Here is a 72,089-nt window from a genome sequence, read left to right as displayed (position 1 = left end):
TGTCAATTTCAGCGATGAGGCGGGCTAGGAGAGAGAGACCGAGAGAAAAGGCATACGAGCAAGGTACCCTCCCTAAATGTTATCTGTCTTTGTTCATTTTTTCATTGCAGTCATATTCTTCCATCAGTCGTAACTTCAACTTCCATCCATTACTATTCTTTGTCCCAGAATAAATTTAGCATGCTTTATGCGTGAACGAATAATTTCGACACGCCATAAATAATTTCTCAATCGTTAGTTGATTTTAGCACAAACGAACTGCCATATCCACACCGAAATACATACGTATTTATAAACAAACACCAACAAACGCTCAAACAAATCCTCATAAAGCATAAACCACCTCAACACTTTTTGTTCTTGGGTTTTCCTTGATATTTATTGATTTCATTCATATCATTCACAAATCAAGCCATTCGTGTGTAACATGAACAAAAACGGTACAAATGCAATGAAAAACACAAACAAATCCCTTTGTCATTTTATGACGAAATTATTAATCTCAACATAGATAACTCGATTATGAATCAACCCTACTAACAATTTCTTCACGAGAAAGTCAAACCTATATCTCTTGAATATATTGGATCATGTAACTCCGTCTCACTTACAAGGGCATGTACATAAAAAAACCCAAATACATTATCCAAATCTTGAATGAAATAATTCAAAAAAAAAAATGACCTACCCTTCCCCTCCAAACGACAAAATCTACATCTATCTTAAATATTAAATCCTACCAATATCTGTCATACCATCTATAACTCATTACAAAAAAGTCTACTTTTACGCGAACGGCGACAAACAGATGAGCTATGACGTAGATCCGTCATTTGCATACCACCTATCACAGTGCGTTGAGCGTTAAAGAATAATACATATTCATGATGCAATCACGCGCCGCAAATGCCACGTTGAGCTAATGTATTAATGGAATCTTAATACAAAGTTGTAGTAATAAAGACGCGCGCACCTATTGTCACGTCACGAAATTGCATACGCGCTAAGTCACGATCACGCGTTGACTCGATGCGACCTCGAAAGGCCAATGACATTTAGCCAATCAGCGTAGCGTATTCAAGTGAGAAGCACGCAATTGTTTTAATGTATGAACATAGTTTGTGGGTTATTCACTCGGGGATAAACTGACATGATTTATGAATATTGAAAAGGTACCGATGGCGAAGTTTCACGAAATTCCTCCAAACTCAGTATGAATGCACGCGAGTATTGCTGCAACTTACTAGGCAGGTGCATTGTACAAATACAACAAGTATGGCAGTAAAATAACCCTCCCAAAATGGCCTTCAGGCTCACAGTTGGCACATCGCGCCGTCAATGTAAAATTGCGTGTTGTCGTAGAGCTGATTGCGTTGGAATGAGAAATGACACCTAATTTTCAACTCGAAAGGTACCGATGTAAGATTTTCACAAAACTCTACAAATGAGGTATGTAGAGCAAGCTTGAAATCATATCTAGATCTTCATAAAAATCAGGTGCATTTAAGCAAAAAGACATATTCTAGGAGGTATGAGTTCGTAAAGTCGAGAGTCCGTGTAAATATGTCCTATACCTGATTGTGCGCTGTGCGCGGTGCATTTACAAACGCTCGTTTCTTATGGAGGATGTCACCGCACTTTTTGTAATGTATCCTTCTTCAAATCAAATCCCCATCCCACCAACCCCCGATTAACCAAAACCTAAATCATCCCACACCCACATTCACCAACCCACATACCACTGGCGTAGCCAGGGGGGGGGGGGCGATGGGGGCGGTCGCCCCCCCCCCCCCCTAAGATTTGGACCGGGGATTTGGGAGGCGGAAAAAAAAAAATGCGTGTATACTGTATGCATGCACATGAAGCGGGTCTCCTTTGCAACCTTTCATCAAATAAGATATTTTTTTGAATATTTCACTCAAATTGTGCACCAGATCGTTGAATTTCAATTCAAAATATGCAAAATCTCTCGTGCTTGGGAGGGGGAAACCCCCTCCCAAACCCTCCCCCTCTGTGCCTCTTTCCCTAGCTTAGTACACTTTTTAGATTTGCACAAAAATTATGAATAATTCTGAGTGCACAAGACTTATCACTTATATTCCGAAAACTCAAGGTTCCCTCATGTATAAGGGGAGTTTTCCCTTTTAATCGACCCTTTCCTCCCTCAGTCCCCCCCCCCTCCCCATCAGTTGGTTTTTTTTTTTGTGATTTCCCAAATGTTGATTCCATCAAATATGCGTATACGAGATATCTCAATTTCAACCTCAAAAAGGCAAAAGCTCCATCGGAAGGGAAGGGTGGAGATAACACTCGCCCACGCCTTCTCCCTGCTCGCCCGCCCCTCCCCCCCCCCTTCCGCCATGCATAAAAGTAGACTGTGGCTATACCCAGATCGCTTTATTTCAATTCTAAAAACGCAAAAGCTCCGCGAGCGGGAGGGGAAATCCCCCTTCCCCTAAGCTCTACCTCACTAGACTTTATACATACACACAGATGGTGCACATTCGGAATAAGAGCTAAATTCCGTGATTTTAACACTTCGATGAAAAAGTATTGCACCAAAAATTTGCACCAGATCGCTGAATTTCAGGTCTGAAAACGCAAAATCACGTTCGTGTGGGAGGGGATATGCCCCTATCATCTACACCCTCGTGTGCATGCTTTTTCTGTTTGATTGCTGAACAGACAGCGTTCATGATATTCAGTGTAAGAATTAATACAAGAAGATTATTTAAATGATACCATTTTATAGGCATATTGTTCAATAATAATCTACACTAAAATATACTGCAACCTTAAACAAGTGGGACTGTTTCAACTCGTTAGAACACGCAAAAACATGCATCAAATTGCACCATTTGCAACATCAAAATGTAAAAAGTTCTCCCACACCTTCCCCTCCCCCCTCGCTCGCTCCGCTCGTTCGGGTTCAGTCGCGTTCATGATATTCAGAGAAAAAAATTAATACAAGAAGTGTATTTAAATCATTCCATATTACAGGCTAATTGTTCAATGATAATCTACATCAAGATATACTGCAACCTTAAACAAGTGGGACTGTTTCAACTCGTTAAAACACGCAAAAACATGCATCAAATTGCACCATTTGCAACATCAAAATGCAAAAAGTTCTTACCGTGGGAGGGGGGACACCCCCTCCCACACCCTCCCCTCCCCCTTCGCTCGCTCCGCTCGCTCGGGTTCAGTCGCGTTCATGATATTCAGTGAAAAGAATTATATACTAGAAGTGTATTTAAATAATACCATTTTATAGGCAAATTGTTCAATAATAATCTTTCAGACATTATGAAAAAGTCAAGTTCGGCTAGATTGACCCATTCCACTTATTTTCAGTCCTCACGAAAAAATCAGTGTGTGCGACTTTATGTTCGTTTTGAGGTGCACAGTCACACACACACACACACATATATATATATATACACTCAGCAAAAAAAAAGTAAGTTCCCCCCTAACATTTTTGGATATATCTCAAAAAGTATTTTACGGATGTTCATAATTCGAACGGGAATGGATAGGGAATTTCATTACTCATAACATGAATGGCATATCATTGCCACCAGATATCATTATTGGTGTAAAAAATCGCATTTTATGTCAAAATGCATAGGAAAAAAAGTTGCACTTTAGGCCATAGGACGCATATTGTATACATTTCCTACGTAAGTTATCAAATGTGACCCTGCACCTCAAAACAAACAAAAAGTCGCCAGACATGAATTTTTAGTTGAGACCATATTCTGAAAGAGCAGACTTTAAGCTTTAAAATGGTGTATAACTCAAATCAAATGGACTCTCTTAACCTATCGAAATATTTGAAAGAAAGCACAAACTCAGGAAAAGTTTGAACTGAGAAAAGAGGCTCTGAAATACAGTGTCTATTCAAGCGCTTAATCTTTACCAAACCGTGCTGGCTGTGCGATGAATGGGACAAAAAACAGGAAGTAAACCACCTGAGTAACAACAATGAAAAGATTATCAGATTAAACTGAAATTAGGCATGCCTCATTAACACATTCTGTCCACAATTAATGCCAACTTTCAAAGCAGTAGCACTATCATTTCAAAAGTTATTAGAGTTGAAAGTGAAGAGTGTGGACAAGGTTTTTAAGAAATGAAAGAGGGATTCTAAAGACACACCTAATCACACTATTCTACCAAAAATATTCGAGATAAACTGCTAAAAAAAAACACACTTTCCTGCCCGTTTTATGATACCAAATTTTAGCATAATGTAAAAGAAGACCCGCTCTTTCAGAAAATATGAAAAAGTCAAGTTCGGCTAGGTTGACCCATTTCACTTATTTTCAGTCCTCACGCAAAATCGGTGTGTGCGACTTTATGTTCGTTTTGAGGTGCACGGTCACCAATGATCTTTTTAAATTGTGTAATTCTCAGGAATTTCTTCAGGTACATTGTGCTTCCCTATTAAACAGATGTTATGCATACTTTTTGTACAATAGGCCTTCTCAATATGAAAATATTGGTAGAAGCCATGTGATTTGTAATTCCAATTTAGGTTGATCACATTAATGTGCCTGTGGGCATTTTGCATCATGCCCTCAAGTTGAAGATCAGTTTCCTGAGGGAAATGGCATCGAACGTATGGAGTGGCCTGCAAGATCCCCTGACTGTAATCCAGTAGAGAATCTTTGGGATATCATTAAGTGGAAAGCGAGCAAGAAGTTGAAAGATGACACTTCACTGCAAGAATTTCAGCGCATCTTGCAGAGAGCATGGGCCAACATTGAGCAGCGCCAAGTACAAACTTTAGTTAACAGTATGAGGAGGAGATGGCGGCTGGTCATTGCGGGTGGTGGACATATCAATTATCAAATACTTCACTATATGCTCATGAAAAGAAGGAGATAGAGAAATATGCAATAACCCATGCTTAAAGGACAAGTTCACCTTCATAAACATAAGGATTGAGAAAATGCAACAATATTAGTAGAACACATCAGTGAAAGTTTGAGGAAAATTGCACAATCGATGCAAAAGTTATGAATTTTTTTAAATTTTTGTGTTGGAACCGCTGGATGAGGAGACTACTACAGCTTGTGAGTCATATGCGTACAACAGTATAAAGAAAATGTAAAAGAAAATTCAACATATTTTCACTTATTTGGCATAATAAAAGTGCACTTGACTTGCCTCTTTCTAAAGGCAGGGGGAATAATATTACCCATAACATTTGTCGGTAACGAGTCAGGGGAATGTGCACTTTTTTCAAAAGATGGAATTTTGTGAAATTCTCTTTATATTTTCCTTATATTGTTGTACGCATGTGACATCTAAGTTATTCATACACTGCAGTAGTCTTCTCATCCAGCGGGTACTGCACAAAAACTTCAAAAATTCATAACTTTTGAACGGATTGTCTGATTTTCCTCAAACTTTCAACGATGTGTTCTACTAATATTGCTACATTCTCTCAATCCTCATGTTTATGAAGGTGAACTTGTCCTTTAAATGTTCAGAATCATGAGTGATTGTTTGATTATTTGTGTAAAAGTCATTGCAAATCACTAAAGTGCAACTTTTGTTTCCATGCATTTTGACATAAAATGCATTTTTTCACACCAATAATGATATCTGGTGGCAATGATGTGCCACTCATGTTATGAGTAATAAAATTCTTTATCCATTTCCGTTTGAATTATGAAAATCGGTTGAATACTTTTTTAGATATATCCACAAATGCTAGGGGGGAACTTACTTTTTTTTTGCTGAGTGTATATATATATATATATATATATATAAACATATATATATATATATATATATATATATATATATAAGCTACAGAAATTGGTAATGGGCCTCAGCCTTTCCGCTCTTCCATCCTCATATTACTATTTTTTGGTCAGTCTCAGTCAAGCTTTAAAAGCTTATAACGAGCCATATAGTAATGACATATTGCCTGTGCAACTTATTTTCTGTATCTGTGTATATTCACAGTGGATATATATATATATATATATATATATATATATGCATTTACTTTGTAAATCAATCAAGCAGTCATTCATCAAATCACTTCTCAATATAAAATTATAAAAGGTTGACAGAGGACACTAGGATAACGGAAAATGTAATCACCAACCAAACGCAAGAAAACCGACAACAGGATATTCTGGTACATTTTCAACTATATTTTGTTCGATTTTTGATAAAACAGAAATAAAGTAATCGTTTATTATTACCTGTTATAATCTAACCCAGTTAATCAAGGAAACTGCACTACTATGATAAGATTTCTCTGAGTCACGTGAGTGAAAGAGTGCCCTCTCTTCTGCGTTCCTCGCGTACATGTAGAAGTGTCTTTGGAGATCAGCATTATTTTCTTACATGTAATTCCAACATATCCCTCTCCATGCGGTGGCTGGTGCACGTAACGAGTTCGACATCCACGAGTCAAACAACCCACTAGTCATATAAAGCCATGAGCTCGGCACCAGGCAGAGGCTACGATGCAACATAAGGCAAACAAGTCCCATGGGCCCAACAATTGGTATTTTAAAGAGGGGCGACGAGTTCGACACTGGGCAAAAACAAAACAAAATAAAAAACAAAACGAAAAGAAACAAACAAACAAACAAACAAACAAAACAACGAAAAAAAAAAGAGTGACAAGTGAAGCCCTTTGATTATAACGTCGAACTCGTAGGGCTTGTGTGCTTTGTGTGGAGCTCGTGGGCGTTGTTTGCCAGTATCGGACTCATGGGCCATTTTGTCTTCTGTCGGATTCATGGCCCATTCTGTCTCCTGTCGGACTCATGGGACCAATTTGCCTAGTGCCGAGGTCATGGGTTGTATGGCTCGTGGGCCGTTTGACTCGTGGGTGTAGGTCTTATGGGATGACCCTTTGGTGACATGTTCTGCAAAATTAGATCCATGATTATCAATGTAAATATGATGTTATAATATCTGTTTCATCCTACTTTGTTTCCAGTAGTTCTAACTTTGAGGGAAATACGTTTATGGATACCAACCCGGTCTGCGAGATTTACAAACTTAATGTATAAAAATGATATACTCCATGAAATTAAATGACAACAGCGGTTTTTAATGGCTTTAAAAAACCAAGTGTGTCTTATTTTTTGAAAAGTTATACTTTTGTAGATAAACGAACGAAGAAACCACAATTTATCATTAATTCCTATACAATAAGTATGCAGACGATAAGATTATCTTTTGTTGCAACTTTATCTGTAAATGTGAATCCAAGCTAATTTCGACTAACTATGTGTGATATCGCGGGAAAGCGAATGGTGCATCTAGGTATAAAGGCAATTAAAAAAAGAAATTACGCTTGTATTCTTATTGTTATATTTGTTTATACCTTAAATGTAAATAATATTCTCTCCTTCTATAAGTATAGTTTTGTCTGTGCGAGTATGCCTATGGCCACTGAAAATTTAGTTACCTACGGCTATTAGATAGTTTTTGAGCTTTTGTGTGTTTTTTTTTTTCAAGATAGGCTTACTTGATAGCTAGCTGGTGGATGTAGCAAGTTTGTTTTCACAAATAAACCCAAAACTACTTGATCGGATATGAATTACTCACGTTTACGTTTGCTCGATCCAGTATGGTGGATTAGTGAAGAGTATAAATGTTTACTACAATAATATTGTAACAAATTATATTCTAATTCATACTCTTATATCTATTATGATCATCCTGCTTTTCTTTTCGATATACCAATGTGCAAAATTTCATCAAGAAACATTTCTTGTATTCATCTTTCTTTCTCTCATGAGTCATGTAGGCGATCACTGCAAACATATTCTCACACAAAGGCTTGCTGACTTTATAAGCTTTTATGATAATGCTTATTATAATAGTAGTACAGATTGCAAAGTGTTTCATAATGTAGAATTATAAGATCAAAGTGCGTTTAAGCAGCGGATGTACCTCTCATTTCCTACTTTTAAAATCTTTGATTGCTTTCTTACAGTTTTGTTTATTTCCGCTTCCGTCACCTGGCGGGCCATCCCTTAAATAATTAGATAAGAAGCAAATAAATAAGCTCCATATGTATTCATGCAAATTACGATACGTCACCACTGTGTTTTACTTTTGTACACAGGTTGTTTTGCTGAGTGTAACACATTATTGTTGCCGTAGTAGGCCTACTAGCGTGAGATTTTGACAGATGGTATACTCTTTGCATATGTGTTGTAGGAAAATGTAAGAGCAAGAACATGAAAAGTGACGCTCCTTTGTTCCTTTCACTTTGTACAGTTGACATGGTGGTGGGTAAACGTATACTTGATGCTTCCTTTGTCCTTCTCTTGTTTGGTTTATTTTAATGTGTGTTCGCCTATCTTTGTTTGGTCAAGTAAAAAACAATGGATAAATATACTCACACGCTTAGCTTGAAAATAATATGATTGTTAATAGGTGTGTAATTTCTATATTGATAGATTAAGGAGGACGTATGCTTGTTATCTTTCTCAGATACTAGTAGCTCACAATGCCTTAAGCGTGAATAACCCTGAAAGAAGTGATTCTCTCACCATTACATCAATGCTTAGGAAAAGGAACTGTAAGAGGTTTTTAAACAAGCCTTTGCGTTTGTTACAATGTTTTGATGTTGATTGATTATTAAAGCGAAATGCAAGAACGTGATGGTAACAAAATGTGTTTATAGTGTTTATCACAGACCATTTCATTTTGTACAAAATGCAGCTGATACATGTGTGTGTGTGTGTGTGTGTGTATGAGCGTGTGCGTGCATGATTGTGTGTGTGCGCATAAGTTTGTCGTCTATTTCGATGTGTGCGTGCGTGCTTCGCGGTTGCGCTTGCCTATCCCTGATTGCAATGGAGAAGTATATAAGGTGAGCCAATGTTCGGAAATTTACGGGTAAACTTGTTATAGACGCGCTTATCTCAATGTATATTTTCCACTCAGTTTGTTACCTCAGAAATACAGTACTTTCATATGAGCCGCTTATTATCACAAGATTGTAAAAATGAATTTTAAAATGGCTGTACTTGTGTAATGTGTCTACTACCTTGCGCAGTGATGTAGTACATCAATGCGCATACATGGCATAGTGAGTCTGCTTTTGTTCTGCGTATAATTCCGTAATGTCTCTGTTCTCTGCAAGTTCTGATCTGTCAATATTTCTTTTCCCTTGTTATTTTGCCTGCTTGCAATGGTCTCTCCGCATCGACCATATTGTCAAGCATTGCTACCATCTTATCTCCTGACAGGTCTGTAATCTACATGAAGAGAAACGGTCTAGCTTTGTGAACAGAAAACTATTTTTATAGAAAAATGCAAAATAGAGGGATGGGTGAACTCTTACTTCGGGCTGCGAAATAACACTTAGTGGTAGAGCGTGTGTGTACTACATGTGTGATTTTATGGTGACACCGACGTGCAAATCAATCAATCAATCAATCAATCAATCAATCAATCAATCAATCATCAATCAATCAATCAATCACTTTTCATTTGAGATATCGAAGAGAGACCCGTTGAATGCACCAAATAAGAATGTACTGCCAACAAAGTGGGACGCGCTTTTATAATTAATAATAATAATAATTGACAGTGCTTATATAGCGCATAACACATAGTGATAATGTCCCTATGCACTCAAAAAATGAAAAGATTGTAACAAGAACATATAATTCCAATTACAGTGATGGTACCGAGCTTCATTTTGCTTACACTGTAAACAAATGCGTTTTCAAGGCAGACTTGAATCTATTTATGTCAGTGATTTGTCTCAATTTCTGAGGTTAATTATTCCATAAGACAGGGGCATTAAATGCAAATGTTCGTTCTCCGTAAAATTTGGTTCTTCTGTTTGGAATAACAAACAAATCTTTACTTTTTGATCGTAGGTTTCTTTCTGGTGTGTAGATTTGAAGTAGCTCCCTTAGATAATGTGGAGCAAACATATAGAAACATTCAAATGCTAATAACAGTATCTTAAACTGAATCCGATTTTTCACTGGAAGCCAGTGTAAGCTTCTTAAAACTGGTGAGATTTGTTCATGTTTCTTGATTTTGGATACCACTCGTGCAGCAGAGTTTTGTATTGATTGTAATCTGCGTATATGTTTGACCGGTAATCCATAAAGCAAACCATTACAAAAGTCAAGGTGGCACATGACAAAAGCATGAACTAGTTGTTCTGCGGTGTGTTTGTCAATGAACTCGCGAATTTTCCCAATTTTATAAAGTGCGAATGAAGCAGAGCGACATTTTTGCGACACAAAATTTTCCATGAGTAATTCATCATCCAATATCGCACCCAAATTTCTGCAAGTGTGTGCTGCATGGATTGTAGTACCGTCAAAATCAAGAGACTGTATAGATTCTACTGCTCGAAAACGCGAAGAGATATGGAGAAATTCTGTTTTGGCGCTGTTCAACTTCAGCCCATTGAGTACCGACCATTCCTTTATCGCTCTGATACAGGATTCAATTTGTGGGATTACATTCTCAACATCAGATTTGTTTAAAGCTAAATACAGCTGGGTATCATCGGCGTAAAACATCTTTTGAACACCGAATGAATTGATTAAGGTTTCCAAAGGAGATGTGTACAATGAAAACAAAACTGGACCTAGTACAGATCCTTGGGGAACACCGTGCGTAACTACATGGTCAGTAGACTCATTTTCTCCTATCACAACTTTTTGAGTACGTCCAGACAGGTAAGACTTAAACCATGTGAGTGCCTTTCCTCGAATGCCAAATCTCTGGGACAACCTATGTAGCAATACATCGTGATTTATGGTGTCAAAAGCTGATGAATAATCTAACAGTACCAGTATAACCTCTTCGCCTTTGTCAAGAGAAACAAGAATATCATTAACAACTCTTATCAGGGCGGTTTCCACGCTGTGGAATTGCCGGTACCCCGATTGTGATTTAGCATGCAAACCATATATTTGTTCAAATACTCATATAACTGTGATGCTGCTACTTTCTCCAATAATTTCGCAAAAAACTTGAGGTTGGCAATAGGTCGATAATTTGTCAAGTCATCTGGATCATTGGATGCCCCTTTGAGTTTAGGCAAAATATTGGCACATTTGAACTGCGAAGGAAAACAACCAATATCAAATGATTCATTAATAATACTTGTCATAACAGGAGCCAATTCAGGAAGGCATTTCTTCAATAACGATGTTGGGATTGGATCAAGACTGCATGTTGTTGATGACGATGCAGTGATAACTTTCACAACTTCGCTCTCAGAAAGAGCTTTAAAGCATTCAAATGAAGAGGAACAGTGTGTGGACTCTTCATACAGCCAAGTGTTTGAATTATTGTGTAATTTACCATCCCACCCCTCCCCCCTTTATTTCGTAGAAAGGTTAGTCAATATTTGTCTTTTTCTTGTAGCTATCATTCATTTAAGCTAACATCACGTCACATTAGAAAAAAGGATCCAGAGAGCAAAACGATCATTATCGTCGAGAGTTTGTCGTGTGTATAACACAGCTTGTTCTCAAATTCACCTTACCGAAATGGATCAAAATCGAAGGAAAATCTTCATAGCTTAAAACATTTTACTACTCATGAAATTTACACCAAATTGGTTTGGGGAAGCGTTGATATCCACGTCGACTTGCATGTCATTGCGAGCTTTGCGGTGTGTGCACATGATTGTGCTGTGCGGCTTGTGTTTTTATACGTACGCGGATGTGGTGCTGCTGCCTCCACAATTTGAGACTGGAGTCAGCTATCTTATTTTGCACGAGTACATGATGCCGCATGTCCTCAAAAGAGATTTTTTTGTGGGTACTAGAGTACTATGGTCGCCGTTAAGGGACATTGTAAATCGTGAATATTAGCGCCGACATTTGCGACTAAATCTGCGATTTCGGATATTTTGCAGCATATAACAATATCGGCGCCGATTTTCACGACGAGTTGTGAGTTTCGTCGTGAATATTGGCGCCGATGTTGTTCCTGGACAACTAGACCACGGAATAGCCCGACCCTGGACAGCTCGAAAGGGTCGAGTTGTCGAGGTTCGAGTTTTCGATTGAACAACTCGACCCGACATTACTCGTTACACATTTGTATTTAATGAAACACATTTTGGCATACAAATGACATAGGTTAGTCGAATGATGTATGAAGAAAGATTTTATTGAATTTTACAAGCAATTCCTCTCTATTTTCTGATGCTGCGAAGCAATATTTCACGGTATTTTCCCTGGTCTGAAAATCTCTTGTGACGACAGCCCGTATGGTAAGGTGATATTTGTTGAGAAATTTCCATGAAATGATAACGAACAACGAAAGAAAATATTCTATATAGGTACATGTGTTCTATCCTCGGTGGCATTTTCATGAACAGAGGAATTATTTCAGAGAGAGAGAGAGAAAAAAAAAACTGAAATCTACGTCGAATCGCTCTCGCTCGTACTCGTTCAGTTAACCGCGGCACGCTCAGGGTGGCGCTCGCACCCACCAATGCCAGCACAACGGAATACCGGACCGCGGGGTCCCCCTGCTGTACGGCTGGCTGTAGGTCGATGATTTTTTTTTTTTTTTTTTTTGATCTCCGATATTTATACTAAATTCCAGCACTATAGTAGAGCAGATAAGCTGAAGAATTGTGCAAAATTTGACTAAAGCATGAAACTTTCACCATTGTTAGTACATGCTGTAAGATTAATTTTAAGATCTGGAGGTAAGTCTGAATTGACCTCTGATGACCTCCAGAGGTCAATGACCTCAAAATGTAAGAAAATTGATATTTTGCGTCATTGGTTAATGATAAACACAGTAATGATGACTAAAACTTAATTTTTGTCACAGTGAAGTTGTCTTCATGTTCAACAGAGCCATGACAGGTTTCTACCTTTGACCTCTGACGACCTCCAGAGGTCAGTGACCTCAAAATGTCAGAAAATTGATATTTTGCCTGAGTGGTTAATGATTATTACGGTAATGGTGTACTAAAATAAATTGTTGTTACAGTGGAATTGTTCTCATGTTCCACAGAGCCCTTACAGGTTTCTACCTTTGACCTCTGATGACCTCCAGAGGTCAATGACCTCAAAATGTCAGAAAATTGATGTTTTAATGCGCCACTTGTAACAAAAAAATAATTTTTGTATAAAGTGGAATTGCCTCAATGTTCCACACAGCCTTTCAAGTCAGGTTACTACCTTTGACCTCTGATGACCTCAGATGACCTATGATGACGTCAATGACCTCAAAATATCAGAACATTGATATTTGGTGCAGCTGGTTGATGATAAACATGATTAAGAAGTCATATTCATTTGTATTACAATCGAATTGTTTTCCTATTCCACAGAGCAAGAGAAATTACTCACGTGTCTCTACCTTTGACCTCTGAGGAAGGTGACAGGTCAATGACCTCAAAATATCAGAATATTGATATTTGATGTATAGTCAATGGTCAACTTATACCCGATATACAATCATGCATTATGCTATTAGCATTTATGCTATGATAGAAGAATCTTGTCATTCCATGGAGCATTGGTCATTACCCTGAGCATTATATCCAACTTTGACCTCAGGACAATGAGAGGTCACTGACCTTTTAGAATATCTGAATTTGTGTAGGCTTACCTGTATTGATGTTTGGCTTCATTGGTTTCATCGTAAATGCTCAATCATGCACAAATCACGCCTTGATGTTTTGATCAAATTATGTATGCATATTCCACAAAGCATTGGTTTATAGTAACAGGTCTCTGGAATGTGAGAGGTCAATTACTTTCAGAAACAACACTTAAATGTCTTGAGTGATGGCAGTGACCTTATATATAAATTCTATGTTTGGGTTAGTTATGCAGACTAGCAAATATAGGCAAATTTGGCCATTATCTCGACACTCGAGGAAAACTAGGCCCATGAGACTGATATACATCAGAGCGTTTAATCTATTCAGTGTAGGTCTCATAGACCTTTTCCCCCATGTGTCAGACTCATTATGCATGACGCAAATCTCTCGTTTGAAGAGGCTACACCCCAGTAAATAATGCCAGTGCATATCTTGGCAATCAATGACTTAAAGTCAAAGATATAAAACATCTGTTTCTTGACCCTGGCCTAATCTAAGCATCAGTCATCGCCACAGCGCCACAGGAGGGGGGGGGGGGGCACCGCGAGAGAAGGAGATTGTTTTGGTTTTGGCATGGGCCATGTAGCTCCATGGTGCGTGTGTGTGTGTACGTGTGTGTGTGTGTGAGTGTAGACATTCAGCGTATGCAGACAGAGCATGCCTGTACTGTAGTGACCGGAACTATTGTCATTCCATTTTGCTCTCCCCTTCTCCCTCCCCCATCTCTCCCCCCCTCTCCCTCCCTCTCTCCCCCTCGCTCTCCCCCCCCCCCCCCCTCTCTCTCTCTCTCTCTCTCTCTCTCTCCCTCTCTCTCTCTTTCTCAATGATCCAGTCAGCAGGCTGATTGTAACCAGGGAGGTAGTCTCACCTCCCCGTTGTAACTCACTGCCAAATAGCACATTGTCAGCACCGGCAAACTGGCAATGCTCTCCTTCTTATTCCTGTATTTTCGTTATTTACGGGTCGATTTTTTTCGTTCGAAATGTAAAATGGATGACCATAGAATTTCTCAATAGAATATAAAATTGAAAACTGTAGAAAGGATAGAGAAAATTGAGTTCACTTTGAATGGTCTGCCACAGGCAGATATCCTTATCATGCTCTTGCGTAATACGACAGCTGCTTTCTCAATGATCCAGTCAGCAGGCTGATTGTAACCAGGGAGGTAGTCTCACCTCCCCGTTGTAACTCACTGCCAAATAGCACATTGTCAGCACCGGCAAACTAGCAATGCTCTCCTTCTTATTCCTGTATTTTCGTTATTTACGGGTCAATTTTTTTCATTCGAAATGTAAAATGGATGACCATAGAATTTCTCAATAGAATATAAAATTGAAAACTTTAGAAAGGATAGAGAAAATTGAGTTCACTTTGAATGGTCTGCCACAGGCAGATATCCTTATCATGCTCTTACGTAATACGACAGCTGCTGGAGTCATCAAACCCTGGCTTGGCCTCCAGGTTTGTCACGCCTGAGCAGAAAGTTTATTTGCAATGGACAAGTCCTTCGACTCCCAACTCCCAAACGACAAATATACGCACCCCACTTTGGGTATGCCCCAGTTGGGGACTCGCCTCAAACGAGGGATTGACGGCATGGGGACTGGTTTGGATGCCTCTGTTGGCAAAGGATATTACAAAGCTCCAAGTAAGTCCTTGGGGTGGTTTACATTGTCTGGGCATAGAGGGTTGGGTTGGGTCTATGAGGATTTGATGCTTTGTTATAACAGTTAGGTCTGAGATATCTGTTTTTATGTTTGTTTTGACCATCCGGCATGGATCTCCAACACAAAAGAATGATAATGCGTTAGACCCAGCCACCACCGTGTTTTGTCAATAGATTTTGATATTACACTGTAGTTGAGAAAAAATAACCTCTCATTGTCGTAGATGGAAGTCAAAATTGAACAGTGCGTGGAATACTCTGCATACAATTTTGGACATACACACACACACACACACACAAAATGCATTTTTCGGTATATTATTTCATAAACAGCTGGCCATTACAAACCAATGAGACCAGACATCAATATTCTTACATTTCGATGCATTTCTTTCAATATCTTCCAAAGGTCAGAGGATAATCGCTAATGTTCATGTGAAATGAGTACACGCCTTTTGAGTTGCTCACTTTTAATGCTATAGAAATACACAATATGTGCATCACGTCAATCATTAAGTAATGTATCAGTTTCATTTTCAGTCTTGGATTTTTTTTTTCTACGTGTACAAATAAAATCATGGCAAAGTGAACAGCTTTCACATCAAAGTATAAACGAGAATACTAAAAAAGAAATAGATGAAATAACGTGCAAAGCAAATACCAGGCCTACATCACCTTAAAGGGGAAGGCTAGTAACTGATCAGTGGGAATCAGTGGAAATGCTGAGAGATGATTGTTCCAATCCTTATGGGATTCATTCAAGAGTTCATTGTATATCTATTGTTGTGTGAAAATGATTTGCTTCAGAATGGTCTCATATTCAAGTAATGTGCAGTTTAATGCTTCCAGGTTAGCGTCCCTGGTCAGTGACGGAGCAGTAATCTGCACATTACTTGAATATGAGACTGTTCTGAAGCAAATCATTTTCACACAACAATAGATATACAATGAACTCTTGAATGAATCCCATAAGGATTGGAACAATCATCTCCCAGCATTTCCACTGATTCCCACTGATCAGTTACTAGCCTTCCCCTTTAAGGTATACAGGTGAAGGAAATCACCTCATTGATAACAAATTTACTTGACTGGGACAGCGACCACTGAACAATATTGTTTCTTACAATTCTCTCTTCTTTTCAACAAGTGGAATAAAACACGTGTACCTGGGCATCAGTTTGGAGGAGGGGTGGGGTGGTGGCAGTGATAGTTGACCCCCACCCCAATAAATTGTGAGATGTTGACTTTGTTTTGTTTTGTTTTGCTTTGTTTTGTTTTGTTTTGTTTTGTTTTTTTTTTTTTGCTTTTTAGACAGAAAACTGCCCAAGTTTTTCACTTTAAGGGGGAATCAGAATGTTGAAATTTAATTCTGAAATGCAAAATCTCCCTTCTGTGAGAGGGGATATCTCCTTCCAATACACAGAAATAACATACTTTTGGGATTGATAATTTACCTAATTCTATGAAAAAAGTTTAAAGAGATATTTTGATTTGAATTCTAAAGATGAAAAGGCTTTCCTATATATGCATGAGTGTTTATCTTGGAGGCAAGAGGCAGTTGCCCCGCCTCCCGAGAAAATATGGGAGGGGGAGTGGTGGGGACATAAAACTTTGCCTCCAAGTATTTCCTGAGATGCGGATTTTTTTATTTTTTTATTTTTTACTTTTTTGATAGTAAATAAATTGTCTGAACATTCCACCTATAGTATGCACCAGATTAAAAGGCAAAATGTCCTTTGCCTACCCCCTCCCCCACACTATCTTCCGTTAGGTCCCCTTCCATATACACTAAGTGCTTTTGAGATTAACCATTTTTGTTTCTATATCATCAAAAAGTATGTACTAGATCTTTAATTTCAGTTCCAACAAATTAAAGAAAATTCCTCTTGTTGGAGTGGGTAGGGTATCCTCTTTCAATTAACCCTTCCCTCCTCGGTTTCTACCCTTAGATTCAGAACACTCCTTTATCTGATAATTTCCCAAATATTCCATCATAAATGTGTATACAAGATTTTTTTTTCTCTCCCTCGGATGCTCCCTCGCATGGGAAGGGTTGGGGGACAGCCCCTTTCATACCCTCCTCTCGCTATATCAACCTCCCCTCCATGCATTGATTATGGCGACACATTTGGGGATGGTCTTTTTTTTTTCAAAATGGTAGTTCAACCAAGAGTGGCACAAGATCATTGAATTTGCAAATAAAAGAATGCAAAAGCTCCATGTGGGAGGGGGATACCTCCACCCACATCCTTCCCTCGATTGGTCTCCCTCCATAGATGGCTGACTTTAATACTACACCTCTCTGATACAAATTTCGAGATATTCCTTCAAAAGTGCACGTGTGCCAGGTCGTTAAATGTCATTTCTCAAAATACAAGAGGTCTCTCGAATGGGAGTGGAATACCCTACCCTCGCCAAGGCTGCCCTTGCTGGGTTCCCATACATATAGACTTGGTACACTTTGGCGATCCATAATTTCCCAAATATTCCCCAAAACGTATGGGGGGGGGGGGTGAGATGCGCCCACACCCCCATCAACTTCCATATAAGTGATGACGCACACTTTAAACAAGAGCTGCACTAAACCACTGATTTCAGGCCTAAAACAGCAAAAATCCAATCCCCCATCCACACCCTCCCCCTCCCCCTCAGCTCCACTCCATTACACCATGGACTTATGCTTACACATATATTCCAAATTCCCCCCCCCCCCACCTGAAAACAGATCGACTCCCATTGGTCTGTGCACATACCCGATGTAGATAATTACCTGAAAAGTTCTGCGGGATGAGTAGCAACCTTTTTGGTTACAGAAATGCATGGTTTGTAAGCCCTACATTAAAGACAATTAACTATTAACTATCGCAATATCAATATTAATATTCACACATTTCATCAGAGGTCTTTGACCTTGTTTGATTTTCATAGGTGAAAGGTAACGGCTCGTTAATAAACAGGGCCTACGAGTGCTCTTTAGAACATCATCATGTTTACCATTAATGATGCCAAACTCGTCTGTGTGCCTTGGAATATGAAGACAATGTCATTGTAAAACAGATATGCTTGTTTTGTACATCTTTACCATGTTTATCACCAACCAATGATGTCATGTTCAATATTCTGATATTCTGAGGTCATTGACTTCTCAAGGCCATCAGAGGTCAAATGTAGAAACCTGTCTGCTCTTTAGAATATGAAGACAATTTCATTGTAAGACAGATATGCTTCTGTTGTACATCTTAACAATGTTTACCATTAACCACACAGATAAATCAGACAGACATCACAGATCATTATTATGGTATTTTGAGGTCATTGACCGCTAAAGGTCATCAGAGGTCAAAGGTAAAAACCTGTCAATGCTCTGTGGAATCAGAAAATGGTTTCCCTGAAGAATAGATGCATGTTTAGTGCATCATAACCACATATATCATTCACAAATGTCTCAAAACATCGATATTCTGATATCTAAAAGTCATTGACCTCTGGAGGTCATCAGAGGTGAAAGGTAAAAACCTGTCAGTGCTCTGTTGAATCAGAAAATGATTTCTTTGTAGTATAAATGCATGTTTAGTGCAACATAACCACATCTATCATTCATAAATGTCTCCAAACATCAATATTCTGATATCTAAAGTTCATTGACCTCTGGAGGTCATCAGAGGTCAAATCAGACTTACCTCCCGATCTTAGAATAAATCTTATGGTATGTACTAACACAGGTGAAAGTTTCATGCTTCAGTCAAATTTTGCACAATTCTCGTGATTTTGAGGGCTTAACCGCTCTAGTACTACAGCTTTTACATATCATTCGCTTAACTTTGGATGATGTACTGTTTAAATGGCTTGGAAAGTGTCTGAAATTTCACCAGCAATGTCTTGATTGGTGAATAAGTCAACAACAACATGACGACCAGTTACCTTCCAAGCCCAACTCGCCGTATTGCCACTGCAATACATTCAAATGCTCATACATGTAGTTATGCCATGTCATTGAAGGAGAAATGCCTTTCGTTATACAGTATACAACCAACAAAATTCATTTAGAAAATAGTAACAACAAAGATAATAAGTTTCCTAATTCAATTTCTTGGTTTAATTTGTTTTGTTTGTTTTTTATACAATTGTATATAGCTTTTACCAATACATGAGAGTTTCTCTCTTTAGCATTCAACCACAAAAAAAGAGAGAAAAAGATCTAGGCCCTTTATCAATCTCAATTTTATTGAAGCTATCATATAAAGTCTGTCCTAGCTTGTCAGAAAAATTAAGGTGTGTAATCTTGCATTTTTTTCTTCTCTCTGTCTTTGCCGAAGGTATATTCTGTATTTTTTTTTTTATGTTACAGACACTTCACTACACAATCAGCTACGACGAAACAGTGTCCTAGAAGAGCAAGTAAACTGTTAATGGCCAACAAAACATCCAGGGGCCCGTTTCATAAAACTTTTCATCAGTGACAACTGCCACATTTCTACGACAAATTTGCTCTCAGCCAATCAGATGCAAGGATTTCAGTAGCTTGTCACATCTATGACAACTTGTCACTGATGACAAGTTTTATGAAACGGGCCCCAGATCTCTCTTTAACTAAGTTTCACTACAGACAACTGTGTTATACTTATACTGACATTTTGTCACGCAATTCTCGGTGGAGACCGAGAATATCTAAAGTCAATTCTTTGCAGCCATTCTGTGTATCGACACCAGTATTTATGCGTGTAAAAAATCTTCAGTTTCATCGTTCATATTCACAGTTTTCAACTGATTTTCATCTGGAAAATATTGCGAACAGACGTTACTATTCGGTAGTTGGGTTCTATGACCTTCCGTTATGAATGACGATTCGAGAATTCACGACCGTAATTCACCGTCCTTATAGCTCGTGTCTATCTCAATACCGCCTAGGACTCCACCAGCACTAGTCTAGCGGGCGACGTATTTTCAGCCTAAATCAGTGATTGGCAGTCAATAGAGGGCGCGACGATGTGGAAGTCAAGTCGACTTAAAATACGTCTAGTAAGAAACCTCCGAATAGAGGCGTGGACCCGGGTGTGGCATGACAGTTGTCAGTCGTCAACTCTCGAAGTTTTATTGGATGAGCATCGGATGTCAATCAAAACACGTCACAGAGCCCGAAGAAATGCTACTCTACTCTCCTAGGTATACTACAGATAATTTTTCAATAAAAATACAGTTTGCCTGTCTCTTTCAGCTCACTACAACATTTTTTCACTCTTCTCCATTCTTTTTGAGGTGTATTACATCTTACCTTACTTCAAATAGAAAAGAATGATGGTAATCAGTGCAACTGACTTCAATTGTAAATCTATGAGGGTTTTGCACGTGGAAACTACGCCCAAATTACTGCCGAATGCAAACCTTCAATTATTGGAGTAAAGTCTACTTGATATATACTTAAATTGTACGTTTCGGAAATGTATCTGATATCATTACTCCCCTTAATTGTTTTTAACCTTGAGTTACCATATATATTTTTGTATTAAACTTTGTAAGATATTTGCTTAACATCAATAAAGCTGCCGTCAAGACATCAATCTCTATATCGGAGCACCGTAGACTTTAAACAGGCATTGGGCCGAATGCATAAAAGCTAGCAATTGCTTGTGCTAGCCTTTTACTCGAATCCGTATGCATGAAAACAAGCAATTGCTTGCAAGCAGAAGCTTTTGCTAGCAAGCACAAGCTATTGCTTGCTGCCCACAAGCAATTGCTTAGAAACCAAGCATTTGCTTAAAAACGTATGCATAAAGCATACCATTTGCTAGTTCTTGCTAGCAATTGCTTACGATTTTCCAAGCTCAGGTAAAATGAGCTTGAGCTTTTGCTTAACCGGAACGTTCCCTTTTAAGTATCATTTTCATATATATGAAAGAAAGACCACACTTGTTAAGGAGTGGTATAAATCTACAAGAAATTACTCATAAGTAGTGTAAGAAACTTTTTCATTACAACGAAGGGAATGTCCAGTGGTTAGCCCGCAAAATGTGATGAAAAACAGGTAGGATGTCTGACTTCGGTGGAGAGCGAGGAGACCTCTCTCCACGTGCGATCTGGCAGATCCGGGCTGCTGTAAGCTGCAGTGATGGGAATCAGCCAGTAATACGTGTGTGTGTGTGTGTGTGTGTGTATAGATGTGTGTGTGTATGTGTCTGTGTGTGCATTTCATAGCTCTTCTGCTATGTCAGGAAATGTTTCCACACACACATGCCCTTTCAAATACATGCTGCCACACTCGCCTTTGTTCTTGTGTTCGCACAGGCGTGACGTCCCTTTTGTAGAAAACGCAAGCAATGCTTGTGCGGGACAAGCAAAAGGTATTGGCATAAGCAAAAGATTATGCATATGGATTTAAGCAATTGCTTGATCTAGACCTTTTGCTAGACGAGCTTGTGCTTTTGCTTGAAGCAATTGCTTACAAGCAATTGCTTGTTTTATGCATTCTGCCCAATTTCTGTCGTGTTCACGCGTGATCACACTGTCACGGAAGAACTCGTCCGCGTTACATGGGCGTCCAAGGGGAAAACAAAGAGGAGCTGCGACACAAAAAGATTCCTGCAAAGCCAAAGGCACAGGTGAACTATGGTGCATTCTTTGCAATCATGGAATTACGAGATGCCATCTATGTGGTGCTGGCAACAAGTAATGATAAACCGATTCAATCTGATTCACATTTCATTACAATGCATATTAGTCCATGGGCCAGGCCAGATATTGGTACCACCTGAGGTGGCAAAACCTTTTTGGTGTCATTTTGTTTGTCGGGCATAGATATGCTTATCAAGCTATGATAGCATTTCCAAATGAGTAGCTTAGTCATAATTAATGGGTTTTTAAACAATTACGTTTGGTCTCGTTGTTATATCCCTATACTTCTGAATCGAGAGTAACCGCTATACAAAGAAGAGCACCGTTTTCTGTATGTTCACAGGTGTTCTGTTGTAAACGCGGTGCGTTTAGTCTTCATTCAAGGCAGCGAAGGGAATATCCAAAGGTTATGATGTCCACAGCGCTTAGTTCTTATTCAAGACGGCGAAGGGAATATCCAAAGCTTATAATACAGTGTATATCCCTTAATCTAAAAACAACAACAACAACAAAAGTAATTCCTCGTGAATTTTACCGTATTTTTCAATTATTTATCATTTTCCGGTGAAAACGCTACCATGAAAACGCTAATACCACGCCAATGTCGCTTTATTTCCATCCAACAATGAAAGATAATGCAAAAACAATGTACCGGTACACTACAATACATTATGATAGATAATATTGTAAATGAACAGAGTGATTTTTTGTTTAAAACTGATGTATTTGTTGAGAGGGTAGCATAAAAACAGTATAGATAATCCTCTTCATTAGGAACTTTAGATATGATAACGGTACATAGTTCTAGATAAAGACTAAGCGCACCGCGTGACAGCTGTGGACATCATAACCCTTTGGATATTCCCTTCGCTGCCTTGAATAAAGACTAAGTGCACCGCGTTTACAACGGAACACCTGTGGACGTACAGAAGACAGTGCTCTTTTTTGTATAGCGGTTAGTTTCGATTCAGAAGTATAGGGATATAAAAACGAGACCAAATTGGTTAAAAATTCATTTATTATGACTAAGCTACTCATTTGGAAATGCTATCATAGCTTGATGAGCATATCTATGTCCGACAAACAAAATCACACCAAAAAGGTTTTGCCACCTCAGGTGGTACCAATATCCAATTTTTCGGGTCTTGGCCCATGGACTATATGAGGACATCTTTGTGGCCATTCTGTATGCAAATTATGTATGTCTAAATTGAGTATCATCAACAAGCTAACAACTGTGGTAAAATACACATACAAACACGCACGCACACACACACACCAACACACACACACACACACACACACACAAGACGTATTACGCAACTGAGGCACAACACACAAGATTTGTGTCCATGTCCAAATCGCTAGAAGTGACACGTGTGGCTCTGCTAAAGAGTCTTGTACCATTTTCGCCTGGAACATCTCGTTTAGAGGTAAGGCGTGGTTGTTAAAATAACATTCACATGATTCGACCTGTCAGAAATGAATTATAATCGTATTTTCTGACAAGATTTCAGAAATGATTATGTTCCTTCGTGTCCTTTCTGGGATTCATCATTCCAAGGATCATTAATCTGATAATAAAATCAGGTTCGTTATTCCGAAAACGAAATATTCTTCTTTTAGTTACAAAATACGTTGATGTGACACCAATAACAAAAGGTTGAATATTATGCATTAAAATTGAATGAAAACACGCACACGTATTCATGCCTACACACGTGCACACACACGCACTGACACACACAAAGACAAGTATAATGACAAACATACACAAACTAAAAAGGTCAAAAATAAAGCACTCGTGTATGTGCTGATAATCCCCTTTGAAATACGGCACAAATCATAGATCAGCCCATTCCCACTCTCATAACTCAAATGCATCAGACATGCAGTTGTAAATCAAGGATGACAGAAAAAGGCAGCAACGGTGACGAAATTAAATCAGCCCACAATGTGTTTATCTTATACCTCAACTTATTTTCCACTTTGCTTAGAGTAGCACGCTTCTGAATGTGCTTTATCAAGACGTTTTGTCCAAGACACACTTGCTTTGGATTGCAGGGGTCAAATACCTCAGACACTTGTAAATAAGGGGTGACGAAAGAAGGCGGCAACGGTAACGAAATCGATTCAGCCACAATATTCTTAAATAATCCATCAACTCGTAATTCAACATTGCTGAGAGTTGCATGCTTCTCAACGAGCCAAATCAAGACATTTTATCCAAGAGACGTGCCCTTTGGATTAGAGGCTCAAATACTTGATGACGTTGTAAATACAGGATGACGAAATAAGGCAGCAGGGGGACAAAATCGATTCAGCCAACAATATGCTTTAATAGCGAAGACATGAAATCATTCTGCCGCTTTGGTTAGAATTGCATGCTTCTCAATGTGCTATATCAATAATTTCTCTCACGGTGGCATGAGCTTTGAATTAGAGGGCTGAAATGCATCAGACAAATGTACAGAAAGGGTGACGAAAAAAAGGCAGCAACGGTGACAAAATCGAATCAACTTACTATGTGCTATGGTAAAACAATATCTTACAACTTTGCTAAGGGTTACATGCCTCTCAATGTACTATATCAATTTTTTTTCAGGACACATGTGATTTGGATTAGAGGGCTAATATACATGATGAGAAGTAAATAAAGGGCGAAGAAAAGAAAAAAGAACGCTGACGAAATCGATTCAGGCAACAATACGCTTGAATAATACATCAAATGGTTTTACTACTATGATCGGAGTTGCATGCTTCTCAGTGTGCTTTATAGTGCATCAAGAAGTTTTCCCCCTGTGACGTGTGCTTTGCATTCTAGGGCTCAAATACATGAAACTAATTGTACATGAAGGGTGGTGAAATAAGGCAGCAACGGTGTCTAAATCGATTCAGTCCACGATATGATTAGCCAATACGTCGAATTGTTCATTTTGTTCAGAGTTGCATGTATCCCAATGAGCTTTTGATATGGGGACTCAAATGCATCAGAAAGTTGTACATAAAGGATGAAGATAAAGGCAGCAACTGTGAGGAAATTTAACTAGTCCTAAATGTGGTTAGGCAATATATATCAACTCGTCATACCACTTTCCTGAGAGTTGCATGGTTCTCATTGTGCTACAGCAAGACGTTTTCTCCAAGGGGCATGTGCTTTAGATTAGAGGGCTCAATTGTATCAGGGGGATGTAAATAAAGAGTGACGAAAACAGACAGCAACGGTGACGAAATCGATTTGGACCAAAATTTATTCAAGTACTACTCCACTCTTTCTACCTTTCTACAGAGAGCCGAATGGTTCGTATTGTGCTTTATCAAGGCGTTTTTATCCAAGAAGAGTGTACTTTGGATTAGAGGGCTGCATGCTTCTCAATGTGCTATATCAAGAAATTTATAAAAGAGACATGTGTTTATATTAGAAGGGTCGAAAATACATGATGAGGTTGTAAATAAAGGGTGACGAAAAAGGCAATCAGGGTGACGGAAGCAAACAATGTGTCTAAATGATGCTTCAAATTGTTATACCAAATTATTTAGTGTTCCATGCTTCTCAATGTGCTACATCAAGACATTTTCTCCCAGAGACATGCTCTTTGCATTCGAGGTCTTAAATACATGATGCCGTTGTACACGAAGGGTGACAAAAAAGGTGACAACGGTGACGAAATCGATTTAGTCCAGGATATGATTAGCTAATACATCAAATTGTTATACAATTTTTTACAGTTGTATATCACAATGTACTTTATCAGTATTTTTTTCAAGTGGCATGAGCTTTGGATTAGACAACTGAAATGCATCAGAAAGTTGTACGTAAAGGTTGACGAAAAATTCACCAGCTATGACGAAATCAAATCAGATCAAAATGTGGTTACGTGATATATCAACTCGTCACGCCACTTTCTTGGGAGTTGCATGGTTCTCAGTTTGATAAATCAATACGTTTTATCCAAGAGACGTATGCTTTGGATTAGAGGACTTAAATGCATCAGACAGTTGTAAATAAATAGTGACAAAAACAGGCAGCAACAGTGACGAAATCGAATCAGCCAACATTTTGCTTAAGCAATAAATCAACTCGTCATATCACTTTACTGAGATATGCATGCTTTTCAAGGTGTTATATCCAAGAGATGTGTCCTTTGGAATAGAGGGCTCAAATGCATCAGACATTTGTAGATAAAGGGTGACGAAAACAGGCAACAGCGGTGACGGAATCGAATCAGCCCACATTTTGCTCAAGTAATAAATCAACTCGTCATATCACTTCACTGAGAGCTGTGTGCTTCTTATTTTGCTTTATGAAGACATTTTATGCAAGACATGTGGGCTTGGATCAGAGGGCTCAAACGCATCAGATAGTTGTAAATAACGGGTGACGAAAACAGGCAGCAGCGGTGACGGAATCGAATCAGCCAACAATATTCTTTATTACTAGTACATCAACTCGTTATGTCGCTTTACTGAGACTTGTATACTTCTCAACGTGCTATATCAAGACGTTATATCAAAGAGAAAAGTGTTTTGGAATATATGGCTCAAGTACATCAAAGAGTTGACAGACAGGGGAAAACCCCACAACGAAGAGCTGTACGGTTCATATGCAGTGACTACATTTTCCGCGATCCAGACTGTATTACCACGTGCATGAGGGAGAAACTGAACTTGCCAACTCTTACCTTGGGATGCCAGGTCCGGAGATTAAAATCGTTCTTAAAAGTGGAAGAGGGGTTGGTCCCAGCCCTACATTCTGGAATTGTTTTCAATAAAGTAAGACCCAAGCAAAATATTACAGCAAAGAAATATAAAGAATGCAACGTAAGAAAAAAAAATGTCGAAAATTACGTTACAAATGAAACTAAATGTTACAAACGAAGGCACTGTAACACATCAGTATACCGACCGAGTTTCCCTCTTTCTTTTGTGAAACCGATCCTGGTTTGGAATTAACTTCCAGCTGAAGTCGTTAACAGTATATTAAGGAGGTTTTCAAAGCAAAGATTGAGCAAAGTCTTCTTCACTTTGACTACCAAAGCTCCCAACGTGCCCTCTCTCACCCGGCGCCTTATACCGCAAGGTCCTGCACGGTACTACATCCAGAACCAGACAGGATGACGAAAAAAGGCAGTAACGGTGACGAAATTTAATCAAGCCCCGATGTGTTTAGGTAATGCGTCAACTCGTAATACCACTTTGCTGAGAGTTGCAGGCTTCCAAATGCTCTACATCAATATGTTTTCTCCAAGAGACAAGTGTTCTAGATTATAGGCTCAAATACATGATGACGAAGTGAATAAAGGGTGACGAAAAGGGGCAACAGCGGTGACGAAATGGATTAAACCAACAATATGCTAAAATATTACATCAAATCGTTACACCAATTTGTTTAGACGAACAGGCTTCTCAATGAACTATTTCAAAACGTTTTTGTCGCAGAGATATATGCTTTGCATTCGAGTTCTTCAAGGACAAGTTCACCTTTCTAGACATGTGGATTGAGTGAATGCATTTATATTTATGTATAATATTATTTAAAGCATATTGTTGGCTGAATCGATTTTGTCACCGTTGACTCTCTCATTTTCGTCACCCTATATGTACAACATGTACAACTGTCTCATGTACTTAAAGGACAAGTTCACCTTCATAGACATGAGGGTTAAGTGAATGCAACAATATTTAGTAGAACACATCAGTGAAAGTTTGAGGAAAACTTGACAATCCGTTTAAAAGTTATGAATTTGTAAATTATCTGCACAATCACTGCTCCATGAGAAGTCATATGATGTCATATGCATAGAACCATATGAGGAAAATAATAAGAGAATTTCACAAAACTTCGCTTTTTGAATAAAGTGCATATTTCCTGGACTTGTTACTGACCTATGTTATATAAGTAACATTATCCCCCTCGCCTTCTGAAATAGAGAAGTCGATTATTCTTTTGTTATGCGAGAAAAGTGGAAATATGTTTGATTTTCTTTATACTTTTTTATATTGTTGTACACATGTGACATCACAAGCCATAGTAGTCTTGTCATCCAGCCATGACTAAGCAGAAACTTCAAAAAAACTTTTGAACGGATTGTCCGATTTCCCTCAAATTATCACTAATGTGTTCTGCTAATATTGCTGCATTCACTTAACCCACATGTCTATGAAGGTGAACCTATCCTTTAAATACATGAGACAGTTGTACATATAGGGTGACGAAAATGACAGGCAACAGTGACAAGATCGATTCAGCCAACAATATGCTTAAATAATACACTAAATCGTTATGTATACAAGTTTTCTCAAAATGACAAATGCTTTGGATTTGGAGGACACGCATGAGGTAGTTGTAAATAAAGGGTGGCGAAAAGGCGGCACGGTGACGGAATTGATTCAGCCAACATTATGCAAAAACTAAGCATCAAATCACTATTCAATTTAATTCAATTCAATTCAATTTATTTTCATACTTCTCAATGAAGGAATGTACATCAAATATAATAAAAACATAGTGAATCATAATATCCGGCTTGGATGTACAGTAAATTAATGTAAGCATGTAAAACATATAGCGGTCAATCATCGTACGTTTGGTTCTATGTATAACGCTAAAGAAATATGATGGAACCTACTTAAAAGCGAGCTTGTTAAGCGTAGGTCCCAAATTCTGAACAGAGTGTAAAGATGAGGAGCACGGATGCAACGTAGGACCAAAATAAAGAGAAACAAAAATGAAAGGCAAAAATACCTGGGGCACTAACAGAATCTTCTCAATACATTAGTAGTGATATACAGACAACCACATTCTGCAGATGTAAGAACAGTTGATTTAACAATGTTGACAATAGTGTAATAATATGATTTGAATAATGGTGAAAAGAGAACAACTCGACATGCGAGTCCTCGGAGGAGATACTAGTCTAGCGGGCGACGTATTTTTAGCCTGAATCAGGCCTTGATTGGCAGTCAATAGAGGGCGCGACGATGTGGAAGTCAAGTTGACTAAAAATACGTCTAGTAAGAAACCTCCGAATAGAGGCGTGGAACCGGGCGTGGCATGACAGTTGCCAGTCTTCAATATCAAAGTTTCATTGGCTGAGCACCAATGTCAATCAAAATACATTGCAGAACCCAAAGGAATTCTAGTCTACTCTCCTAGGTATAATACATATTTTCTTTCAGGGAAAATAGAATTTCCCTGTCTCTTTCACATTATCATAGTATTTTGCCATTCTTTCCCATTCATTTTGAGGTGTATAACATCTTATCTTACTTCAAATAAGAGAACGATAGCAGTCAATGCGACTACATTCATTTGAAAATTCATGAGGGTCCTGTACATGGAAACTACTCCAAAATTGCTGCCGAATGCAAACCTCTCACTGTTGTTGTGAAGTCTTCGAGATATTCACTGTCATTATCGGTTTTGAAAGTGTGATTTATGATTTTTTTTCCCATTGGCAATTTTCATGTTAAAATACTTTATATTTTCATATCAAATCTATTAAGATATTTGCTAAACATCAATTAAATCTGCCGTCAAGATAACTAACCACTATTGCCAAGCACCATCTACATTAAGCAGGCATTTCGTGGGTGATCACACTGTCATAGGAAAATCCGTCCGTGGTACATTTCCTGTGAAAAGGGAAAGAGAGGATCTACGACACAAAAGGATTCCTGCTAAGCCAAAGTGCCAGGGGAATATGGTGCATTCTTTGCAATCATGAAATTACGAGACGTCAGTCTCACAGAAGACTTAATTATATAAGTACTGATTAACATTTACAACTCAAATGTAGATAAGGACATCTCTCCTGGCAATTCGAAATGCATGCCTATGTTGAAAATGTGAAGCTGAAAAATGAAATAGCATTAACGAGCTATCCTATGTGGATGGTGTAAACACACACACACACACACACACACACACACACACACACAATGAGCAAAAACACGATATGTTACGAAACTAGAGCACAACGCACAAAATCTATGACCACGTCAAAAGCGCCAGAAAAGACCCATGCATGGTTCAAATGAAATGTCTGGTACCATTTTCATGAAAAATATCTCGTTTAGAGGAAAGCCATGAATTGTTGATAACGTATTATATACAAATTAGTTTAGATCTGTCAGAGACAAACACTGTCTGCCTTTTATGCCAAGATTCCAGAATTGTGAATCAAGAATTGTGTTTCTTGATGTCCTTTCCGAAGTTGTTCGAAGGATTGTTGATCCGAAGACGAAATAGGGTTCGTAATTCCGAAGATTAAATAAACTAAGCTGTCTTTAGTGACAAAATATGTCGATATAACAAGGAAGGATAGGATATTACGCAGTGAAAATTAAACAAAAACATGGTCAAGTACCCGACACTTACACGCACACACACATACACACACGCACACGTATTTAAAAAAAAACAAACACTACCGATACACACACTCACTGGCGAACCGGAATACAATCGTATTTTGTAAATTGTATTATAAATAAAAATAAGGTATTTTTATCTCCTCTGTATACCCATCATCAGGATGAGCCATATGTAGAAACGATTATTGCACCAAGAGGCCACCTAAAACAAAATAAAACAAACAAACACACACACACACACACACACACATAGAAATGCTGCTATGACGACTGGTATGTTTCCGCCATAATGCATGGTTCACCTTGTAAGTTTGTAGTACATGTACAATGTCTTGACGTGTGATGACAGTTTCACATAATCCTATCAGAAAACATTAAAATGACAGGTTTGTCACAAATGTGCTGAATGCTCACTTTCGATGAAGTAGCTTTAATTGGATGAATGGCCATTATTGTCTAAAAGCGCGTGTATTTGAAGATTCGAGGATTTTTACTTAACTTTTGACCCTTTCATATAACTTCAGGGAAAAAGTGAAATTTAGCACTTTCACTACACCTTGAACCTTTTGACCTTTGACCTCATGGCCATGTACTTCCAATAGAATCTCTTTGGGTAATACTTGCATACATTAAGTTTCAAGAAAAATCCTACAAGCATCGCATCTGGGGAGATAAGAGGAAAATAGTGAAATTTAGAGTATTTGACCTTGACCTCTGACCCATGACCCCTACATTCCCTGCATAATCACTGCCAGTCAGTGCATGCATATGTGCTAAGTTCCATGAAGATATCTTGAACCATTTGTGAGATATGGAGAGAAAGTGAAATCTAAGTTAACATTTTCACTTGAACTTTGACCTTTGACCTCACGACAGAAAACTCTCTGGAGAATCTCCATTTGGTCGTAGTTCATGTATACACGAAATTTCAAGAAGTACCTTCAGGCATTGCATAGATATGGGGGAAATACTGTAGTTATCTTTTTTTGGCATTTGACCTTTTTGACCTTTGACCTTGAGCACGTGTGCCCAAAAGTTGACAGTTGATAGGCATAACGTCACCAACTCATACATATACATGGCTGCCAAGTTTCATTAAAGGCATAATTTACCATTTGCAGATGAAACAATAACTTAGCATTAGTGCTTAAAATAGTTCTAGAATGTGAGTTAAGGATTGAAAAAAACACTGTGAAAATTTGAATTAGTAAAATCAGAGTTAAGCATTGTTAAATATACAAAACGTGAACGGTAGTTATAATAAGAATGTTTCCGGACTTTAGGAGAAATTTTGCGAAGAAATAATGTTTCCCAGAATATGGCGAACTAAAGGAGTATTGTCATAGCTCCAAGGATGTACGGTTTTGAATAGGTGATAACAAGAAATAATCTCCATTCGATAAATCATTTCATCAACGCTCTGAATTGACATTTCCCATTGGGTAGCAGAAGGACAGCTTTAGACTTTCGAGAGCAGGCCGGCACGGATGACGAAAGCAGTTTCGCCCTTTATGTTGGTGCACTAACATTTATATCTGATTTCCACTCTTCCTAATGAGCGATGGTAACAAATAACCTCGAATTAACATGAAATATATGTTTAACGGATCAGACGTCACCGTTTTCACCTTTTTCGTGTCTTATGTATTTGATTCCTCTAACCCACAACACATGTCTCTTGGTGGAAACTTCATCATATCGCACATTGAGAACGTGCAATAATTAACTGGTATGCAAGTTATATTACTCAAGCATTATTCTAGACCAAATCAATGTCGTAAAATCATACTTTTGGGATCTTACCCTGTTTGAACTCAAATCCTTCACATGAGGCTGACAAAATCAGTTTCATCTAGAATATTGCTATAATAAAGGGTTTACAGATCCTTTCGATATATCTACAATGAAATAAGGCTCATAATTCCTAAAGTTAATTTGTTGATCTAAAATGATATATGGGTTGATATTCCGAAGGTGTGACGACCTGAAATGAAATTGCGTTTGTTTTTTCAAAGGTTCGTTAATACGAAAATTAAACAAGGTCCGGTTTTCCAGTGATTCATTCATTCAAAATTTAATAAGGTTTGTTAATCCCAGCATGAATTAAGCTTCGTCAATCGAACAATGAAGGTTCGTTAATCCGAACACTATATCCATTTTTGTGGAGAAGCTGGTACTCTCGAGAAGAGGGAGGGTCATTGTTTCTGTAGATTAGTTATTTGAGGGTGGGAGGGGGCTGATAATGATCAAGGGTGTACACAGTAGTCTTTCAGAGGGTATCATCGGTATACACGCATGCGTGACTTTTTTTTTTTTTGGGGGGGGGGAGGGGGAGCCCTTAGGTGGCCTCTTGTAATATTTGTTTCTATAATAATACGCCATGTATGGTCATCATATAAATGATGCCATAGATGACTATGGGAGCATACGGCGGAGAGGGATAAATTGTTCATGTTTCCATGAAAAATACAATTTGCAAATTGTACGATTGTATTCCATAGTTCGCCAGTGAGTGTTTCGGGGAGTTTGTGTATTTTCCATCTCTCTCCCTCTCCCCCCCCCCCCCCTCTCTCTCTCCCTCTGCTTTTGTTCAATTTTCATTGAGTAATAGGACTATCACACCTTTTGTTATGTTCAAATTAATTCGAATTTTATTTCATTTTTCGAAAAGAACATAAACATTTAACTTTTGGGGTAACAGAGAATAAGGTTGCATAATCAACACAAAGTAAATTGAGAAAATATAATTGCAGAACCTTCGAGTAACCATAACAAATTATTACAGTCTTTTGTCTCGAAAACAAGTTCACTTCATTTTCGGAATTTGAACTTTATTTCGTTTTCGAATTAACGATCCTTCGAATAGCTTCGACAAAGAAAATGAAAGAGCACAGTATTAATAAAATCATGTCGACAAAGATGGGAAAACTTTATTTCTGACAGATCTAAATAAATGTGACCCGCTACAACAAAATGATCCTAAAGTCAGGCGCGGTCGATTATTTGAAAATTGCATGACACAATTCCCTAGTCTTCCTGCTTTAAATTGATAGATAACACATCTTATAAAAATAATCGGCTGCGGAGATATCGATGTTTAAAAGAGAGCATGTCGAGACGTCTGAGAAATCACTGTTTCGAGAAAAGCGCCCTAAAAGTTCTCCTTGCGAAGCAATCGCGATCAAGGGACACGCAAGTCAGTATTCACCTCCGGACAATAGAAGGTAAGCCCTAGCAACCCCCGAAATGCTCATTCAAACACAGCGTCGGCGGCCTCCTCACCGACCAATCAGTGACCAGGATGCATAGCGCACCCCGCTAGCACGCACCAGTCGACTGGGCAGTGTGCGAGCTTCACGCTTCGGTTAGCGGCAAGCAGCAAACTGACCAATGAGATCACTCTGGTTGTTGTTAGGGGCGGAGCCTACGTGTGGCGCTCAATCCAAATGTTCGAACCCGTTTCTGCTTCGTTGAAACGCCAAAAAAACATGGCCCAGAAAAACGCTATTTTTTGGTCTTTTCTTTAATCATTTTCCTTCAAAAATTCGACAGATGATAGAAGACATGTCAGACTCTAATAATATGTCAAATTCAGAAAATCTTAAGTTTTGACCAATTTTGATGCTCTGACTTCAAACTCGATTTCCACGGCTTCGACCGTGCGCGACTTTAGGACCATTTTGTTGTAGCGGGTCACAAATAAGTGCCTCTACGTAATCCACAATAGCTTTCCTCTAAACGAGATATTTCTGGTGAAAAAGGTGCCAAACGCTTCACTTGAGCAACACGGATCTTGATGGGTGCTTTGGACTCATAGTCCATATTGGGCCAAGACCCGAAAGTGGGTTATTGGTACCACCTGAGGTGGCAAAACCTTTTTGGTGTCATTTTGTTTGTCGGGCAAAGATATGCTTATCAAACTATGACAGCATTTCCAAATGAGTATAGCTTAGTCATAATAAATGAATTTTAACTAATTTGGTCTCGTTTTTATATCCCTATACAAAAAAAAATGTATGTCCACAGGTGTTCTGTTGTAAACGCGGTGCGCTTAGTCTTTATTCAAGGCAGCGAAGGGAATATCCAAAGGGTTGTGATGTCCACAGCTGTCGAGCGGTGCGCTTAGTCTTTATCTAGAACAATGTACCGTTATCATATCTAAAGTTCCTAATAAAAGGGATTATCTATACTGTTCTTATACTACCCTCTCAACAAATACATCAGTTTTAAACAAAAATTACTCTGTTCATTTACAATATTATTTATTAGAATGTATTGTAGTGTACCGGTACATTGTTTTTGCATTATCTTTCATTGTTGGATGGAAATAAAGCGACATTGGCGTGGTATTAGCGTTTTCACCGTAGCGTTTTCATGGGAAAATGATAAATAATTGAAAAATAAAATAGCAATTCACGAGGAATTGCTATTTTGTTGTTGTTGTTTTTAGATAAAGGGATATACACTGTATCATAAGCTTTTTTCCCTTCGCCGTCTTGAATAAAGACTAAGCGCTGTGGACATCATAACCCTTTGGATATTCCCTTCGCTGCCTTGAATAAAGACTAAGCGCACCGCGTTTACAACAGAACACCTGTGAACATACAAAAGACAGTGTTCTTCTTTGCATAACGGTTAGTCTCGATTCAGAAGTACAGGGATGTAACAACGAGACCAAATTGGTTAAACATTCATTCATTATGACTAAACTACTCATTTGGAAATGCTATCATAGCTTGATAAGCATATCTATGCCCGACAAACAAAATGACACCAAAAAGGTTTTGCCACCTAAGGTGGGACCAATATCTGGCCTGGCCCATGGACTATCAGTCATAGATTTTGCGTGTTGCGCCCCACTTTCCCAACATGTCGGGGTTTTTTTTTGTGTGTGTGCATCATCCACAAACTTGTTGGTGTTACTCACTTGAGCTTCACGTTTTTCTGCATAAGCATGCATTCCGAATGGACAAAAAAAAGACGTCCTCATCTCCATAATTATTTGTGTATAGAGAATGTCAATCAGCATCGACTTCCCTTCACTATAACTGTACCGCCATCTGTAAGACTGACGTCTCTTAATTACGGATTGCAAAGAATGCACTATGTTTCCCCGGGCCTTTGGCTTTGCAGGAATCCTTTTGTGTGGCAGATCTTCTCTTTTCCCTTTCACAGGAAATGTACCACGGACGGATTTTCCTATGACAGAGTGATCACCCACGAAATGTCTGTTTAATGTAGATGGTGCTTGTCAATAGAGATTGTTATCTTGACGGCAGATTTAATTGATATTTAGCAAATATCTTAGTAGATTTGATAAAGTGAAAAACATACGAGCGGAAAAAAATCATAAATCACACTTTCAAAACCGACAATGACAGTGAATATCTTTACAACAACAGTGAGAGGTTTGCATTCGGCAGTAATTTTGGAGTAGTTTCCATGTGTAGAACCCTCATGAATTTTCAAATGAATGTAGTCGCATTGACTGCTTTCATTCTCTTATTTGAAGTAAGAGAAGATGTTATACACCTCAAAATGAATGGGAAAGAATGTCAAAATACTATTATAATGTGAAAGAGACAGGGAAATTCTATTTTCCCTAAAAGACAATAATGTATTATACCTATAGGAGAGTAGACTAGGATTCCTTTGGGTTCTGTAATGTATTTTGATTGACATTGATGCTCAGCCAATGAAACTTCGATATTGCAGACTGGCAACTGTCATGCCACGCCCGGTTCCACGCCTCTATTCGGAGGTTTCTTACTAGACGTATTTTTAGTCAACTTGACTTCCACATCGTCGCGCCCTCTATTGACCGCCAATCGAGGACTGATTCAGGCTAAAAATACGTCGCCCGCTAGACTAAGGAGATACGGAAAACCTAAAGAGTGAACATACAAGTACTAACATTCAAAGAAGAATTGGAATTAGAATTAGAATTACCAGCCAGTATAGCACTGAGGGGAATACAACAAGCCAGCTGTTCACGCGTTCCGAAGTCTTAGGGTACGAAAAGGGGTACTGGTGTGAAGGAATTTAAGAGCGCAAACAGAGAGGCTTAACTGATTTGAATGACAACAACCAACACAGCAGGAAAAGGCACATAAACAAGAAAGAAGGAAATTTCAATGGACATACGCAATGTAATTATTCAATAAATTCTGTCTTAATTTGTATTTGAAGGTCGACAAAGACAAACAACCTGCGAGTTCTATGGGGAGATCGTTCCAGTATTTCGGCCCTATATACATAATTGTTTTTTTTTTTTCGCAAAAATGGTTCGGATACGTGGTAGGTGATAATTGTCACGTTGGCGGGTGGGATAGTTATGAATAGAGTAATTTCTTTTAAACATATGCAAAAAAATATCAGGAAGATCATTTTTGGATAATTTATACATGAATATCCCTAAATTGTAATAAAACAAATCTGACAATTTCATAATTTTGTTCTTATGGAAAAATTCATCTGTATGAGATAAATACCCAGTGTTATTAATTATTCTAATAGCGCGCTTTTGTAAGAGAAAGAGTGAGTCAAGCAAATACTGGGACGTGTTACCCCATGCCGGTATTCCGTAGTTGAGGTAAGGGGAAATCATAGTCGATATCATTATTCCCTAATTCGCTACTCAAACGTGAATAAATTATTTTCAATCCCGCCTCCCTTCCCTAACGCATAACCTGCAAAAGAACATAATATATACATAATACCTGAATCCTAGGGGAGCACCAAGCTTCGACGGCAAGACAGGGCTATTCCTATGCCCTCCCCTCTCAGTCAGGGAGCACCAAGCTTCGACGGCAAGACAGAACGGACGGAGAGAACTGATGACTTAACGTACGCGCCTGGAAACCACCCTCACGAACTGCTTTTTGACATGCCGGAACCAATACCGCCTCCCGATGCTCTTATCCCGACAGCTGTTTCGTCCTGGTCCTATGATCCTCTATCTTGAGCTTGCAGGCCGTCCCGACAATACCAGTGATGGACGTCGCAATTCCGTCTCCGAATAAGACCCCGTTTACAGACCGGCCTCAATTGCGCGGCCGAGCCTCGCAATTTTGTCCGTTTACACTGCTGGGCTCGGCCGCGCTTTTAATTCAAACCTTTCAATATTTTGTCGTAGTGGCGCTCTGCTTGTAAACAAACGCAATTTGGTATAGCCTAGTTTTCAGACCCTTTGCCAACTGGATTCCGTGGCGACGAAGTCGCCGTTCGGGCAAAGGCCTTTGCCGAAGGAAAAATCCTTTGCAGGACAAAACCACTTTAAACTATACTATAGTTTTCCACGTTGAGGGGGTTAACATCGTGAATAGCGAAATAGTACGGGCAGAGGGTCTGGAAGCCAGACTAAAATTGGCCGCGCATTTGGCCCAGTTTGCGTTTACACCAAGAGGAGACCACCTCCAGAGCGAGGCCAAATGCGAGGCCAATTTTGGCCTCGCATTTGGCCTTTTGCGCGTTTACACTGAAGCGGGGCTGGGCTCGGCCGCGGCTCGGCCGCGGCCGAGCCTCGCACTGTAAACGGGGTCTAAGACGTCCGTTCTGCTGCGTGTCGAACTAGGTCAGTGAGCTCCATAGCTCTCTCCGCCTGCGAAAGCTTCGAACCCGGCACCTGTCAACATTCTTATGCTAATAGGTTAGCTCAGCTAACAATTGAAAAATATATTTATTCCCTAATTCGCTACTCAAACGTGAATAAATTATTTTCAGTCCCGCCTTCCTTATCTAACGCATAACCTGCAAAAGAACATAATATATATACATACTAACTGAATCCTAGGGGAGCACCAAGCTTCGACGGCAAGACAGGGCTATTCCTATGCCCTCCCCTCTCAGTCAATTAAAGAACGGGTAACAAGGAAACAAAACGCATACAATTTCATTTAGGAGATTTTAATCCAAGTTTCATTCCATAAACAATGTGTCAGTAATATCTCACATGCTTCATATAATGCAGAATAAACAAGGCAGTTTATTTGCTTACTAACGTTATCATATCCAATCAACGATACAATGTATATCCATACGCAATGTTTTAGAGGCCCAAATTCAAAGATACCGAGAGACGATCATTCATACTATCTTTAATGTATCCATCCTTGGCAGTTTCTGAACGCCATCTACCATGCTTCTTAAACGGTCTATCTGGGACTCCAAATTTTGCGGCCGCCGTAGCACCGCCGCTTCGAAGGCTGTGCATGCCGAACTTTTTTGGTTCTAAACCCACTGCTGACAGGGCATCCCGCAACAGATCCAAACACCTAGTGTATGACAATTGTCCATCCCTTAATTTGTATGATTCTTTGGACTTACAATAATTGACGGGTCTGAAAAGAAATTTCTCATCAGCTGGATCATCTAACTCCGCAACCAACAAATACTTCCGCGAAGCCGAAACTGGACAGGTTGATGTATTAGTAGCACCTATGAGGACCCATGCTCCTTGTCTATAAATATCAGTTTTACTTTTCATAATGAAAATGTTCACATGGGAAACATACATATCAAGATCGCACCTACGAATATTTATCAGTTCGTCATATCGTAGAAATCCAGCATATGCAATCAATATCATGGCACATAAACGAATATCCACTAAACTAGTGGAAGAACTATATTTCTCTACAACTGCCTTCAAAATTTCTGGTGTAATAGGTTCCTTTTTCACAATTGGTTTATACAGCAACTTCTTCAATCCTTGAAGTACAATGTGTAGAAACTTCCGATCACACGGGTTAATGTGTACCTTGGGATTACAGTCATAATGCCATTTAATAGCGTAAAAGGCCGACTCCATCCTGGAGTAAGGAGCACCACTTTGATATAATTGAATGAGGTATCGACTAATGTCTTCTGGTTCAGCCAGAGCTGAAGTTACCTTAAATTGCGTACACCATTCTTGCCAGGCTAACCAAGCTCTCTTGTATTTATAAACCGTGTTATCAGCTCTTGAAGCTGCCAAAATCTTGGTCAATGTTTTACCATATTCGTCCTGTGGCGAAAATCTGGGGGGAATATAAGAAGAGGAATAGCACAACTTATACCTTTCCTGTGTGGTCATTACAAGACATGCTATACATTCGACACCAAAACAACATGGTGCATAGACCCCAAAGACTAAAATTTTAGATGAATTTCATTCGCCACTGCCAAGCGCAGCATAAATATTCATCAAACCGCGGAAAGAAAGCTACATAGCTTTCATTCAGCCATGCGGCAGGTTCCATAGCCATGCGGCTGATTCCATAGCCAGGCGGCTGATTCCATAGCCAGGCGGCTGATTAACGACTGATATGTTATGAAATTATGCAGAATTTTCATTTGCCGCTCGCCACTCCATTCAATCGTACACATAACACTGGACTTTGGAATTTCTTTGTCCCAAATATAGAATTCCTATTTCTGCCTTGAACGAAAACTCCTTTAGGATTATCAATCTTTACTACACGTGATATTAATAAACGAGATTCTCTATTCTCCGAAAACAAAAGGGGCCAAAATGGGGCAGAGGGCCAATATGGCACAACTAGAGTTCCCATAGCGGAACACACTCGTGATTCAAAACTTGCCCAATACTATCGATAGGGGGCACCAGCCAATTATTCTCGCCCGCCCAATCGCACGAAAACGCGTCTACTACATCCGTATTAGGACACCAATATTTAGAATTAAACTTTGGTAATTTGAAATTAAAATCATCTGCGAACCTGTCAACAGTATGGGGCCCCCACAACTCATCCAAAAATTTAAAGAATTCAACAAAAACTCCCCAGTCATCGAAATCAATAATCCGACAAAGTGCATCTGCACAACGGTTCTCTCTGGGAACCCAGTGAACCTGTAAAGTAATCCTACTTTTTCTGCAAAAATTAAAAATGTGCAAGCTAAGCTCGTGCAATTCTGCAATCATGCTACCCTTCTCCACAATAGAGACTACACCTCTATTGTCTGTAATTACTTTCGCAACCTTACTTTGCAAGTAGGGTGCAAATGATTTCAACGCCAAACTTAGTGCCATAAGTTCTCTCCAAGTGGAGCTTTTCGACATTTCTACTTTAGTCCAGTTTCTTACCATTTTCATGCCAGCACACTCACCAATCCAGGCTCCACAGCCTGACTTACTGGCATCAGAGTATACAATGGTCTGTGGAATAGAATAATCAAACAACATGCGTTCATTAAGGATGAAAAGATTTTCCTTCCAGAAAAATAACTCGGCAATCAAGTTGTTGTCACTGTCTATACAGTGTATTGTACTCTTTATCCCAATGAACTCTGCGAATGATTTCATAATGCATAAATCTGGTTTTTAATTGAGTTAAAGCACCCACTACTGGGTAAAGAGAATTGATCTTTCCAGCGATAGCCGCTATTTTTCTTGCTGAAACTTTTGGCAAACGTGTCTGAAAAGTGTCCAAACATGACTCCAGGTCCTTCATCCTCCTCTTGGTAATCTTTAGACAACCAATACTGCTATCCCATGTTAACCCAAGCCAATCCAAACATTGGACTGGGATCCACTGCGATTTCTCGACATTAGGTACCAAACCTGCTTTTAATATGTCATCTTTCACTGCCTTGGTCACGGCTTCGCATGTATCAAACGAAGCAGCACGACCCCAACCATCATCTAAATACAAAACAATGAATATCCCTTTACTTCGCCAGTGGTTAACAATCGGTTTGAGGCATTTTGTAAAAACGTACGGAGCTGTGGACATGCCAAACGGCAATACTTGAAAAGTATAATATCTAGTACCATTACCAAAATCCCAACTAAATCCTAAAAAGCGAGTATGATCCTGTAAAATATCAAAGTGATGATAACCTGACTTAAGGTCAAATGAAAACATAGAATCTCCCTTTTTAAAATAAGTAAGTGCTATATTCCAATTCTCAAATTTAACTTTGTCCTTCCACAAATATTTATTAACTTAACGTAAATCAAGAATGAGTCTCTTTTTACCAGAGCTTTGAATTGACACTGAAAGGGGGTTAACAACATGAGGTGCAACAAAAGACTCAACAGTTAGTTTTTTCTTTAATAAATCAAGAACAGCTTCATTGACAAATTCAGGGTGAGACAAGGCAGATTTATTGTTTCTTGATTCTAGTCGGGGAGGAGTCTGCAATAACGGTAACATATAACCATGTTCAATGGTATCTAACACAAACTGAGATGCACCAATGTCTTTCCAAAATTGTATTGACGCCTTTAGTCTTCCTTTGACTATCGGTTCTGAGCTACATTGCTCATATTCAAAGTAATTGTTTAAGTAAAATTCATCTTCGTACCGTTCACTTTCAGCAAAAGCGATACTGCTAGCTCCGCTGAGGCAGTTAAAGTCTGTCTCCGAAATATCTCGAGAAGTACCGGAAGTTGTTTCCAACTCATCTTTCAAGGAAGACTGGATTAACTTAGCGCCATCGCCATGCAGCGTGTCATACCGAAAGCCTGTACGTGGTAAAATCACAAGAGAACTCAGATCAGAAGTACTAGCTCACGAATTGGTTATGCCCGCTTCCGACAAGAAGTAGACTACATTATCCATTCATCATTGATGACAACATTCTTGATTATTCTTCTGACCATTCTCATACACTATCATCTCATTGTTCTTCATCGCAATCATGTTGAGAACACAATTATCCCGTTGCTTACGGTCTAGTTGAATACGCGAGTCTCGCTCGATACAGCCGCATTAACAGGGCGGGCTTGGCTTTTTGATTTTCCACCCAATTTTCACTATTAATATCCAAGGTATTACCCCAAGGAAAGTCTATGTCAGTTCCCTTGATTCATTAATTATTGAATGATATTTTCAGTCAGATTAACATTTCATCATATGTGAATTTCTAGGTTTAAATTGTGCATTCAAAGGCTCCTTTTTCCACGAGATAACTCGTGCTTAGTATCTGAGTGGAGAACGGCTATCACGAGATAACTCGTGTGTCGTAGTCAACGGATTAAACGATCAAACTAATTTACCTTGCTCAATTTGTCCCATAGAAGCAGGACCATTAGCGTTGCTGCGCGATGTTATCCCTGATCGGGGGACCTTGGTTGCCGGCCCCTGGACACCCCCTTCTCCAGTGCCCTTGCTTTCCGCACGCGAAACAGAAATCTGTCGGCTTTGGCCCACTGCTGGCCCCTCGCCAACCAAGGGTGGGGGAGTTACCGGTACTCCCATAAGCGTATCTACTTTTTCCGCTAAAGCCGCGAAAAAAGTGACCAGAAGAAGGGCTTGCAGTCCTATATCCATCACTCTTCGGAGGTTTGCCCTTGGCGGCTGGGATGTTCCGAGACGTTTTGCGTTTTCTCGCCGCCCTTGCCTGTGCCTGCCCGATACGTTTTTCATCCTCAAAATCGCTTGCAAGGTCATCGCTCAGATATTCGTCAACTGCTGACCACCCTATAAAAATGAAATAGTGCTACTTGTATAACAATTAAATAATTTGTAAAGAATCACATATTCAAAAATTCACCGAAGCTGACAGACTGAAGCTTATTTACATAATAGCAGCAGCCTGCTCAATGTAATGCATATTTCTGTCACGATACAAATTGCAGGTTGTATGTTTTTGTTTTTTTTTTTTATACACCAACTAATTAGAATCATTGAATTTCCATAACAAGCGTTCAGCCCTTATCGCCATGGCCTTACGGCGTACCCAGCATTTTTCAATACTGTATTCCCATACATAATCATTCAATTTTTCAATTTTTCACAATGTGCAACAATCACTCAATTTCACTTCTAAAAATACATACATTTTTAGCCCAGGCGCTCCGCGCCCTCGCTTTCCTCATTATCACACCAACGATTAGAACCTCTCACAAAGAATGTTTATATTTCTTTTAGAACACTAACCTGCATCACATTTATCAGCAAGCCTGATTAACTTCTTTCTTTTCCTGATGTCGGCTATGCCCTCCTTCAACTTGGAAAGGGCAGCAACGTGCTTGCCTTCCTCCAGTAAGGCCACGCCCTTCTCTAGCTTTTCCTGCAAACTAGAGTTGAATTCGAATTGAACTCTATTGCCCTTGAAACGAATTGACAATTCCGACGCCCTTTTTAGTTGTTGAAGTTCCGTGGAAGCGGCAGAAAGCTTTTTCTCGCTTTCCTCTTTCACTTTGGCGAGAGAAGAGTCAAAATACTCCTTTAAGGAACCGAAAGCCTCTTTAATAGCGTTGCTCACAAATGACGGGGTCAGTGTTTCGGGTTGAGAAACTGTGGGGACTTCAGAACCCAGGGTGTGGTCTTGCTCTCTGCTGAATTCCTGATCCGACATTTTGATTTCGGAGAGCAGAGTCACATTGCCGCTAGTGCACGATAATTATAGAAGCGAGAAGGAATAAGACGTCCGTTCTGCTGCGTGTCGAACTAGGTCAATGAGCTCCACAGCTCTCTCCGCCTGCGAAAGCTTCGAACCCGGCACCTGTCAACATTCTTATGCTAATAGGTTAGCTCAGCTAACAATTGAAAAATATATTAATTTGCAATATATTGGTGGGGAAGTAATCCTTCAGTTTGTTTAGAATTCCTGCATTCCTAGATAAAACTTTGGTTAAAAAGTTGATGTGATACTTCCAAGATAAATCGCTATCAATAATTTGCTGTAAGTGAATATAGAGGTTTATGTTAAACCTATAGTTCAGACTTCCTCGAGATTGGATAAGTGAAGTGATAGTAAATTTCTCTTTTGATGTAGGTTTTCCGGCTAATTTCATTGTTTTGTCGTTCAATTTTATATCAGACTGAGCATTCAATGTTGCTACATTTGATCAGGCATCAAAATATCGTCATTCAAAACCGTTTGTCATCGTTCTAATCAACTAATTAACAAATTTGCGCACTCGCAATTATTGGTGGCAGAATGCTCGTACATTTTCAGCAAAGGTTATTCAACTCCTTCTGCACCTGTCCCCAATTCTTTCCGAGTATTCAATTTCGCTTATGAATAAAAGAAAAAGCTCATAAAAAGAATATTCAAATTAAACCTGCCCATCAAAAAAAAGTTCATTACTTAATACTAAATTGAATGTTGAATAGTCTACACGTGGATTACACATAAGTATGTTAAATGAATATCACAAATAGGGAATTTGATGATCCGGATCAAACTGAAGATGTCAATTCATATTATAAACACAATATGATGTTCATAATGCAATTACAGATGAATATTAAGATAAAGAAATCTATATAACATGACAACGGGAATTATTCTATACTGTAGTCGACCTGACTTGTGTGGAAAAAGAAAAAAAAAAAGGATATTCAAAACAACTATTGCTGATCATGATGATGAAATCTAAGATGAAAAGTAAAAGATACAGTCAATAGTAATTACTTGGACATAATCACTCTTGCTTATTGATATATAATTAGATATCTTGTAATACGACAGTCGCTTGGTCAATTGCGAAATCAAAAGAACTTTTGAACGCTTATCGAGCCAATGGCAATGAAGTGAGGGGCTCCCTTTCTACCACACGTCGTTTAATTGCTAAGTTTCTTGTCCGATGACCTCCAAATGTGTTATGTTTTCTAATAATATTTCAAACAAAATGTTTTATTCATCTTTACCCCTTCTGGTTATCACTGCAACCATAAAAAAGCAAGTTGTCAATAACTTTAAAGTGCTTTTCCAATGATGTATGGTTGGGAAAAGTCACTATGGCATGGCTCGATTTCTTCACGTGAGATAAGAAACATGATTTGATAAGTTTTGTGCATTTGTTTTACATTTTTTGAAGTGATTTATTTTTTTTTTGCCTATTAGATTAATATTATTTCTTAGTAGCTTCTCCTAAAAGTTGAGATAACACGTGCTAATCTGCTTCAGAACAATACATATGTTCTTTTGTCTTTGTAGATTTGAAATAACAGCACAATTTGAATTTTTTTACTCCACATGTCCAATTCATAATTTAGAACAAATCAATTGAATATTATTTTGAAAAATGTTCTTTGTTTTCATGGTATTTTGACTGAATTCAACCCCATCCGGTATTTTTAGCGAAGTCTTGATGGTGTCATTTTGTAGAGCATCATATACTATACATATTATGTGCCAAATTTCAGAGGGATTGGTTGAAAAATCTGGAAATTATCAAGGGGCAAACTGTGCCTGTCTTTGGTCACGGAGCGTCAAAAAAATATTTGGTATTGTTCGGGTCAATGGCTGAAAGCTATGACTAAGCTACTACTCTGGAAATGCTATCATAGCAACAAAAAAAAAAATCCTTAGATATATGCCATTTCAAAATGCACAACCAGAACTTGCCACCTCAGGTGGTACCAATAACCCATTTCTCGGGTCTTGGCCCATGGACTAAATAGGGTGTGTAGGATATGTCATATACATATCAAATAATATGCTGACTTGTTTACAACTTCATTGGTTGTGCACTATACATCTAGTTAAGGAGCACGATATGATATTAGTCGTAAATATGACGTGACACACTAGAAGACATAAAAAAGACGTCAAAATATGATGTCGTACTTTTACGTCTTGCGCTGGTGCAAACTGTCGTCAAAAAGACGTAAATAAATCACGTGAATATGACGTGTTTTCGACATACAAAAGACATCCAAATTTGACCTTGAAAGACGTCAAAATAAGACGTAAAGAAATATAGATATGACTCGTAAAGACGCCATAAAGACGTTTTATTTAACAATAAGACGTCATAAAGTCTTAAAAATATGGCATGTTATTTTACGTCTTGTGTTTGTGCAAACTGACGTCTTAAAGACGTAAATATCTGACTTAACTGTGGCATCCATGAAGACGTAGAAAAGACATCAATGACGTCCATATCACGGCAACACGACAAAAAAAAAGAGACGTGAATATGACGTGATTTTACCGGTGTGAACGCAAAATTCTGGGCATTTTTGAACCAATGAGACGTCACTAAGACGTCAGAATATGACTTCTTATTTTACGTCTTGTGCTGGTGCAAACTGTCGACTGTAAGACGTAAAATATGACGTCTTATTTTACGTCTTGGGCTGGTGCAAAATGTCGACTATAAGACGTAAATATATGACGTCAATATGACGTCTGTCTTGACGTAAAGAAGACGTAAATTTGGCGTGATTCTTACCAGTCTGTGCTATCAGGGCTCGTTCTACAGGTACACAGAGCAAAGAAAAGTCGTCCTGTCATAATTTAACGGCGATACCTCCCCACTGTAAAGCAAGCCGAGCTGTATTGTTCAGAAATCACTGAGCAAGGCAACACCGAGTTCATTGTCAGCGGAGAAAACAGAAAGCACTGTGACTGGCAATATTAAGACAAAACTGAGCTGCAAGACAAACTTTCCGACTCCTAAATTATAAAGTCAAAACTGAGCTAAACAATTGATGATGTGATGTCCATTATTCTCGCATTGACAAGTTCGACAGCTTAAAAACTTAAAAGCGCTACCATCTGCAGCTAACCCTAATTCCCCTGAGTGTGAACATGTCATCTCCGATTCTAAGTATGGGAACTCTCCTCTCGAGGAGTAGCAAAACAACCCTGAACGGGAAACCGAGAGTGAAAACATCGCCACCTTTCTAACACTCATGACCAGCCCCCTGAGGCTTAGACTAAAGTACCAACACTCGCTGCTATTAAAGAATGCTGTCATATCTTCAGTCAGAGTCATACTGGATGATGAAATAGCTCAAACTATCACCTACATGATGGGGAAAAATAAAAGAGAATTCACTCGACAATGCAGCCAATGAATACACGTGCCCTGTGAACTAGTGTGAGTCGTTGGAAGTACCGGAGTTAACTCCTCCATTTTGACAACTTGGTTTTGTCTTCAGAGGCGGGATCTCAAGCTTCAGGCTTTGCAAAAGTCACTGACCAAAGGGTTGTGTGCACTGCCACAAGTACTTGAACCAAACAATATGACGGAGGAGCTTTCAGATGCCCTATAGCATTATTATGTGATGCCAATTTCAGCTTAAACATTATTATAATACAGTAATTGTTGCGGAAATAGCTGATTAAGCCTGGCCTGAATGCTAATTTTCAGCATCTATACAAATCTACCAACAAAGTACATGTTCGCTAATGATTTTGGGAAACAAGTGAAGGAAATGCACGACCAATTAAAGGCCACAGTCGGTGTGATGAAAACACACCACACCCCAAATCGACATCCTTATCAAACACCAATCATGAGTTGCAATCTTGGGGCATCAGAGTAAAGCTACGGTCGTACGAACGATGCGTTCGTACGAATGCCACTGTTCGTACGAATTCTAGAGTTCGTAGAGATTCGTAGATGGGGCACAGATTCTTACGACCTTCTTACGAATTTCGTACCAATGCTGCTTAATTCGCAAGAAGAACTTAAGACCTTTTATAGAAACGAAATGATTTGCAGTTATACAATAGCCCCGGAATTCGTATGTTTTCTTAGGAATGTCTTGAGTTATTCTTTCGTCAGACTTACGGCCATCTTACGATTTTGACTCCAGAATTCGTACGAACAGTGACCGTAGCTTATGTGATTCATCTATACTAGAAGAAGTGTAAGGATACAAATTTGAAATTGATCCTTGCAAATTTCCACCCTTAAGGGGAAAAATCTCTATATACTTACAAGAGGAATTCTACTGAGACAGCCAAAATCGTACGGAAATACAAAACCCTCGACAATTTTCACCAGAATGAAAAAAAGAATGTTGGTACACGAACTCAACAACATTACCCAGCTCCTACCACTTCAAAATGGATGGCATCTCCACAGCCATTACTTTTCTTAATATAAGAGTATACATGGCTTTAGTCAATCTCAGTGACCTCTTAAGAAGGCAGGCCACAGTCTCAGCCTAATCTCGATGACAGCTTCATTGCGACCAAAAGTAAACAAGACACAGAACATGCAATAATTGATACTTCAAACCGCCTATCAAAATTGGGATTTATAATTTACCCTGAAAAAGGGTATCTTTTGAACCTTTTCAGAAAATTGATTTCTTTGGATTTGAGATCGATTCTACAAAGATGACAGTTACGCTGCCTGACAAGAAAGTTGACGTAATATTCTCGCAGTTGCTTAATTGCAATAGGTATTTTATATACAAGATGGTATGGAACAAGGGTTACTGGGAAAATGATAGCGTCTTTCCCAGCTGCCCAATTGGCCCTCTGCATTACAGAACACTGGGATCAGACACAATTGCATCCTTATAGCTAAACAGAGCGCACTTTCATAGGCCTATGCTCGTACCGCTCAGACAAGCTAGTATGGTAGCCAGGTTATAAATGCCTCCTCTTCTTTCAAGATAAGCCCACTGTAGAAAACCGCATAGATGCAAGCGGAGAAGGTTGAAGTGCTACAGACATGAACCCATGCATTTGACTCATTGGCAAAGAAAGAGTTAATGGTGGTAAGGAATTGGAAACTTATTCTGTTATAATCACAGCTGAGCGGCGCCATCCATCCACTACCAGGTCTGACTACTCAGTACCTCTCGTCTTGTTATAGTCTTCTTCTATCTTTTGTCTTTTGTCTTCACTTCACATAATACGCCTCCCTCTCTCCCTCTCTGTCTCTCTCTCTCTCTCTTACATACACACACACACACACATCTTCCGGCATGACAACGGATTTAATGTAGGGATATTTTCAGGGTTTTAACTTGTTTCGGGTTAGTTGGGTTAGTTATAGGTCTCCGTGTCTTAGTTTGTTTTTTTCCACATTCTATGTATATCAGTCAATCACTTTGTGTGTATTACATGTGGAGAGAATGCACCCTACAAGCACTGCTTTTCAGCATTACTCCCCCTTTCCAGCATTTCCGTATACTTACAATATTTTGTAAACTTATCCTTTATTTTGTATGATGAAATTAATTCAATTTATGTAAAATAGTTATATGCTTCTGTCGGAAATGAAAAAGTGAATGAATGAATGAAATTGAACGACAACATCAAGTAGATCATAGACAGAGGCATATTCAGAGACGTAGTACAAAGATATCGTAAACATGTTATATAGACTTGTTTGCATCTAGACTGTACACACGTATGCCAGTGTACGTCTCATGGAAACCTAACCCAAGTCAGTGCCAGTGCATGGGCTGTACATGCATTTCCAATAGATTGGAGAACTTCAAATTCTATGCCTTGCCATTGTTCAACCTTATCTCTAAATGTTTGCAAACAAACAAACAAACAAATGGGTGAAATAGAGCGCAGGGTCAACTGATAATTCCCAAGAGGTCCTACACTGCCTTGGTTCTCACTTCTACATGATTTGTTCATAGAGGAACAGTAAGTCCTACTTATAAAAGGTTGACTCCTTGCCCTGCTCACACAGCCTCAGGAAAGTTTGCCTTGCTGCTAAGATTTGTCTTGCTGCCAGTCACAGTGCTTGCTGTTTTCCCTGCTGCTGCTGACAATAAACCCGGCTTTGCCTTGCTCAGTGATTTCTGTGGAATACAGCTCGGCTTGTTTTACGGTTAGTCCAGTCAAAATATGAAATGACCCACAACTAATTGCAACAGAAACGATTCCACTTGCATTTGACCCGGAAGAGCTATCAAAATAACATATTAAAAGTTCCCTAAAATTCGAGTGGTGGATCAGTGTCTAATTTGCATAAATTCAAGATGGCCGCCGTACAACCTATTTATGCCTATATCTGGGGATATGTAACCCACAGAAAGTAAATTCCGGTGTCTAATCCTATGTTTTTTAGGTCAAGGAATACAAATATGTTATGTATAGCAACTTTCAAACATCCTTTTATATAGTTTTTGCATATATTTGCATATAATTACATGCAAAATGGTCGCCATATTGCCTGCGCAAGCCCGTATCTTCGTATATCATTAATGTAGTACACTCAGGAATAAGTCGCTATATATCTGGACATAAAACCGCAGAAAATAAATTCTGGTGTCTAAACCTATAGATGTTTTTTAGGTCAGGGAATACAATTATGATATAAGCAGTAACTTTCAAACTTCCCTTTATACATTTTTTTGCATATATTTCCATTCAATTAAATGCAAAATGACCGCCGTAGTGCCACTACAGGCTTATATTTCTATCTGTAAAAGGTACCTAGTGATGGTGTCTGTGGTCTTAATTTTACTACTGAGAATCACTGATGTAGAATACGTTCCACTCAGCAATAGTTACCTATATTTCACTAAAAATTTGCATATATTTATACATAAATCTATTCAAATTACTACCGTGAATATGATTTCAGATATACGAATACAAGCTGCAGAAGGTTGATTGTACTGTAATGTCTCATCCACGATATCAAGGGAAAATTGTTATACCATTTAAAACCTTGATGATTATCCTACACCTAGTGTGTATATTCTTGCATTTATTAAAAGTATTGTATTACATTGTACTCACATTTTCTTGAGATACAGCCTCAAAACAGAGAACAACTGTAAGTAGCATCGAATAGAACATATCTTTATTAACTGTAGATTCAACTTATCTTCCAAAGTGTGCTCAATAGGTACACAAATATTAAAGTCTAAAATTATGTAGTAGGAATCGTTAAAATATTTCATGATTGCATGATATCTAATGTATTATGTTTTGTAATTTGCCCTCATGTTTACTGCTTATTACTTGTGTCTATGTTGCAATTCTTTATTTCTTCTCTCTTTTTTTTTTGCCAAGGGGGGGGGGGGCATGTCATCAAGTTCATGATTATCCATAAGCTACTCTACAAAAGTTTAATGAGTTTGGACATATCTCATATAGCTTTCAAAGTGTGCTTACGGTACACAAAAATTGGTCTTAAATCATTCAGCAGGTTTTTTTTTTTTTCAAACATCTTTTTTCTTACCTACGATGATTTACATCCATGTTTAGTTGATACTTGTGTCCTTTGTTGCAAAACTTTTGGTAAAGGCATGTTTATCAATGAGCAACATATGACCGTGATAATTTGTATGGAAGTGGATTTTGTCATATTTTTGCACGGTTTCACCCAGTGACTCACTGAAAATGTAAAACATTGTGATTTACAGCCAGATACAAAGAAAAAGAAAAAAAAAGGAAATGCCTTAACATTTCTATTACTAGTACTCTGGATTCATCAGTCGATCAATACAAACAGCATCCTTCTCATTGGCTTCAAGCTCATACAACACATATAAATTCTTATACGTCTTACTTTCACCATTTTTCATGTTGTATCTGCAGCTTTATTAAAAGAAATGTTTCCTATTGCATTGAGGCTTCGCACTAATAACATTTTCACCAACACACAGTTGTTGTTTTTTAGAAATGCGAGCAGCATGAAGGCTGAATTCAATTTTGCTGGCGAAAAAGCAGTCTTAAGTCAGATAAAAAACAAAATACATAACATCATTTTCTGTTCCTAACCCTTCCAAAAGGTCCCTTCCCTCCAGCTTTTCTTCAAGTTAAACAGTGGAAGGGAAATGACATACAATCATTGGAATTGGGACGATTTTAGGAAGATGTTTAATCAAAAATATGTTCTGATCACTACAGACACAGTGCAGCTATTAAGAACTCCTGAAGAAAGTCTGATGCAACTGCAAGACAGGATGTTAGCAACTGGCAGTGTATAGTTGCAGGGCAAGCAGATTTGACTGCACACAACCCATACCAGCGTCAGATGCGGGCCATTATATATCAGACACTTGTAATGTTGTATTTCTAAAATATGTGAGGAGTGAGATTATGCTGTTCTAATTGGTGACTAGGAATAAGAAGCATTCTCGAAAGACATCGACACAGTTTACAACAAACGTGAGACTTACCACGCTTCAGTATGAAATAGAGCCGAGATCCTGTTTGCTTTAAATTAATCAACTGCAATTTCACACCATCCTAGTCCAGAATTTGTGGTAAACACATAAAACACTGTGAGTGTAAGCTATAGTTTTGTATACTCGTGTTTCTATTTTGAGAGATCACATTACATACCTTAGTATCTGTATTATCACAAGCTAGAAAATGAAAATGATGTACAGGAAACGAAAGTTTTCTTGAAATCAAGTGACTTTGATCCATTAGATTTTAAACTCATCTTAGCCAAAGGTTCAAGACAGCAAAAAAGATTCAAGCTAATATTGCAAATAGCCATCATTTATATTCTACTGTCCGGTCGTCGGTCATGCATACATTTTCAAAAACCATTTCCAGCTAGGTTCTCTTTAAAAAAAACCCATGTAATGACAGATTTTCAACAAACTAGGCAAGTAGCATCCCAAGGATGATAGGCTTTCAAGGTGTTCAAATAGACACCATATTCCGAAAGGTCCCAGAACCCCGAAATTAAGGAATCTATTATAAAAAAAAAAAACTCCCGTCACACACACACACCCTCACACACACACACACACAAAAGTAGAACCAAGTGTAACAGAGCTAGGTATAATGTACAAAGTTGAATATCTTGGAGATTGCATATAGATTTAAGTTTACTTTCACAGTTTAACTTATTTTCGAAATATTACACATTATATATATATATATATATATATATATATATATATATATATATATATTGACAGCAAATCTTGCACATATAGACGTGGCTGGTGTTGGGTAGCACCCCTTTAATCATCGAGTGTGGTCTTGTAGTGTTGTCTGTGTACAGACAACACTACAAGACCACACTCAGCACCAACACAATCCTGAAGAAGGGCTTTTCGCCTGAAAGCTCGATGATTAAAGGGGTGCTACCCAACACCAGCCACGTCTATATATGCAAGACTTGCTGTCAATAGATTTACTGTCCTTGCACCGCCCCGCCATGTTGTGGTTAAGTCCTTTGATGTCAGTATATATATATATATATATATATATATATATATATATAATGATACTTGTAATCAATGTGTTGGTACCAGTACAGAAAGATGACGAATCAGGGTGGTAATGCATTTCAGTCCAACAGTGCTATTTAGTCAGACCAAATTTTCGACGCAAACATTCGTCTTTCTTCACAATTGTCATTGTCGATCCTGAGGAAGATGAATGTATCCGTCGAAAATTTGGTCTGAATAAATAGCACTGTTGAACTGAAATGCATTGCCACCATACTTCGTATGTATATATATATATATATATATATATATATATATATATATATATATATCACGGGTACCATCTACCCCAACCCCCCCCCCCCCCTCCACCCCAGGCCACAGGATGCCCAAAGGCACCTTAAATATTACCTATAGGTGCGGATGCCTTGGGGCTGGGACCAGTTATTGGGGGCCACTTTTGATTTTTGATCCTCTTTTTGAAAACATATGGTCAAATTTTCAACAAACTTAGTACTTTAGGTGCATTTATCGCTAGTGTCATGAATATATGAACATCATGCCTCCCTGGGCCATGGAGGTCCCTAAAGGCTTGTAGAAATGGCCCTTCCCAAAGTCTTCCAATTTCCTCTCTCCCAAGTAATAGTCTGTAAGAATGCATGGAAGGTGAACTTGAGATACTCGAGTGAGGGCTGGACCCCTGGGTCTTTTATTCAGAAAGTGAGTGAGTGACATGGTATCCTGATATGACAAGAACATTCTCTAAACAAATGTCCAAACTCACGAAGCTTTTGTAGAGTAGCTTATGGATATAAGCTACTCTTAATTTGAATAGATTTATGTATAAATATATGCAAATTTTTAGTGAAATATAGGTAATTATTCCTGATTGGAACGTTTTCTACAACAGTGACTTTCAGCAGTAAATTAAGACCATAGACACCACCACTGGGTACCTTTTACAGATAGAGATATAAGCCTGTAGAGGAATTATGGCGGCCATTTTGCATTTAGTGAATGCAAATATATTCCAAAAAATGTATAAAGGGAAGCTTGAAAGTTACTGCTAATATCATAATTGTATTCCCTGACCTAAAAAACATAGGTTTAGACACCAGAATATATTTTTTGTGGGTTTTATGTCCAGATATATAGCGACTTATTCCTGAGTGTACTACATTAATGGTATACGAAGATACGGGCTTGCACAGGCAATATGGCGGCCATTTTGCATGTAATTATATGCAAATATATGCAAAAACTATATAAAGGGATGCTTGAAAGTTGCTACAGATAACATAATTGTATTCCTTGACCTAAAAAACATAGGTTTAGACACCGGAATTTACTTTCTATTGGTTACGTATCCCGAGATATAGGCATAAACAGGTTGTATGGCGGCCATTTTGAATTTATGCAAATTAGACACTGATCCACCACTCGAATTTTAGGGAACTTTTAATATGTTATTTTGATAGCTCTTCCGGGTCAAATGCAAGTGGAATCGTTTCTGTTGCAATTAGTTGTGGGTTAACCCACTTTTTGTCGTATTTTGACTGGACTAGGTGGGGAGGTATCGCTAAATGATTGTAAAGTTAATATTACAAAACACAATGAATTCTTTTTCATTCACTGACAGGAGGCCTTATTTGATAGCGACATTCCTGGTACTAGTTACTGAGTACTAGTTAGTAGCTGCTAGTTACTAGTCATGGCTGTACCTGCATTTTCTGCATACAGTGACATAGATTAAAATGACAGACTGACACAGAAATATCGTCTGTTGCGACACGGATTGTCGCCCCCGGCTTGGGGCGACAATCCTTGACGAGGGCTGGCGGCAAGGATTGTCGCCCCCCCTCGAAGCACATTTTGCTGGGTAATATCGTTCTGGACATAGTCATTGAAATACCAACACATAACTTACATGGCTACAACCATGCAAACATGCCATGTAAAAAGTCATGGTGAGGTTTCAAGGAAATGTGTATGTGCGCGCGCACATGATAATTTAGTGTCCGTTTGTGCGCGCGCGCGCGTGTGTGTGTGTGTGTGTGTGTATGATGGAAGAATGTGTTTATTATGTCAGCTTTTTGCGTATGTGTTTTTTAGCTGCGCGTGGGGAGGGATACCTAGCAAGCTATTGCTGGCAGAAACGTTGATATTTATTTTATCAGCAGCTTTCACTTTGATGAGTTTGTTTGGCGGATTTGTATATGAATTCGGAGTGGTGCTTGCGTGCGGGCGGATGCTGCTTTTCTGCATACGGTCCATTATGTCTTATGTATCAACATTGGGAAGTCGTTTCATCAGGTGGTATCGGTTCGGGTATGTGTGTGTATGTGGGGAGGGGGTTACATTTCGTTATTGCAAAAGTTCGTTATTCTGAAGGATCTTTATTTTATCAGCAGCTTTCACTTTGATGAGTTTGTTTGGCGGATTTGTATATGAATTCGGAGTGGTGCTTGCGTGCGGGCGGATGCTGCTTTTCTGCATACGGTCCATTATGTCTTATGTATCAACATTGGGAAGTCGTTTCATCAGGTGGTATCGGTTCGGGTATGTGTGTGTATGTGGGGAGGGGGTTACATTTCGTTATTGCAAAAGTTCGTTATTCTGAAGGATCTTTAGTCCGAAGGTTCTTTATTCCGAAGAATCGTTATTCCGAAGTGTTTTTTTTATAATGTATATGCCCTTGTAAGTAAGAAGGTGTTACATGATCCAAACCAATATATTCAAGGGATATAGGTTTGGTAGGGCCCTACATATCAAAACTTTCTCGTGAAGAAATTGCTAGTAGGTTTGGTCTGCAATCGAGTTATCTATCAAGTGAGATTATTTGTAGTATAAATTGACAAATGGATTTGTTTGTGTTTCGAATTGCCATTTGTAACTTTTTTGTTCATGTTACTCCCAGAATGGGTCGATTTATGAATGATTTGAATGAAATCAATAAATATCAAGGGAAAAAAAGTGTTGAGTTGGTTTATTTGCATTATGAGGATTTGTTTGAGTGTTTGTTGGTGTTTGTTTGTATACGTATGTATTAGCGCTGTGCATATGGCAGTTCGTTTGTGCTAAAATCAACTAACGATTGACAAATTATTTACGTCGTGTGGAAATTATTCGCTCATGCATAAAGCATGCCAAACTTATTCTGGGACAAAGAATAGTGGTATGGAAGTTGTAGTTAAGACTGATGGAAGAATACGACTGCAGTGAAAAAAATGAACAAAGACAGATAGGGAGGGTACCTCCCTCGTAAGTATTTTCTCTCGGTCGCTCTCTCGTCTAGCCCGTGTCACCGCTGAAATTGACACACCCATACTATTTTTAGATCAACGCTGGTGTGACCTCTTTAAAGAAAGATAGGATGTGTTTGGCGCTGTTGTGCTGCTGCCATTTCTGCTTCCTGTGATTGTTTGATTTTTATGGGACATTGACTGTTTCCTTCCTCTAATCTTGTGTCAGATGGTTCTACATGGAACTGTCCACTGGCTGGACACTTTGAACATCAATTGGTCAATTGGTTGTGGAGTAATATTGGTATGACTTTCATGCAGGTTTGAGTTGCTTGGCTACTGCTTTTAACACACTGTCTTAGCACAGTGCATGAAGCAGGGACAGTTGCTGTTTGCTACACACCATTGGCAAGACCACTCCAATAGATGGATTTCTTTCTGACCTTGGATGAATAGTGTGACAATGGATGAGTGCACTTCTTCAATACCTTGTGCTGTGAAGCCAGGCTCTCATACCAATGGCTCGAAAGTGTGCTATATAAGGCAAGCCTTGTACTCTCTTCGCCACAGCCTTGGTACACAACATCTACCTCCGGATACTTATGCTCGCATCATGGAGTTAGGTATAAGTCACATGAGAGGCAGGAGAGGTGGACGACATATTCGTAATACGACTGGCACTTGTGAAGCACAAAATGGTCGACTGCAACAAAAGTATGTATACTCTCAAGTGAATAACAGTACAATTCCGGTGCTAGTAACTGCTTGTAGAGAACCAGTACGTTCCCATAAAGGTAGATTACACACCAAGAATCTGGTATCTGTTCAAAGGGAGAGGTATGATAAACTCAATGTTCATCTCTGGAACTGTAACTCGCTCAGAAATAAATCTGTTCTTTTGTTCGACTACATACTGGAGAACAATGTTGATGTATCATGTTTCTGACTGAGACATGGTTGAGGAGTGAGGATCCAGTTGTGATTGGTGAGAGCACACCCTCAGGCTATACCTTTATCAACGCATCACGTGACAGAGATAGCACCCATAGGGGTGGAGTCGCTGTTATCTATAGAACTGGTCTTAACCTCTCTACTGTCAACATTGGTCCTAAACACAACACTTACGAACTAGTCTGTGTTACTGACCCTGCAAAAATGGTGAGCTATGTTCTGATCTACAGACCTCCACCGTCCATACGTAACAGGCTGAAGACAAGTGACTTCCTTTCAGATTTTGATGAGCTAGTCAAAGAGCTGACCACACGTTCTGGTAAACTCCTGTTAATTGGAGACTTCAACGTGCATGTAGACATTCCTAACAAGCCTGCGCCATATGTTATGGTTATGTTGAATACATGTACGATGTACATTTGTATGTACACATGATTAACGCCCTCTGTTGTTAACAAGTTAGAGCTCTCTCGGGCTCGGTGAATAAAGTCTCTCCACATCGTATCTGAGGTCGTCCGGCTTTTCCTTCTTAATACTGGCGTGGTGGCAGCGTCGGGATTCGATTCGACGTCAATCCTGAGAACTTGACATAGTTACCCAAACTAGGAGGAATCAGCTCTCAAAGTAGAGGTCGGGCGCTCAACAAAAAGTGTTGTGATAACGTCAGTTACGCTCTTCGTGTTTAGACCAGTCCCGCGTATACAAAGTTATGCGGGGTCTACGTGCACCGACGCAGTGGTGCTTCACCGAGCCCGGGGGCATTTCGGCCAGCGGTAGCCGCAGTTACATGCCGACGACGTGGCATGAGCCAGTAGCGCCCAAGCGTGAGCGCAAGCCAGAATTCCGTAGAAGTAAGCCTCAATCATACATACAATCACCCTTTTTTCTTGCCCAACAAGGAAACCGAGATGTACATGTGAGTGTGTGTAGTGGTTTGGAAGTTAATTTAATCAGTTAGTTTTTTGCTGATATGCTATCTGAGTGTGACATTACAGCTGATGAGTATGGTCATAGCATGAGAGTGCCTGGTACAATAGGCTTCACAGACATGTGCATCACATTCAATGACAAGCAGTTTCGCATTAATGGTGCAGTGGTCAGAGATTTGGATGTTGATGTCGTGGCTGGACTTCCGTTTTTGGAAATGTATGATCTTGTTGTTCGACCAGCTAAACAACAGATCTTGTTTGAAGATGGATCAACATTCCATTATGGTTCAAGGTCTGCTCATGCAGACAGGCGTCACAAGCATGAACTATTCTGTACAGATGAGCATAACTCTGCAGGTGAGATGTGTGCTGAGCGTAGCTCAACAGGTGAGATGTGTATTAAGCATAGCTCTACAGGTGAGATGTGTACTGAGCATAGTTCTGCAAGTGAGATTTGTACTGAGCCTAGCTCTGCAGGTGAGATGTTTACTGAGCATAGTTCTGCAGGTGAGATGTGTACTGAACATAGCTCTGCAGGTGAGATGTTTACGGAGCATAACTCTGCAGGTGAGATGTGTGCTGAGCGTAGCTCAACAGGTGAGATGTGTATTAAGCATAGCTCTGCAGGTGAGATGTGTACTGAGCATAGCTCTACAGATGAGATGTGTACTGAGCATAGCTCTGCAGGTGAGATGTGTACTGAGCATAGCTCTGCAGGTGAGATGTGTACTGAACATAGCTCCACAGGTGAGATGTGTACTAAGCGTAGCTCAACAGGTGAGATGTTTTCTGAACATAGCTCTGCAGGTGAGATGTTTACTGAGCATAGTTCTGCAGGTGAGATGTGTCCTGAGCATAGCTCCGCAGGTGAGATGTGTACTGAGCGTAGCTCAACAGGTGAGATGTTTTCTGAGCATAGTTCTGCAGGTGAGATGTTTACTGAGCATAGCTCTGCAGGTGCGATGTGTACTGAGCATAGCTCTGCAGATGAGATGTGTACTGATCAAAGCTCTGCAGGTGGTATGTTTACTGATCATGATATTTACGGTGGTATGTTTACTGATGCAAGTGAGTATAGCAGAGCAGGTGAGATGTCTACTGAGCATAGCTTTGATCAGATTGTTACTCAGCCTCGCTCCGAGTTCTTTACTGAGCCTAGCTCTGACAAGACTTGCAGTGAGCTTAGATCTGATGGGCCTGAGGTTTGCACTGAGCCTTGCTCTGATAATGATGCGTATACCGGGCACAGGTCTAAAGTACAGATGCAGTTCTCCCAGACTCTGGTTGATGACCAGCACTCTGACCATTTTGACTGTCCTGATGTCATGGATTCCTGTGTTGATGTACAGGTGAATGACACTTCCAGTCATTTATGTGATTTGCGTGACTGTGCAGAGCGAGGTGCTATTTCGCACAACAGTATGTCTTATGCAGACTTGCATGCGCCGGCTTTTGCGCAACACATGTATCGTCAAAACGTAGGTGGTGGAAGTTCACCATATCCAGCCGAACAAGGGGACAAATCTGACCTGCTGCCCTCCAGTTGTACTGAGGACAATTTTCTGTCACCTCAGATAACGATGGCTATTAGGTCACCCGTTCACAATGATCAGTCACTAGATGGTGGTTTAATCAGTAACAGCCAACCACACCCTGCTGATAATTCCCACCACGACGTCATCGGCAACCCTGATGTCAACAGACACCATCTAGATGTTGATGGTTTACTCCCTGCTGATGACACCATTCCCGATGTCAACGACGTCCTCCAGCACGATGATGGGAGCCCCGCAGCTCGCGATGATATCTACCGGGAGATTGATGCCATCCCTGTGGCTAGTGTCGACTTTTCCATGGTCGTCGATGACGGTCCCCCTCTGAAGCAGGTCATCCTTGTCAGTGTGAGCGATCCGCTTCCTCCTGACCGCAGCCCTGTATGCGACATGCTTCTGCAGGCCTATGATGATGAGCCTCCAGTCTATGGTCTCCACTCGTTTCTAAGCGAAGACCCCTTGACTCCTCGTGACGTTCATCTTGGATCTTGTTGCGCCGAACTCAGTCTCCACCCTTCAACTGACCATGGAACGAACATCCATCCACCTCATCCCCCACCCTCAGTCCCGCATGTGGCCATTGTTCACCGACCTAGTCCCCCACCCCTCGCCTATGGACTCGGATTGCACCCCATTGTGCCATATTTAACCCTGCCGAGAGGGATCGGGCTTGTCCCCCCAGACAGTGTTTCCCCATGTACAGGTACAATTTTCCCTAAGTTGCCCCATGTCCTTTCCCCAGGATAAAGTGTACCCCCCCCCCATGGGCATATGTGGTAGAGTACCGTTTTTCCTCATGTCACATTGTTTAACATTTGTTCCAATATTTTTTTTATAACTGTTTTGCTCATTCAGCGTTAGACCATATCAATATTCATTCTTGAGAAAACAAAATATTCAATCATCAAATTGGTAACATGAATGTTTTTATGGTTATTTGTAATGGGGATATAACAGTCAGTGAAATTAGTTTGTCAGATGTGTATACATGTATGTACCCAGTGCATCAATGCAGATGGTTTTTATCATGTACCCTTGATTTTTCAGTGCGTGAGGCCAATACCAACTACATGTACCTGTATTTTGTGATTTTTGCCAATCATTACAAAAGTGAGCGTGATTGGACTGTTGCATAAATTTGTGTGCTGTACCTTAATATTATTGGTTAGTTTAATTTTAACAGTGACGGTGTTGATTATGCCATGTTTTTGTATGTGACAGTTGCCTACCACTTCATCAGTTTAATTATTGAGTACTCACAGCCTTTCGTGTACCCCTATTTGCTGTTTGCTCATAAGCTGATTATTTATCGTATTGTAATGCTTCAATTCATGTATTATGGTACATTGTACTGGGAACATGTTAAAATCATGTGTGATTGTTTGATTTATTGTTTTCTGTAAGGTGTAGTTCTAAGTATTCATTTTGTTTCAAGCTGGTGTAAGTTCGTCATTTTTATGACATGGTCTCTGCAGTAGAGGATGGTAGTCTGCATGCATGACGGTAGAGGGTTAGGGAATGTTGTACAGTTGTTCACTGTAAATTTTGCTTGTTTGAGGAAATCATTAATGAGTTTTGCCTAATTATATTTGGTAAGTGTATACAATGAAACTCAATGAGTCTAACTGAGATAGTCACAGCAGTGGTCCTCATCCCTGTTGGGATGCAAGTTTGTACTTTGTGATAGGTTACTCTGATTTCTTGTTACAGGGACATTTTATCTTTCATAAAATGCGCATTACATTTAAGTCAGCACTACTTGTGTGTATGCCATTATTCCGATGTTTAAGGTTTTGGAGGGGAAATTATTTTGTTCACAGAGAGTGGTGACGTAGCCATCTTTATAGAAAGGGAACAGAAGGGTTGAATGATGTACAATACTACATCCATGTTGCAGTGTTGAGTTTTTATGTTTTTAGTCATATGTCACAATGAATGACGGAAGATTTGTAATTAGGTACAATTTGTCAACTGTTATATGATAATTAGTTTTGTATCTAATAATGCTATGTCAGCAAAGTTAATTGGTGTTGATATGTTGTATAGATATTTTACATATGTATTTTGACTGTTTGTATGTTGTGTTCACTATTCTTTTCTGGCTACATGAGATGTCGGAGATTTATCTTAAGGAGCCACAGTAATTATACATAATATGCATATTGGATGGTACAGATTTTTTGAAGTTCCAATATCATATCACTGGAAACTTTATTAGGAAGTTGATATCGAATTGACAATTAGGCAGCAACCATATGCTTATGAATGTAGTACAAGTAACAAGTGACATAGAGTTCGTGAGTATAAAATAACAGTCATATATAGGTATGACAACTGTGTTTAAAGTAGTGTTGTTTGTGGACTAAGCACAGATATATTTGTGGTCAGGTCTTACTTAATTACTAACCCACAGGACACATATTTCATAGATTTGTTTAGATGCATAATTGTTAACCCTTTATTTATGATAGTTTCAGTTGTGTTGAAAATAGAAGAAAAAGGCAGTCACGCCATATGTTATGGTTATGTTGAATACATTTACGATGTACATTTGTATGCACACATGATTAACGCCCTCTGTTGTTAACAAGTTAGAGCTCTCTCGGGCTCGGTGAATAAAGTCTCTCCACATCGTATCTGAGGTCGTCCGGCTTTTCCTTCTTAATACTGGCGCTGATGTAACTCAGTTTCTCTCATCTCTTGAAGAAGCTGGTCTCCAACAGCATGTACATGGCCCAACACAAAAGTGTGGACACACTCTTGATCTAATCATTTCGAGAGCCAATGACAAGTCATTTGTGAAAAAATGTCAAATCCATGAAAAATTGTACTCTGATCACCATTTCTTGAGTTGTGTTCTGGATGTAGCTACACCCAAGTCACAGCATGAAATATCTGTTTCTCGTAACTTTCGAATGCTGGACAAGGATGAGTTAATGCAAGGATTGCCGAAGCCTTCGTACAGTTTCCTTTTGATAGCTCGCCCAGTGATCAAGCTGAATTCTACGACTCTACCACCACTAGAGTACTGGATGACCTATGCCCGGCCGGTGAAAGGAAGCGCAGAAATTGTTCTCGTCCAGCATGGTATACTGATAATATATATTGTGCCAGACGTATCCGACGCAGGCTTGAACGATCTTGGCGTAAAAGTCGCAGTGATGATGATTACGCCAAGTACTTAGGGCAAATTCATACCCTTGACAAACTTGTTCGCAAAGAGAAGTCTTCATTCTACATGGACCAATTGCGTGATGCTGACACCAAGACTATGTTCCGTGCCCTCAATTCTCTATTGAATAGAAAGCCATCGGTTCTGCCATGTCATATCTCAGCAATTGATCTGTCTAACAGATTTTCAACTTTTTTCAAGCAGAAGGTGGTGAAAATACGTGAAACCCTGATTTCATCAGTTTCCTCATCAGCAAATTCGACATGTAGTGCTGGAGATAACACAGCCAGTGGAATAACGTCAGGTGTTGCTGAGTTCTCTGAATTTGATGCTATTTCTGCTGATACGGTGCGTAAACTTATCTCCTCATCTCCAAACAAATTTTGTTCATTTGACCCTTTGCCAGTGTGGATGCTGAAGGAGTGCATGGACACATTTCTACCTTACATCGTGTCTATAGTAAGGTCGTCATTAGATTCTGGTGAATTCCCATTGTGTCTTAAGGAAGCGATTGTCACTCCTTTAATTAAGAAGTCAAACCTGGATCGAGATGATCTAAAGAACTATCGACCTGTATCGAACCTACCCTTCTTGTCAAAGATAATAGAAAAGACAGCACTGGCCCAGGTTTCAGAGCACCTGGAACTGAATGACCTGAACAACGATTGCCAGTCAGCGTATCGACAAGACATAGCACAGAGACAGCACTGCTGAAGATGAAGAGTGACATCCTTCAAACTTTGGACAGAAGACTTGTTGCTTGTGTTGTTTTACTCGATCTTTCGGCCGCCTTTGACTCTGTGGATCATGCCATCTTACTCCGTCGACTGCCTGACTTGTTCTGCATCACAGGCACCGCACATTCCTGGTTTGCCTCTTACTTGTCAGGCCGCACCAGTAGATGTAGAGTTGCATGTGAATTGTCCACTCCTGATTCCTTGGAATATGGTGTTCCACAAGGGTCAGTGGTTGGCCCAAGACTCTTTTGCATGTACACTCATCCTTTACAAGACATAACTGAGCAGTATGATGGTGTGCATGTCCAGTCGTACGCGGATGATGTGACGCTCTATGCTTTTGCGGATCCTAAAACCCCTGATTCTGTAAAACAAGCTCTTCTTTCACTGTCCGGGTGCATTGAACATCTGCAGGGGTGGATGAAAGACAATATGCTGAAGCTCAACTGTGACAAGACTGAGTTCCTGGTAATTGCTAGTACACAATCCCGTCATCGTTTAGAGAATGTCACGCTTACCATCTCAGACATCCCTATCAGAGCTAAGCTGTCAGCAACGAGTCTAGGTGTGCAGTTTGACTCTGCACTTAAGATGGACAAGCATGTTTCGGATCTCTGTCGCGGACTGCATTACCATCTGTCAAACATCGCTCGAATTAGACCATTCATTGACAAGAAAGCATGTGAGGATGCCGTCAGAGCCATCTGTGCATCCAGACTGGATTACGCCAACTCGCTGCTTTATGGCATCAATTCCCAGCAGGTCCAGCGCCTTCAGAGGGTACAGAATCGTGCGGCAAAACACATCTTCATGTGCCGTGGGCGTGATCATGTCACCCCCTTGCTGAAGCAGCTACATTGGTTACCAGTCGCACAGCGCATTGCTTTCAAGGTCTTGACAATTGTATACAAGTGTCTTCAAGGGAAAGCTCCTACTTATCTTAGATCTCTGATCACCCCATACTGTTCTGCTCGCTCTGGACTACGTTCAAGTGCAGATAGCACCTTACTCCATGTACCCAAAACAATCAGTAGAGGAGGGAGGGGGGGGGGGGGGACAATGCTTTTGTGACGGCTGCACCGCGATTGTGGAATGATCTACCTCGGTGCGTCCGCATTTCCTCATCCCTTGATGTCTTCAAGAAGAATCTTAAGACTTTCCTTTTTGATGCCAATCTGTAACTGAATGTTGTAAAGTGCTGTGAAACCAGTCATTGACAGTGTAAGGGCGCTATATAAATGATCTGATTGTATTGTATTGTATTGTAAAGTTTAAACACGCGCTCATACACGCTGAAGGCATTTTCATTGCCACAGTAGCGCCTGCAGCAGTTTCGGATTAACGAATCTTCGGAATAACTAACCTTCGAAATAACGAACAGCACCCGAATAGAACACCCCTCCATTTCCAAAATACAAAATAAAAAATGTAATACACATTCCATGGAGTGTAAAGTGGTTAAGACTTTATAGAAATACAGTCTTTCTCATTTCATATAGCTTATCGCTGCCCCACATCGTCCCCGGCCAGAAAAGTAAATGAAATGATGTAACCCCATTCCCTACCCAAAATGTGATTCGAATAACATACATTCAGAGAGTGCAAGAAAAATAAGTTCAGCACCAAGGGTCAACGATGTCATCTGTATATGGGTGCCACGTAAAATGACCATTTTGTGGGAGAAATTTCATAACTCGACCATGCATCGGTTCAGCCACTCCATCACTGACTGTGTTGCAGTATTCCTTCAGATACAATGCGCTGCAGCTTAGCAACACGGTTGGTGTAGTTTACCATTAGTCTCTATTCCTATGGGAGATGAAAGTGGAAAACGCCAAAGGACGCACTTGTCCGCAGCATCCGTAACTGCCCGCAAATGTCCGTAAGCAATCCTAAAAGTGTTGTGATACGTTAACTTGCGGATAATTTCGGATACTTACAGTGTGGACGGGAATAAATGCAAATGGACGGGAGGTAAACTTATTTGCGGATAGTCTGCGTCCAAGCTACGGATCGTTACGTTCAGTTACGGATAGTTACGTTTAATTACGGTTACTTGCGTAAGTCTGTCTCCGTGGAGTCCCTCTGCGAAATTTCGCAGGTTTGGCGCCGTCATTTTGCGTTTCTTTTAATACGGATTAGTTACGGACAGTTACGCCTACATACGACCCTGCGGATGCCTGCGTCCACGCTACGTCCCCCTGCGTCCACTTATCCGTATCTATCCGCGGCGGACGTAACCCATCGTAAGGCACTGTGTGACTGGGGCATTACGTAGACACACGAACGCGCTCACACACAACACACGTAGCCCACGAACACCAAACCCCTCAGATACTCATGCAGGCACAAAACTGCGCCCACAAACACGCACCATCACATACCCTTTGATATACACATACGCCAATATTATACCACATACACACGTACAAAGGTGTACGCATACAGGCACACGTATACACACAGACAAACAAACCGCTACCACTATTAATACAACCACCACACATGCACAGTTTCTACATATTGTATTATTATACTCCAAACACACACACACACACACACACACACACACACACACAACTCGGCCGTAATCTGCCAGAACTCCCTAAGTCGATTTTGGTCGATTTTCAGGTTTTGAGTGTTTTGTGTGTTTTTTCTCATGCTCTTTCAAGTGGACCAAAAAATAAGTTGTGATTCGGTACAGAAAGTTATTTTTAGAAAGTAATTTTGGGAAAATTCCTGAGGAGAGAGGGCGATTAATCTGGCAGAACTGCTTAAGTCAAGATACGAAATGAATTTTCCGATATTAATCAGGCAGAACTGCGTAAAGGGCCGTTCACATTGGAGCGGTTTTGCGGCAGCGGCAGCGGCAGCGGTTTGCCGCTAAATTCTGCCGCAGCGGCACGCTGTGCACACTGGAGCGGTTTGCCGCGCGTAATATGCAAATTAGATTGTTGCCCTTGGGCACCTGCAGTTTACTAGTAATCAATTACATAATTATCATGCACATGTTTCACCGTGAATACATTTCCCATGGATCTGAGAATTTACAAAATCACTTTTCCAAAACGAAACAAACAATCAAGGAAATCAAGGATGCGTAACATGCAAGAAGACTATTAGACAATCAGTACTGGACTCTCAGCTTTTCAACTTTTTGCTTGAAAAGAAAAACACTTTCAACACAGACTGTTCAATGAAACTGCAAAATATTCCTTATGTTACTGATATTGGTATGCACGCAGAAATTATTGCATCGGACCACTACCATATATACTGAGAAGGCAGTACATAAAATATGTACATCCAACACCTCAATATCTCAAATATGATCTGCGAATGTCACACTTTCCTTGTTTTTGTTTGTTTATTGTTTTGGTTTTTTTTTACAAAATTAGTCAGCATCCAAAGTAGTGATATCTTATCTTGTTTCGTGTTAATGAGAAAATGACTAGTATTTTTTTTTCTGGTGTCGGCAAAGTAGTCAACTGTATGAAAGATGAGCTCTTTAAAAAAAAGAAAAACCAGCAACATACTTCTTTATTTGTCATTCCAATCTTTTACCATAGAATAGTATACCGGCATTATGATATATATATATATATATATATATATATATACACACACATATATATATATATATATATATATATATCTATATATATATATATATATATATATATATATATATAACTGTGTCATTCATTTTCATATGCATGTTTGTGTAATGATTTTTGTACTTCATATAACTCACTTTTCCTACTGCGCCTTGAGCACGTTAGTCATGTGAAATTAGCACATTAAATGTATACTGTATTATTATTATCATTATTACCGATGAACTCTATACGGATGAAATGTTGTTTGATTTGATTTCTGTCACAGTTCATGCTCTTTCTGGAAGTGTAGTTACAAAGATGAGGGGATGTTTTAGGTAATATGCCTACCATTCACTCTCCTACTCAAACCTACTAGATCTATGTATGTAGAGTATAATGTAATCCACAAACGCCCATAATAAACTCACCTACATACTGTACTCCCAGCTATGGAAAACAAGAGTAGCATCTTCACTCTCCACAACATGTGTTTTATATCATGCACGAGGAAGAAAATAATGGCAGTTTTGCATCCTTTTAGAAAAAAAAAACAAACAAACGAAAACAAAAACTCTACACACACACACACACACACACACACACACACACGATCTCAGTTTGGATTTCAAATTCATACATCTGTATTACACCATAAAATCTACGCTTTCAGAAATCTGGATAGCATGTTAACAGACAGTCGATTTCCAAGTGAACCACACAACTGTTGGGTAAAGTGATTACCAAAAGCCAACTGAGGTCAGTTTTATCTTAAGCAAGTTTTGTGGAATTGCACTAAATCTTTTATTCGATTAATTTAACCACCGAATGAAAACATTAGTTAACAGGAATTTTAACCAACTTATGTCGGTAAATGACAAACATCACTCGAAATACACATCAAACAATGTACATACACTAATACAAACCACACATGTCAAATTTAGCACTTGAGACACTAATTCAGGACAATTGTTGCAACATACAATCTCATTTGATGTGATCTAATATGGCAGTCTGTTGCAGAAATAAAATACAGTGCATACATATACTGTTAACATTTGCGAAGGGAAGTAATATAGCACATTCACATGTAAAATGAAAATTCACAAGATCTGACACTGTATGAGCAACTTTGTAATTCTGAATGGATACACATGAGTTGTCAAAACAATACAGTAATGGTAGTATGGTACTGGATTTTATGAATGTATCTTGGACCAATTTTCTATAAGCATATTATTCTCATCTCCTACATCTGAAAAAAAAAAGAATTAATTCAGTACAAATTCCTAGCAGAAATGCATACTTTACAACATAAAACTAATCAGTCGTTTACATTTCACCTTTCACACCTCATTAGGACCAATATTTCTAAGTAATAAGAAACAAAAAGTACTTGTATTACATGTACATGGGTCTAGGGCAATTACCCCCTGGGCAATTACCCCAGACCCTTCCCCTGGCCCTAATCCTAATCCTAACCCTAACCCAAAATCCTAACCCTTGACCTAATCCTAACCCTAATCTTTACTCTTACCTTACCACTAACCAGTATTTAGCTAGGGGGTAATTGCCCTCTGGGGCAATTGCTCGGATACGCATGGGGGTAGGACAGGGAAAATATAGGAGAGAATAGGATTGAGAGACAAGAGCAGTACAGAGTTCATCAAATGAAGTGAGCAAGAAAGAGCGGATACATAGGGGTGGATGAGGCTTGAGATTTACAATGATATGGACATGTATTGAAGTTACAAACACAAGAAAATCAGGATAAGCAAAGGAATACAACAAAAATGGGCACCTAGGTGCTTACATGGTTCACTTTAGCTAGTCAGATAACAAAATCAAGCAGCAAACAGAATAGCAACATATTACGCATATAATGCAATGACCCATTATGAGTTCTCTGACATCAAATACTAATTTAATGCAAGGAAAGTACAAAATGAGTGTTCACGATTATACATGTAATGAAAATAATATTCGATGCCATGTCAACATTTATAGATTTGGGTTTCAAGATAAACTTGAAGCTTTCAAAAATCTGTAGTAACATGCTTCAGGTACACTAGAAAGTGCTTGCTCTACTGCTAATTATTTTACTCATTGCCATGCAGCATAATACAATATTGCATCCATACTCCAAAGTAAAATACACACATGAGACAGGTACTATGTAGGCACATAGTGAAAAGGTGGAATTTCATCACATTTTTGAATAGTATGTTGGCTACTGGCCTACCTGGGAGCAATGCAAAGAATTCTTGTGTTGTGGACCTGTACATGTATTATGCTATCACATTTCTCCTGAGTCGAGTTCTAACTGCGAAGTGATACACAATAGCCTGCCTTGTATGATAATCATGAAGAACTTGATCACTTCTTACGAACATAGATGAAATTGCTTGGGGTACATCTTCACTACTCAAGTGATACATGAAGGATGCCAGTTGAAGACAATTATATCTTGACGTATTCTTGTGTTTTCAAATTACCATTCACATTATAAAGACTGAAAGTAGTTTGATCCACAATATCTTGGTTAAATTTTCTATAGTTTTTTTTCATTACCATGGCAACACATTAACTCTTTATGTGCCATGGTGGAAACCCTCTGTGTGCCACGTTATTCCGAGACACGTCGAAGGTAGTCGTGCTTTTAGAAAGAATTCTGTTTTTCTAATTTGTATAACCTGTAAAAATTTCTGTTAGGATGGGCATAATCGTAGGCAAAGTTTAAAGAGGAATGCCAAACTTTGTTTCGATATAAATTGTATGACGAATCTATTTTCAATTTCTCTTTCGAATGACCAGTTGCTACATTACTGTAAAGGCATGACTTTTGCACATAAAACCGTGACAGAAACTTAGAATGTACGAGCAAATCTAGTTGGGAACACCGCTTGATAGTCAATCACCACATAGAATGCAAGCCGTATGTAAGAGGAACAATAGCCCGAAAAACGCTTTCATTGTGCCGCGGGATTAGTAGTGATTAGCGATTTATCGATCGGTTTTGGCGACTTTGTTTGTTGAGCAGAAAATGCGAAGTTGGCACGCCGTCGACTGAGCTGGACGTGCGAACGTGGCACATAAAGAGTTAATAACATACATTTACCTGTATTGTAATAGTGGCCACATATGCCAAATTCTAGGTCAACTCCTGAAAAAAACAAGAGAGTTGTTGTAACTTGGGTTGGAACCAGGTGCAAGCATGGTTACCAACAATACTGTTGACAGATATTTAGGCCAGGTGAGGTCATTTAGAACTAGTCTCCATGGCAATGCCAGTTTGGTGCTCTATACATCCCTTGTCAACTTGTACTCACTATGTGGGAGCGTGGTGTGTAATAATGGAATTAGCAGCTTTTCACATATTCGATACTTGTCTACATTATCATAAGTAAAACTAACTCCTTGAAAAGTGAATACATGTACATGTTTCAAAGAAGCATTAACCACTAATAGTATCAATATAAAGGTACCTTATCATTCATACATTGTCTGTTGAGAATGAGAAGGGTGTTAAGTTGTCTCGAACACTATGGGTTTTGTGAGAACTTGACGCCCAGACATAATCATTCTCAACCGACGACATGGTACAGGTGTATAGTCAAAATACAACAATATCCAAATGGCAAATGGCTTGTGAAATAACATGGTCACTGTTATGAGGAGATCACAATTAATGGGTCAGTGCCTATTTCCCTATAACATTGTATGTACACCTGTACTTCTCAAGCAAATGCTGTTTTATTATGCAGACTTGATACGGGAAGGGTGGAGATGACCTCAGTTTGTTAACCTCAGAGTTCATCATCCACCCACCAATCATTCAAACACTGAATTTATTATTACGTAAAGAAGTAGCCATTACAATCCTTGCTCAGCTGCATGCAGCACCAACTCTATGAAGCACATTCTCTACCATCCTCTGTTCCATTTCCCTTATTCAGCGTGTAGGTATTCTCTCATTCTCTCTTTTCTTCTTTCTTTCCTTCCATATTTTTCATCTATTCTGGCAAGTTGTGTCATGTTGTTGCGTTTCTTCTGTTTTGTCCCGTCCTGTCGTATATTATATTTGTCACAAGTGTTTGTAAATAAGTAATTTATAGGTTTTATGAGTGGTTCACAATCTACAAGCTTTGCTTTTTAGTGGACCTCTCTATTCTTTCTTCCTTTTTTTTTTCAACTGAAGCATGACTTTGTATTATTTTTTTTTGCCATTATGCGCTCCTATGTTTATTGATACCATTTATTAATTAAGACAAATGTTCTTTGTTTATGATGTAATACCTGATTTATTTTGTTATGTTTTTGTTGAAAAAGAAAGAAGAAGAAGAATGAAAATAAATGAATTGAATTGAATGAATTGAATGATAAATAAATGGTTGCATTATGGTTGACTGGGCAAATTTAGAAAATAAGGGATGGATGCCAAAGTTTCAAATCCTCTTTGTTTGTACAGGAGTCCCTTTTAAAATGGTCTCACCGCCATGCAATGTGGCCAGTAGTTGCGATTTAGAATGAAGATCAACTTGAAGACAAGATCAGCTGCACCCACAATGCCCTGAGGACTGTGCCCTGTGCTCTACAACTGCAGATACATGTACCTGAAGAGGGTATAATTTGCTTTCTCCAATAAGAAGGATGAAGGGCTGTGACTGCGGATGTTCTGTGTCGACCACATATGAGTAGTTAAAACAGTCCTTCCTGGAAGAACGAAAAAGGCAGGCATATATGGAAACAGTGTAAAAAATTTTTAAGACATATTGATGTGCACTATTTTCTTATGCCTTTATACACATGATATTTCCAGTAATTTTGTATCATATATTTACTAG

At 39.2% G+C, this 72,089-nt stretch overlaps 1 protein-coding gene across 1 annotated transcript; it reads right to left on the bottom strand.

Moving 5' to 3' along the window:
• Positions 1-38,301: 38,301 nt before the first annotated feature.
• LOC139712137 (uncharacterized) lies at positions 38,302-43,559 on the bottom strand. The gene is made up of 4 exons (XM_071623970.1): positions 43,139-43,559; positions 42,256-42,477; positions 41,562-41,721; positions 38,302-39,271 (listed from the first exon to the last, which is right to left on the bottom strand). Exons 1-4 carry the CDS (start codon positions 43,557-43,559, stop codon positions 38,302-38,304), a joined length of 1,773 nt encoding a protein of 590 aa, XP_071480071.1.
• Between the last annotated feature and the right edge of the window lie 28,530 nt (positions 43,560-72,089).

This window comes from Diadema antillarum, unplaced genomic scaffold, assembly GCF_040938485.1.
Source record: "Diadema antillarum isolate AM-2024a unplaced genomic scaffold, OU_Dant_1.0 seq00001761_RagTag, whole genome shotgun sequence".
Lineage (NCBI taxonomy): Eukaryota > Metazoa > Echinodermata > Echinoidea > Diadematoida > Diadematidae > Diadema > Diadema antillarum.
Note: the sequence above shows the minus strand (reverse complement) of the source record. Positions and strands in the feature narration are given on the sequence as shown.

Excerpts from the sequence above, each read along its gene's own strand:
- LOC139712137 (XM_071623970.1), bottom strand. The coding sequence starts at position 43,559 with ATGTCGGATCAGGAATTCAGCAGAGAGCAAGACCACACCCTGGGTTCT. Across the intron at positions 42,478-43,138 it reads TGCTGATAAATGTGATGCAG|CGGAAAAAGTAGATACGCTT; the intron begins GTTAGTGTTCTA and ends TCGCGGCTTTAG. Across the intron at positions 41,722-42,255 it reads TATGGGACAAATTGAGCAAG|GCTTTCGGTATGACACGCTG; the intron begins GTAAATTAGTTT and ends TACCACGTACAG.